We start from the raw sequence: 71,665 nt of genomic DNA, 5'->3' as shown, positions 1-71,665 counted from the left end.
AGGACGCCCCGTACGTGAAGTGGCCACCTCGGCTGAAGGCGGACCCTAATGTTAGAAATAAAAATTTGTATTGTAGCTTTCATAAAGATTACGGTCATAGCACCGAAATTTGTAAAAATCTCCGCGATGAGATAGAAGAACTCATCCGTCGCGGATATCTGAGAAATTTTGTACAAAGTAATAATAGTAGTAATAAAGCATGTCGGAAAGGGGAGCAGAGTAGGGATGCTCCTGAGTCCAGCAGGCAAGCGGAACAGCCGCAGAAGCAGCCCCCCGAAGAAAGACCAGTTCGGGGGACCATCCACGTCATAGTTGGAGGTTCGATTGTCGCAGGCTGCACCTCAGTCGTAGCTCGCGCATCAGCTCGCGAGGCCGCCAGGGAAGAACAGAACCCCCCAAAGTAGCCAAGGATGGAAGACCCCATCTTCTTTATAGAAGATGACGCACGCGGGGTCCACTACCCCCATGATGACGCGCTCGTCATAAAGGTGAAGATCAATGACTTCGAAATCAAGCGCGTCCTCGTCAACTCAGGCAGATCAGTGAACTTCCTCTTCAAAGTAGCCTTCGACCAACTTCAGATCCAAGAGAGCGACCTAAAGCCCACGAACACTCCCTGGTAGGCTTCAGTGCAGAGGAAGTCAGGCCCCTAGGAAGGATTACAGTACCTATGGTAGTCGGCACTTGGCCCAGCATAGTGAGGCTCAACCATTATTTCTTAGTGGTTGCAAACCCCTCCCCATATAATGCCATAGTAGGTCAACCGATTACCCATGCCTTATGGGCTGTGGTGTCCACTTACTACTTGGCCATGAAGTTTCCCACGGACTTCGGAATCGGGATAGCGCGAGGTGTCGCCGCCCTCAAAGGGAAAGCCAAGGCGGCCGATGACCTTGAGTTGGAGCGACCTACGGAGCAGAGCGAGGAGCAACCTGCACCCACAAAAGAGACCATCTCCATCCCATCCTCGATGGAGGATCCAACTCGAACTCTTCAGATCAATGCTTCTATTGAGGAGCCTCTGCGATCTAAACTGGTACACTTATGAGTTGTTGAGCTTTCTAGACACCTACTCGAGCTACAACCATATCAGGATGGACTCGGCAGATGAAGAGCTTCATAACCGAGCTCAGCCTGTACTACTACAAGGTCATGCCCTTTGAACTAAAGAATGTCGGGAAACCTTTCAAAGACTTGTAAATAAGTTGTTTGAGCCATTGACTGTCCAAAAAAGTAGAATGTTATGTAGACGACATGGTCGTCAAAACCCAGTTTTCATGTTACTTAATACAAGACTTGCACTTAGTCTTTGAAATTCTGCGTAGATTTAATATGAAGTTGAACCCGAATAAGTGTGTCTTTGGCGTCACCTTGGGTAAATTTCTGGGATACATTGTAAATCGGCATAGCATTGAAGCCATCCCGGACAAAAATGAAGGCCATCCTAGATATGAGACCACCCCAAAAAATGAAGGAGGTTCAGAGGTTGAATGGCAGAATAGCTGCTCTGAGCTGCTTCATGTCCAAGTCGGCAGACCGTTGCCTACCTTTCTTTAAGGCAATTAAAAGCAAAGGGTTTGAATGGACACAAGACTGCCAGTTCGCGTTTGACGATCTCAAAGAGTACCTCTCTAGCATACCGGTCTTAACCCGGCTCGAAGAGGGTGATGTTTTAGAGTTGTACCTATCGGCAAGTGGCGAAGTGGTCAGCTCGGTACTAATAAAAGAAGTAGATCGGGTCCAACGACCTATCTACTATGTTAGTAAGTGTTGCAGAGAGCGGAGACAAGATATCCATAGATTAAAAAATTGGCTTATGCACTAGTTATTACAGCCTGAAAGCTTCGTCCGTACTTTCAAGTTCACACTGACATCGTCCTCACCAACAAACCTCTGAGGCAAGTCCTACTCAAGCCCAAGATCTCTGGTCAACTGACGAAGTGGGCCATTGAGCTCAGCGAGTACGATCTCCAATACAAGCCATGAACTGCTATTAAGGCCCAAGCCTTAGCAGACTTCATCGTGGAGTGCACTTTCAGCTCCGAAGTCCCCAGTCGGTTGAGCACGAGGCCCCTAGTTCGGGCGAGCCCAGAGATCCCAGGCCGGTTGAGTCTGAACACCGTGATGTAGCATCCGGGGTGGCATCTCTCCTAGTTAGGCTAAGTGCGAACTGGGATGAGTAGCCCTGAATCCTTCACGTAGATGGCTCCTCGAACCAGGAGGCAGCAGAGCCGAAATAGTTATGCATGACCCAAGTGGCACAAAACTGGAGTACGCACTACGGTTCGAGTTTGCGGCATCCAACAATGAAGCAGAGTACGAAGTGTTGATAGTCGGGCTAGCTCTAGCCAAAGAAATGAAAACCAAGCATATTATCATCTACAACGATTCTCAACTCGTGGTTAATCAGGTCACATGAGAATACGAAGCTCGTGAGTCGACTATGATTGCCTACTTAGCCAAAGTAAGTGAGGCTTTGCTCAACTTCCAGTCACACTTCATCAGGCAAGTCTCGAGGTCGGAGAACACTGAGGCTGATGCCCTGTCCCGGTTAGCCAGCACCAGTGATAACACCATGCGAATTGTGTACATAGAGAACCTGCCTCAGCCTAGCATTCTCGAGGGGGCAAAGGAGGTCGCTCCTGTCGTTCAAGCAGAGCTGAGCTGGATTGGTCCGCTCGTGAGCTTCCTACTACATGACACCCTCCCTACAGACCGCAATGCCGCTAGAAGGGTAGAGCACCAAACGGCCAAATACATCATGATAGACGAACGACTATACCAAAGATCCTACATGCTCCCCTACCTGCACTGCTTGCGACCTTCCGAAGCCAAGCTCGTACCCTGCGACACTCATGAGGGCCTGTGCGGCGGACACTTGGGGTGCAAGGCCCTCGCCCAAAAATCACTACAACAGGGATACTACTGGCCAACAATGAAAGCAGACGCTATTGAGCTCGTCAGAAAGTGTGACAAGTGCCAGAAGCATGCCAATATCTACCACCAGCCCGCTGTCGACCTCAAGTATCTCACCAGCCCATTGCCTTTCGCATAATGGGGCATCGATATACTTGGACCGTTTCCACCAGCGACAGGCTAAAGGAAGTTCCTAGTGGTAGCAGTGGATTATTTCACCAAGTGGGTAGAAGCTAAACCTCTTGTAATGATCACAGCCCGAAGCGTCCAGAACTTCTTTTGGAAGAACATAGTGTACCGCTTCGGGTTACCTTGGGTATTGATTTCTGATAACGGTAAGCAGTTTGAGGACATCAAATTCCCGAATTGGTGTCAGGACATGGGGATCCGACATAACTTTACTTCAGTCGCACACCCTCAAGCAAACGGTCAGGCAGAAGTCACGAATAGAGCTATCCTCCACTGACGGAAGGCACGGTTAGACCGAGCTAAAGGACTATGGGCAGACAAGCTACCCAGTGTTCTATGGGCTTACCGAACCACAGAGAAGACCGCCACATGAGAGACTCCCTTCAACCTCACCTACAGCACCGAAGCAATCATCCCAGCTGAGGTCGAGGTTCCCTCGCTTCGACTGGAAGCATATGACGACAAGGCAAATGAAGACGAGCTACGTACCAACCTTGACCTACTCGACGAAGTAAGGGACCTCACATATATCATGACCGTAGCTTACCAGCAAAGAGTAGTTCGGTACTATAACTCTAGGGTCACTAAGGGATAGCTCGGGGTAATAATTACCGAAAAATCCTATTTCGGGTATGTAGCTCTAATAGCTCGAGTGATGAGATTGCTTTGGCAAAAAATAAAAGAGCACACCATACTTAGCAGAAAAATGAAAAATTTCATTACTAATGCATAAATAAAAACTGAGCTAAAAAAGCTCGGGAAAGTTCAATGAGAAGTAAAAAAGGGCACAACTGCCCAAGAAGAAGATATTTGAAAATCGGGTTCTGGCACCCGGGAACCACCAGAAGTCAATCAGAAGAATAGAAAAACAGAAGAGCCGCTAGCCTCAAGGTTCCACCTCGTCCTTGTCCTCCGGGGAGTCAGGCTCCTCCTCCTCTGCCTGGTCCACCGTCTTGGGAGCCAAGCCCTTCATTGTGATGCTATCAAGGTTGAGCCCAGAGAACTTCTTTTGGACCAACCAGCAACAGAGCTTGAATCTAGAGCGGTGCGAGCTTGAGCCGTACTCCACTTGGAGGTCATGATACTCTTGGGAGTCCTTGAAGTCCCAGACTGCCTTAGCTCACTCGGCCTCCACCATGGTGTCGAAGTTCCGAGTTCAGTCCTGAAGTGTAGACTCCAAGTCTCGAACCTGCTGGCGAAGGAGCTCCCTCTCCACTGCCACCCTCGATGACTACTCCCTGTAGCGTGTGCTCTCCTCAGAAAGCCTGGTGATCTGCGCCTCCTGGTCACAAGCAAGCAACTCCTGGGCCTTGCTCCCCTTGCGAGCCTGAAGGATCTCACCTCGGTCTTGATCGAGATCACCCTGGAGCTTCTAGACGATGGCCCTCTGATTGCGAGCATCGCCAGAATGGATGTTGGTCTGAAGGGCCATGGCATGGATGGCGGAGTTCACCTGCCAAGAAGATATTAAGGTCAAAAAAAAAGGAAAAGAAAGAAAAGAACAAAAAGAAAGAGAAAAGACCACTTACCACCATACAGTGAGAAGCAGCAAACACGGCGAGCACCTTGGGCTCCATCTCCCCCCAGTTAGCGACCTCCTCATGGCAGATTTCCCTTCGGCTCTTCTGCCTAGCCACGATGTAGTCATTGTCACCCTCCTAGTTCCCTATCGGGAACTGCGGGTAGGGGAATGGGTGGGATGGCCCAGGAGGAAACGGCCTTGGCCTCGGGAGCTCACCCTCCTCAGGGCTGCCTTCTCCAGCAACTCCTTCAGATGGGACCGATGGAACCTCAGGCGGTGGAGAAATAAAGTCAGGCTCAACAAAATCGAACTCAGTGCCCCCAGAAGTAGAAGTTCGGTTAGGATGTGACCTCTTCGCCTTACGCTTCTGGTTGGAAAGAATGCAACGCGCGTCAACACCAGACTTGATGGCTGCCAAAAAACCACAAGGTATTAGCCCAGTACAAATAAAAATAATATATATGTGTGTGTGTGTGTGTGTGTGTGTGTGTGTGTGTGTGTGTGTGTGTGTGTGTATTTTTACAAGGCACTACACGACCTAAAAGGCAACCTACCTAGACTTAGGCCAGCCTGCGCAAGCTTTTCCTCGGTCAAGTAGTCCGAATAGTGAAGGCCTACTGTTGTCTAGGACTACAGCATTTTTCGAGTTTTAGGGTCCAACTCAACCCCAGAATCCTGGATGGCAGCCCTCCAAGAAGTTGGGAAGGGCCACCCCTCGGGGTTACGGACTATAAAATAATCCCGCTTCCAGGCCAAGACCCTGTTCGGTAGCTCATGCAAGAGCTTGAAGCCGCAGCGGGAGAAAGTAGTAGGAACGCCTTTCTAGAGGCGCTCCGGGAGTAGCATTCTTGATGCAGAGAATGGAATAAAAGATATCAAGATCAAGGGGAAGACAATACTCATAGAACAGAGAAATAGTCCCAACTACATTCCAGACGGCGTTGGAATGGAGCTGGTCAATGGTGACGTTGAAATGATTCAACACCTCCACTATTAGAGGGTGTAGAGGAAGACATAGGCCAGCCTCGAGCTATTCTTGAAAAATCACTATGTCATTGGGACCATGCTCCGAGGGAAGTTACCAGAGGGGAGACCGTAGATAAGGTCCCCAGGAAGGTTAAAGTAGTGAACTAGAGACCTAAGTCTCTCCATCATCATAGAGGAGGGACCGAAGGTGTCAGGCTCTCTGCCTCGAGAAGTTGAAGCCACCTTGACGGAGGCCTCCGAAGCCTGCTCCCAAGCTCTCCCTGAGCTCGAGGGGGCGTCATCCCGATTACCGTTCTGGGAGTACATGTGGTATGGATACCTAGACATGATTAACAAAATGATTAGACTCACCGGAAAAGATGAAACGATGTGAACAGGAGAAGAGCTCGGGCAGACTAGATGGATGTGCAACCTCAAAAACCGAAGACAACAAGTTAGTGTGAAAGAAAATGAGTCCTGGGGGCCCTCCTATTTATAGCCATTGTGCCCCCAGATCAACGGCCCAGATTGAGACATATCTGACGGTTCGTAGTCAAGCTGATTGCACATCTTCTGAAACTGAAATGTGACTGGCTGCACGTCTTCCATGATTGAGGTAATGATGGTTGATCGACATCCAGAGTTAAGAGCCGCTTCAGCGCATTTCTCGACATTCAAAACGTCAGAAGTCCCTTGACTTCCGCAAACACATTTAATGCGAGCAGTCAATCAAGTTTGAACTTCGGTCAAATCCACCCGTCACACTTCATGAACTCCTCACGCTAAGGTGGCATACTTAGCCTGAGGAGTGGAGGGCAATTGATGGAGGATGATTTGACCCAACCCCTTGAGACGATGACACGTGGACATAACTCAGCCCGAGCAACAGCTCAACACCACAGCCTGACCGCGACTAAGTAACAAACCCACAGGGCAGCTCGCTACGCCATAGCTCGCTATAGGGGCAGCTCGCCTGACCGCGAATATTTATTCATATTCAATCAATAATAATTATTTTTTATAAATCAACATTAAATAAAAAAATAAAATTATTAATTTTTTTAGATTTTCCCGTGCATTGCACGGGTCCCTACTAATAATAAGTAAAAAGCCAAAGCCGAAAGTGGATATCACGAGCCTAAGTAGAGCTTTAGCAGAGATCATCTAATTTACACCTTTAGATTATGTAGTCTCATACCAAGGTTACCGAGGTTGAGCGAAGGATGTTTTGGCCTGTAATTGGCTTGGGGCCAGTGCTTTGTTCTTTACAAAATCAAATCCATTCGCTGTTGTTTAGGAAATTTGTGATTGAACCTTCTACGAACGTTGTCTTAGGGGGTGTTCAACAAAAACCCAGTTTTCCTACTATCATTTTCTCTACCTACACCCTACCCACGTACAGTACATTGTAGCCACACATCTAACAATACAAGATGGCAATGTGTAGCTGCAATTCAAGGCAGGTAGAATGTGGGTAAAGGATAGTGGGCAGGAAATTCGATTTGGTTTGATAATATGGTTGGTTTGATGATGTAGCTTGTTGTTGAATACACCCTTAATCATCTTCTTCAATTCTTTTTGTCACCTATCTCTCATCAAAACACCATACATTTCTCTAATTCATTTTCTGGTATCTTTATTGAGGGCATAAGTTTTTTGATGGTGTGCAATTTAGAATCTCTTTACTGACTGTTAGAGGACAGATCGAGTGTAGACACTCTGATGCTTAAGTCAATAAGCTGAAGTTTTTTGAGAGCTAGAAAGCAAGAGAGAGCTAGAGAGCTTGAGTGCTAAATCGAGCATACCTTATGAGGTTGTAGGTGAGGCCCTTATATAGGTGAATTGTTGTGAGCCTCACGAAACACGTCCGGGATCTCTAGCCCATCTAGTTCGAAGGTGGTTTCACGCCTAGAAGTAGACTCCATGTAAGCAGATAATGTCTATCCAATCTTGCCCGAAGCGGGCGGGGTGATAACCAGCTCTTCCTCTCAGCACGTTAGGCAGGTCGCTAATCGGAAATAGGTAAAATCGGTGGAAGTAAGTCGACACCAACTTAAGGTCTTGCCTAGCTGTTCGTAGTTCGGCCTACCGGGGTAATGCCAAGGTATCATTCTGCTGTTCTGCAATGCCACATGTCATTATATCATTGAAGGACCAAATTACCCCTCATCAAGTTTAACCCAAACCAATCCCTAACTTGAGATCATGCCTGAATTTGAGGACCAGACCCATTTTTATGTGGTGTTGGATTATTAGCTACATCCGGTGAAGGAAGCTTTACAGTTTGTTTGGTTGGTGCAACTGAGAAGAGAAAATGAGAATATTCTCTTTAAATTCCCATTTTCATTCGTTTGTTTTGTGAGACAGAACGAGAAACAGTGAGACATGGTTTCCCAAAAACTTCGAATGTGGGGTCGCACTCAAACGGTGCGACCCGAGTGAGAAAGGAAACCACATGCGAAAAAAGATCGTTGTCAGTTCATCGTCAGCACTGAATCAAAGGTTTGGTGGAGGCGGACTAAAATAGTAGCGGCACCTTCAGATCGTCGTTAACGTCAGAGGTCCAGTGGAGTTGCACTGAAATAGTAGCGGCATCGTCAGCTTGTCGACGACATCAGAGGTCTGGTGGAGGTGCACCCAAAATGGTCGCTTCCCTTTGGTTCAAGTAGCAGACTAGAGGCAAGCAAAGAAAAAAATGAAGAAGAAGAGGATAAAAAAAAAGAAAGAGGGAAGAGGAGGAAAAGGAGGAGAGATATCTTGATCGATTGAAAAATCTCCTTGAGAAATTGTCTTCTTTCATGACCTTCATTGCTATTCTTGCCGAAGAAACCACCACTACTGTTTGGAACCGAGTTGCAGAGATATAAGCAATGCAACCTACGTTGAAGAGATGAAATAGTTGTAAATTTCCCTTCTTCCAATCAAACATTGGAATGCCAAAATGAGAAAATAAATTTTCCCTTCTCATCCCATCGCTTCTCAGCAACCAAACAGACTGTTAGGTGATTCATTTTCTTGCTTTTTCCTTGGCGACGTTGAGATGTCAGTTTGTTGCAACTTGCAACCCCTAATAAAATATAAACACTGTAGTGGGTAGAGAAAAAAAAACGTATAACTTGGTGAAATTGAGATCACCCAAAAAAACCTTCAGTTGCTTGATTCTTTTTAAAATTTGCATTAGCTTCCAAAATACCCAGTCCAAGCCAAATTGAGATCAAGTAGGGATGACGATGAGAACAACAACGATCTTTAATTTTGAGGTTACAAAACGAGGTAAGCCCATCCTCCAAAACCATAATCCCATAACCACTTGTCAAGTCTTCGTTACAACCAACCAAAGACGTTATCAACTTGACAGTTGATGCCTTGTTATTAATATCATGATTGAAGCATATATTGATAGCTCCAACTATATTTTAACTAAGGATATAGATAATTTTAAGAAGTTAATTTGAGCTTTTGAGACAACAATGATAGATGATTCATTCTTTTATGGTCTTTGTTGGAGACAATTGGCCCTTTTTTTGGCATCTTATTTTTTTCACCGTTTGCAATAATTTCTCAAGCCATTCTTCTCTTGGTGTTCAAGGTAATCTGTTTTTGCTAAGCAAGTTCAATCTGTTTATGGAGGTTTTCTTTTCAACTTTAATTTCTTGCTGATTGTATTGCTTGGGTATGGAACGTGAGCATCTTATGAATGAATTTCACCTCTCTATCAGACTATCACAGCAATTGTCAAATCTTGTATTTCTAAGTATAACAACATCTATATTTAAAAATTTGAACCCGTGCCTCCTCAAATGGAGGATGATGCCAAAAGGACTGAGAACTGACCAACTGAACTACTACCGTGTAGCTTTGTAGCTGTTTGAGAGGGCTTTTGTGTAGCGGCTTCTGCCCTTATCAAGTGGGCTGTTAACATTTAATGTGAGAAACATGCAAAAATATAAAGGGAAATTGTTTAAAACTCATCATGAGTTTTTAACATTTCCTTTAAACTCATCACAACTTTTTAAAATGTCTAAAATTCACCATGTCAGTAAATTTTTATTTTCTAAAATTCACCTTCCACTATTGCACCATTAATGCTTCTTAACACAGGTGTCCATGTCAGCATAAATAACAATTTTTATGACCAAATTACACTTGAATGGCAAGTTACAGGAAAAATAGTCTTTTTCAGTTTTCAATTTTCTTATTTTTTATTGCATTTTTAGTATTTTGTTATAATTTCCAATGTTTTTTATAATTTCTGCTTTTTTACATTTTCTATTTTCTACAATCTATAAGTTTTCTTGTATTTTTTGTTATTTATTTGTAATTTATGTGTTTTTCTATAATTTTTTTTTGTGTTTTTTCTACAATTTTTATTTTCTGATTTTGTTTTTCAATTTCTATAGTTTCTATAATTTGGAAATAATTTTTATTTTGTTTTCAATTTCTAAAATTTTTAATATTTTTTGTAATTTCTATGTTTTTTATGTATTTTATATTTGAAAATATTTTTTGAACTTTTTTCCTTTTTTCATGTCTAAATATTAAAATCGTAATTGATTTAGCACGATCTGGCTGCTCCCAGCTGGAGGTGACTTGGCTTCCAGACAGACGGTGGACTGAACCTGCAAGGATATCAGAGAACCCCGGGATGCTAACCCGGCGAGGTTGCTCCGATGCTTAAGTTAGTAGGCAAATAGCGAGCTGAAATTGCTTTGGAAATGAGAGAGCTTGAGAGCAGGAAATCACGCATACTTTGTACCCTTGGGGGTGGAGCCTTTATATAATGGAGTCCTTGCGGGTTTTGCGGAGTAGTTCCGAAATCCTCGTCACAATGAGATCCGTTTCCACGATAATGGGAGATAGTGCTGCCAACTGATAGGGTTTATCGAGTCCACCCAAATCGGTTGGGGGAGATAACGTTGGTTGTTACGCGGCATGATCTCGTTAAGTCCGGGAACCATCAGAGGGATTTTCGGGATACTCTATGACACGTCGGTATCCCTGATCTGATGCCTTTAAGTCCCGAACTAGACTGAATGTCAAACACCCTTGCCATCGAAGTGTTCTTGTTACGATCTGGTACCGAGGCGATATCATTTCGGGGTGACCTTGTCTCGAGGTCACTTTAGCCTGGGGTAGATGGGTACCCAAGACTGTTGTGCTATGGGTTGGTCATGCTGAGTTGTCATCTGTTAGTCAAGTCGTGTCCACGTGTCCCCCTATTACGAGATCGGGCCAAATCACCCTTCATCAATTGCCCCCCACTCCCCGAGCTAGGGGTCAAGACTTGGTGCAGGGAGTTCATGATGTGACAAGTGGATTTGGCTCAAGGTCCAGGCCGCTTTGTCGGATGAATCGTTGGTCGAACTGGTTTGGCTACTCGGGTCAACCAAGAATAACCCAGGTCGCATCTGGTTTACGCGCGGACATCACGCGATCTACAAACTCCGCGGATGTCAAAAAATGCGCTAAACCGATTTCAACCTCGAGGGTCATGCATCCGATTTTTTAGGAGCCGTCAGATCGCTTTGAACTTGACCATTGATTCTCTGGTACAGTGGCTATAAATAGGGGGATCTGAGACTCATTTTCTTCACCACAAGTTCATTTGCCTTCGGCCTGAGGTTGCGTTCAAGCTCCTTAGCTTGAGTCTTTCTGTGCAATGTTCCTTTTTCGGTTCGGTCTTCCTCTTTGGTGAGTCTTCCCTAGCTTTCCCCTTTGATTCAGTTTCTTTTTCATGTCTAGCTGTAGTTTCGATAGTCTTCCAGATGAGGCCGAGGTGGGTGCCTCGGCCCAAGTCGATAGTCAAACCAAAGCTACTTCGGGTCCAGAAATGATCTGTTGCCCTCCTGAGGCGCAGCCACTCCAGGAGGTGTGAGAGGCTTCTGGAAACCTGGCATCCCCCTCACACCGAGGTCGATTGTCGAACAACTTCGGCCCCTCGACAATGACAATGGACAGGCTCCAGGCCTTAATAGCTCGGTACAACCTCCCAGACGACCTCCTTTATAGTCTTCCGCTAGGCAACTTCCCCTGGAAACATGATCACAATGAGATCATGATCTTCGAGGAGCAGCTCATAGCTGGTCTTCGTCTTTCGTTTTATCCCTTGATCATAGAAGTCTAGAAACTCTTTAACATCACTATAGACCAGTTGTACCCGAACTCAATTCGCAATGTAGTAGGGACCATCTCGCCTTTTGTGACTATAACCTACCACTTGACCTCAATATCTTTTCTTCGATCCTATCCATCAAGAAGAACACCTCCTGTGTCCTTCCCGAGCATAGGCGGACCTATTACCTATCTCCTTGTCCGGGTTACAAGCTTTTGCACGGGCTCTCAAATAGGGTCCTGGTCTGGAAGAGAGGTTACTTCGTGGTTCGTAATACTGAGGGATGGCTCTTCCCAACCCATTAGAGGGCAGACATTTAGGATCCCGGTGTCAGACTGGACCTAAAAACAAGGGAAGTACTTCAATCTTGGGCGGAGTTCGGCCTCAACTTTGCGGATTACGTGGTTGAAGACAAGCTCATGCAAGCTGGTCTGAGTCTTGGTAGGTCGTCTCCGTTTGTGTTTTTACTTTATTTCTAATAAAGCTGCTGACGTTCTACTTCTGTTGCATCTCCCATGAAGCTCATTGTGGATTAACTTCTTGACCGGATGAAGGGGAAGAAGAAGCGAGCTACCAAAAGAGCTCACGTCGAGTCACCGCAGGCTACCGTGCCTAAGTCCGAATAGTCCCCTACTTTGCAACCTCTGATGATTTCGAGGAGGAACCAGGGAAGGCCTCCCCGCCTCGCGCGTCCGAGGAGGTATCTTCGGAGCCCACTCCTACAACCGCCGCGTCTTCGGGCAGCGAGGAAATAGCTTAGAGCATATTGACTCCGAAATATAGCCCGCCCAAGAGCAAAAGCGCGGTGTATGCTGAGGAGGTCACTAACTGGGCCAAACTATCAGTCGCTCAAATCGGAGCTCGAGCGGCTACTCACTGCATGGTGGTAAGTTTTGTCTTGACTTCTTCAATTTTGTGTTTAGGACTTCTCCAATACTAACTGTGGTTTTCTTGGCAGGTGAACTCCGTTGTTAACGCTCTGATGTACCAGTCCGAGCTACATTTGAAGCAGGCTCTTGCGGCTGAGTCCTCATCTCCTGAACCTCACGCCGAGCTGAATCTGGCCCGTAGTGAGATCAGCCAACTGAAGAACAATGCCCGAGCTCAGAAGGAGCTCATTTCATTGCTAATGTCCAAGAAGGCGGCACTAATGTCCAAGAAGGCAGCACAGGAGTGGGAGGTGAAAAACCTCGAGGCCCATGTCAAGGAATGAACCGAGGTACTCCTTCAAGTGGTGGAAGAGTCCAAAGCTAAGGCCGTCAAAGAATACAAGAGCTCGGAGGAGTTCCAAGGAGAATCGATGGAAGGTTACCACAACGGCTTCAAGCTCAGTAGGTGGCTGACTAGGCGCGAGTTCCCACAACTCGATCTAAGCGCTATCACCACCTAAAGGGTTACAAATGAAATGGCCATCAAAGCAGCTGAAGACCTAGACTCTGAGGCAGAGACTGACGATGAGTCGCTTGACATCAGAGAGGTCGGTGCTGACGAAAGGGTTGATCCTCTTGCTGAGGCCTCGGACAAGGGCGAAGAGGATTTTTTTTTTTGTAACGAGCTCTTCACATCAATGAAATATACTTTTTTGCCAAAATGGTCAAGTGCAAATCACTCTCTAACTGACGAACTAACCAAATAAGTATAGGTTACCTCGAACTGTTGAGCTGTCGAGCTGGACTACAAGTAGGGGTAACTTCACACGATGTACCCGGGCTGCGTGGACATTGTAGGGTATCTACCCGACCTATCTGTGCACGGGCTATTTGGTGATGTTAGTTGTCCCTTTGCTAGGGTTCAACTTTTTTGTTGTATGCTGAGGTGATTTAGACATCGTAGGGTTTATACCCAAACTGTATGTACCTTAGGCATGAAAATGAGTTACCCATGCCAAAGTGGTGATTAGGTCATGTCTGGTCATGCCGAAGAGGCGACTAGGACTTGTATGCCCATGCCGAGGAAGTGACTGGGACTTACGAGGTGCCAAGGTCTTTTATTAGCTCGACAGCTTAACCCTTAGGCTCTAAGAGCGACTCACAGTCCGCTCTTGGTTTTACCCATGTCGAAGAGGCGATTGGATCTTGTATGCCCATGCTGAAGAGGCAACTGTGACTTATGTGCCTATGCCGAAGAGGTGATAGGGACTTATCATAGTGCCGAGGTCTTTTATCAGTTCGACACTTTTAGTCCTTGGACTTCTGGGAGTGACTCGTAGTCCTCTCTCCAGTTCGGCAATCACAGGTAGTATCACCTTAGGTTGCCGATATTCCACGCTCGAGGTACATGTTTTACCGCTAAGGTTTCGAGCTCATACGTACCTTCCCCGAGTACCCATCTTACTCGGTATGAACCAGTTCGGTCCAAGCTTACCAACACCAGGCTCAGGTACCATGACTTTCCCGGGGACCAGGTCGCCAACACGGAAGTGTCGTTTCTTGACCTAGGCGTTATAGTACCGAGCCACTCTTTGCTAGTAGGCTACAATTCGAATGTACGCTAGGTCCCATACTTCTTCCACCAGGTCGAGGTTGGTACGAAGCTCGCCACCGTTTGCTTCTTCGTCGTATGCCTCCAGGCGTAATGTAGGCACCTCGATTTCGGCTGGAATTATTGCTGATGTGCCATAGGTGAGGTTGAAGGGAGTTTCACCTGTGGCGGTCTTGACGGTGGTTTGGTAAGCCCATTGTACAATAGGAAGCTCATCTACCTATAGTCCCTTAGCTCGGGCTAAGCGGGCCTTTAGTCCATGGAGTATAGCTCTGTTCATGACTTCCGCTTGCCCATTTGCTTGAGGGTGCCACTGAAGTGAAGTTCTGCCATATTCCCATCTCGGCGCACCAATTTTGGAACTTGATATCTTCGAACTGCTTGCCGTTGTCAGAGATAAGCCTTCGAGGTAGCCCAAAGTGGCATACTATATTCCTCCAAAAGAAGTTTTGTATGCTTCGGGCTGTGATTGTTGCTAGGGGTTACGCCTCCACTCACTTCGTGAAATAATCCACAGCTACCACCAGGAATCTCCTCTGTCCTATCGCTGGCAGGAATGGGCCAAGAATGTCAATTCCCCACTATGTGAAGGGTCTTGGGCTAGTGAGATACTTCAGGTCGGCAGCAGGTCGGTGGTGGATGTTGGCATGCCTTTGGCATTTATCGCACTTCTTGACAAGCTCGAGTGCATCTGCCTTCATTGTGGGCCAGTAGTACCCCTGTCACAACGCTTTCTAGGTGAGATCCCTACCCCCCAAGTGTCCACCACATAGGCCTTCATGAGTGTCACGGAGAATGAGCTCGGCCTCTGAGGGTCGCAAGCAGTGCAAGTAGGGGAGCGTGTAGGATCTCCGGTACAACCGTTTGTCTATCATGACGTACTTGGCTGCCTAGCGCTCTACCCTTCTGCCCGCATTGCGATATGTAGGGAGGGTCTCGTCAAGCAGATAGCTTGCAAGTGGGTCAATCCATCTCAGCTCTGCTTGTGCAACAGGAGTGACCTCTTCTACCCCCTGAGAATGCTGGGCCGAGGTAAGTTCTCTATATACTCGGCCCTCATGGTGTTGTTGCTCGTGTTGGCTAACCAGGACAAGGCATCAGCCTCAACATTCTTGTACCTTGAAATCTGCTTGATGAAATATGACTGGAAGCTACGTAGAACTTCCCTGACCTTGGCTAGATAAGCAGCCATGTTGGGGTCGCGAGCTTCATAATCGCCTGTGACCTGGTTGACCACGAGCTGGGAGTCACTACAGATGACAATGTGTTTTGCTTGTACTTCGTTCGCTAGAGTGAGCCTGACTATCAATGCTTCGTACTCCACTTCGTATTTCAACTTCACCCCGCTTGGACTGTATAGAATAATGTTGGCTTCACTTCCTTGTTGATTAGATGAGTCACCGACGTGGAGCATCCAGGGCTCCTCATCCCAAGTCGGCCTTGCTCTAACTGGGACTGGTGCCACACTGGTTGAAGCTTCCTCTCTGTGCTCAAGCTCGATCAACTCGGGGACTAGGGTGTATAAGGTGCATTCTGCAACGAATTCAGACAAGGCTTGGGCCTTAATCGCCATTCGAGGTTCATATCGGATGTCGTACCCGTTGACTTCGATGGCCCACTTCGTTAGTCTACCAGATACCTCGGGCTTGAGTAAGATTTGCCTCAAGTTTGTTGGTGAGGACGACGACGGTGTGGGCTTGGAAGTACGGACGAAGCTTTCGAGCTATTATGACCAGCACGTACGCCAGCTTCTCGATCTCCCGGTACCTTGTTTCGGCGTCCTACAAAACTTTGCTAACATTGTAGATAGGTCATTGGACCCGATCTACTTCCTTTATCTGTACCGAGCTGACTACCTCATCACTCGCGGAGAGGTACCTCTTTAAAACATCTCCCTCCTCGGGTCAGGTCAGAACCGGGATGCTAGCTAGGTTTTTTTTTCAGTTCGTTGAAGGCGAGTTGACATTCTTCGGTCCACTCAAAATCCTTACTTTTCTTAATTGCCTTTAAAAAAGGCAGGCAACGATCTGCTGACTTGGACATGAAGCGGCTCAGAGCAGCTATACGACCATTCGGCCTCTGAACCTCCTTCAATTTACGAGGTGGCCTCATATCTAGGATGGCCTTGATTTTCTCAGGGTTGGCTTCAATGTCACGTCGGTTGACCATGTAACCTAGGAATTTACCTAAGGTGACCCCAAATTTGCACTTGTTAGGGTTTAATTTCATATTATATTCACGCAAAATTTCAAAAACACATTGTAAATCATTTATTAAACAGTTTGAAAACTGGGCCTTAATGACCATATCGTCAACATAGCATTCAACCTTATTGTCGATCAACAGCTCAAATAGTTTGTTTACAAGTCTTTGGAAGGTCGCACTGGCATTTTTTAGCCCAAAGGGCATGGCCTTGTAACATAGGGTCATCCAGATATGGTTGTATATGGTTGTATCCTGAGTACGCGTCCAGGAAACTCAGCAACTCGTGCCCTGAGGTCGCGTTCACTAGACGGTTGATCTTAGGGAGTGGGAAACAATCCTTTGGGCAAGCTCAATTTAGGTCGGTATAATCGACGCACATGCCTCATTTACCATTGGTCTTTTTTACCAGAACTGGGTTAGCCACCCAGCTCAGGTAATGGACCTCCCTGATGAAATCGGCTGCAAGGAGCTTCCCAACCTCCTCGTCGACTATCCTTCAGCACTCCGGGGTGAGGTTGCATTTATTCTATGTAACTACCTTGACTAAAGGATCAGTATTCAATTTGTGAGTTATAATACTAGGATCTATTCTAGGCATCTCTGCTGCGGACCATGCAAATATGTCTAAATTTTTAAGTAAAAAACATACCAGCTGATAACAGAGTGGTTCCTCAATCGATGCGTCGATCTGGAGAGTTCTGGCTGGATCTTCCATCGAGACCGGGATGTAGACTATCTCTTCAATTGGTGTAGCTCGCTCCTCGAGATACTCCATGGGTCGCTCGAGCTCGATATCAGCCGCTATCTTGGCCTTCCCCTTGAGAGCGGCAACATAGCACTTACGAGACTCGAGCTGGTCGCCTCACACTACCCCTACTTTGTAGTCCATAGGGAACTTCATGGCCAGGTAGTAGGTGGAAACAACTCACGAAGTGCGTGGGTAATAGGTCGACCTACTATGACGTTATACGGGGAGGGAGTCGCGACCACCAGGAATGTATGCTCGAATCTCGCAATGTTGGGCCACGTGCCAACCTCTACGGGTATTGAGACTCGACCTAGCGGTCTGACCTCTTCTCCGTTAAAGCCCACTAGGGGTGTATCTGTTGGCTTGAGATCGCCTTCCTAGAGCTAGAGCTTGTCAAATGCGTCATTGAACAAGATGTTCGCTGAACTGCTTGAATTGACTAGGATGCGCTTCACCTCGAAGTCATTGATCCTTATGACTAGGGCATCGTCATGGGGATACTGAACCCCGTGCGCATCATCCTCTATAAAGAATATTGGATCTTAGAGCCTAAGTCTCTTCGGTGGATTCTGCTCCTCACATTCCAATTCGCGAACTGAGGCTTTCCCTACTGCTGAAGTGCAACCTACGACGGATGAATTCTTCGATCTCGTCGTGGAGATTTCTACAATTCTCAGTGCTATGACCATGATTTTTATGAAAATGACAATAAACATTTATGTTCCTAGTGGTGGGATCTCCCCTCAACCGAGGTGGCCACTTCACATAAGAGGCGTCCTTGATCGCCAAGAGGATTTCTCCCCGCTTCGTGTTGAGAGGCATGTAGTTCGTCCTTTTAGCCGGAGGAGTTCATAAATGCTGATCTAAATTGTTTCCTCCCCTGGTTGGGGACTTGCTTTTTCTTCTTTTGTTGCCACTGTTGTTCGGGTTGTCATCTTCCCTTTTTCTCTTCTCTGCTGGGGCTTCAGTCTTTTGGTTCATCTCCTCTTTGGTCCCGATGAACAAATCGGTGAGCTTGAGGAATCCGGTGATGTCTTTGGGCTTGTTTGCCACTACATGCCACTTGAATTCCCTGTGGATAATACACTTCTTTGCTGTCATAAGTCTTACTGCGGGATCCAGGTCGGGGATCTGCAAACAAGTGTCATTGAAGCATTTGATGTAGTTTCGAATCGACTCCCCTTCCCTCTAGACTATGCTGAGGAGGCTTTTTTTGTAACCTCAGACACTTCTTGTTGGAAATGAAGTGCGAGGTGAACATTTGCACGAACTACGCCCAACTCTTGATCATCCCGGGCGCGAGGTTCCTGTACCATGTGCGAGCTACTCCTTTGAAGGTCGTGGAGAAGGCAACGCACATGCAAGATTCATCAGTCCCAGCTAGGTGCATCTGGGACTGGAAGGAGTCTAGATGATCATTTGGGTCGAATGACCCGTCATACTTATCCAGCGGAGGTACTTTGAAGTCCTCCGACATCGGGGTCGCTAGGAGCTCAGAGGACAAAGGAGATGACACAGAGAGGAGGGGAGCATTCTTCGTGGCTTCCGAGCTCGCCTCCTCTTTACCTTTAGGTTGCTCAGGCTGACTAGGTCCAACGAGCTGGCTTGGAGCTACTACTCGACGTGCCTTAGGATGTCGCTTTTGTTGCTTCCTAACTGGCTTCGCATTGGTGCTGCTGACCTCTGTGTTGTCGAGCAATGTCTTGACATGGAGTGGCTCGGACTGCTGATGCTAGCTACTGTGAACAGAGGGGCCTCATCTGGAGTCTGCGGCCAAAACCCTGAACCGTTTCCCTGCAAGCGAACCTTCAAGTTGCAAGGGTCGAGGTGAAGTAGCTTTGGTGGCTGAGTGTCTCCTGACCTGTTCACTTGTTGCGAGGCGGGAGGAGTAACTTGCCTTTCCCTCTTGCCGCAGGACGAGACTTGGCTCCCGAGAGGATTCTGAATCTTGGAAGTCTCTCCCCGGCGAGGAGGGCGATTGTTCTAACGGCGATGCTTGTTTTGGTGTGCTGTCGGATGCCGAGGTGGAACCGACTATTGATTCTACTGTAGCGGTGGGAACTGCTACTGGTAAATGTGGTGCAAAACCTGTTGCTGGTAATGCTAAAATTGCTGGACCTGCTGCATTTGGGCTTGAATAGCCCGCACGTAGTGTACCAGGTGATCGAGTTGATTCTGTCCGAATCCAGGGGGAACCACAGATGGTTCAGCAAAGGTTGCACCTACTACAGGAGGAAGTGGGCGTTCATAGGCACAGTTGCTTGAGGCACAATTATCGTTGGGATCCCACCCGTGGAGAGCGGTATGGTGAACTAGTACACTACGTTGAGTGTCTCCTCACCTGCTCACTTGTTGCGAGGCGGGAGGAGTAACTTGCCTTTCCCTCTTGCCGCAGGATGAGACCTGGCTCCCGAGAGGATTCTGGATTTGGGAAGTCTCTCCCTGGCGAGGAGGGCGATTGTTCTAACGGCGAGACTTGTTTTGGTGTGCTGTCAGATGCCGAGGTGGAACCGACTATTGATTTTGCTATAGCGGTGGGAACTGCTACTAGTAAATGTGGTGCAAAACCTGCTGCTAGTAATGCTGAAATTGCTGGACCTGCTGCATTTGGGCTTGAATAGCCTGCACGTAGTGTACCAGGTGGTCGAGTTGATTCTGTCCGACTCCAGGGGGAACCACAGATGGTTCAGCAAAGGCTGCACCCACTACAGGAGGAAGTGGGGCGTTCATAGGCACAGTTGCTTGAGGCACAATCAGCGTTGGGATCCCACCCCGTGGAGAGCGGTATGGTGAACTGACCGATGCACACAGTCGGGATCTGAGGTTGCCTCTCGGAGACATTCATTTCTCCGTTCTGTTCAGCATTGCTGGAGGATGCCATTGATTTTGAGCTTGAGATTTTTAGTGGAAAGAGGCTTCTAGTAGCGCTTCCCACAGACGACGCCAATTGATTTAGCGTGATATGGCTGCTCCTAGCTGGAGGTGACTTGGCTTCCAGATGGCATTGCTGGAGGATGCCATTGATTTTGAGCTTGAGATTTTTAGTGGAAAGAGGCTTCTAGTAGCGCTTCCCACAGACGACGCCAATTGATTTAGCGCGATATGGCTGCTCCTAGCTGGAGGTGACTTGGCTTCCAGATGGACGGCGGACTGAACCTGCAAAGATATCAGAGAACCTCGGGATGCTAACTCGGCGAGGTCGCTCCAATGCTTAAGTTAGTAGGATAATAGTGAGCTGAAATTGCTTTGAAAATGAGAGAGCTTGAGAGTAGGAAATTAAGCATACCTTGTACCCCTGGGGGGTGGAGCCTTTATATAATGGAATCCTCGCGGATTTCGCGGAGTAGTACCAGAATCCTCGTCACGATGAGATCCATTTCCGCGATAATGGGAGATAGTGCTGCCAACTTATAGGGCTTATCGAGTCCGCCCGAATCGGTTGGGGGAGATAACACTGGTTGTTATGCGGCATGATCCCGTGAAGTCCAGGAACTGTCAGAACACCCGTTAATTTCTTTGTATATATTATATTTTTCTATGAAAGTTAAAATGGTAATATATTAACACCTCTTAGTCTATTTAACATCAAGTTAATGACATGGTGAGTTTTAAATAATTTCCCAAATATAAATAAATAATATCTTGCGGTCTAAAATATAATTTACCATTTTAACTTTTTTTGAGTGGTTTTCCCAAAACAGCTCAATCAAAGTTTCACCCACTTAAGTCCTAAACGGCTATGTGTTTGGCTTTCCCACATTCCATTCATTGGCCATTCTGATTTTTGTTCTGCAAATTCCTTGAAGCCTAATCAATGCCACATGAGCGTGGAGGTTATTGCCTTACCAAGGGGCAAGGGAAACTCCCCACTCCTTGCAACAAGCTTTGACATTGACTTTCCATCCAATAATCTCAATCACATGGTGGAATTGAATATTTGTCTACGGAACCATTCTTTGGTCAATCTATTTGCTCTAAGCCTCTTACTTTGGGAGTGAAAGGATGCCATCAATATCCTATTTGCAATTCAGCATTGTCTTACCTCTTTGGTCTTGTTTGTTTTTAAAAAAAGTCATTTACTCATATTCTTTTGATTATTAGGTAAATTATACAATAACTTTTTTATCTATAAAAATCAAATGTTATAATGGGTAAACTTGTTCCACTATTTTTGTAAATGTTTTTCCAAGTGGAAAAAGTATTTATCCATATGAGAGATAGACATCATTTATCCATATAAGTGATACCTAGGAAAACTAACTTTACTATGACACCAATGCTTAATGAAAAAAAAAAATACTGTAAAATCAGTCAATGGGAACCAACAGGACCTTTTATCTTACCCTAGTTTACACAACATCATGCTCCACAAGCCATATCCTTTAGTTAGGGCTGCCAAAGTCGTCCATTTATTTTTGAACCCCATTCGGTTAAGGGTGATCCGAATTCAATGAATCAATCATGGATCCATCACTATACAATCTGATATAATATGTTTTAATTCAATTTAAATATAAGGTCATTTACATAGACACCTACATCTATATCTATACTATCTATAAAAGTACGAATAGATGTGGTTGGCTTTTGGAATTTTCACTTGACTAAAATACCCCATTTCTAAGGTTTGAATTAGAGAATGAGCAATGGTAAATATGTAATTTTGTTTTCTCATTTAATGTTTATCGGGAAATGACTTTTCTTTCTCGTTTAGTTCTTATTACGAAAAAGACACCAAACTCCACTCTTTTTGTTCATAATTGTAAAACAAGTTAATGACAAAAATGTTATTTAATTAACATTCCTCTTTAACGCTTGTTAGGGAAAATATACAAAAATCACTCTTTTTGTTCAACAACTAGAAAACAAACCATGGTAATTGCTGAAACCTTCCTTGAAGTTTTTGACTATTGCCCAAACCACACCTGAAGTTTGGTAATTTCAATCACCTCTCCTAAATATCTTGACACAGTTGCAAGTAGACCCCCTTTGCAAAAATCCTTTAACAAGAGGCATGAAAATGTCCAAAATGCCCATACAATTATTATTGAGGTTGTTTTATACATAAAAACCAATATAATTGTTATGAACAACAAAAAAGAGAGTTTAAAGTTGCAATTTTACCTTTGAGCAATTGATATGAAGAGCAAATTTGGAAAATGCATCAATTCTGAAAAAAGAGATTAGAAGGGATTGGGGTAATTATTGATACGAAGAAAAAATTTGGAAAATAAACATTTTGGTCAAAAGTAACTACATGGGTATTTTGGACATTTTATGCTTTTTGTTAGAAGATTCTAACAAAGGGTCTCCTTGTAACGGTGTTAAAAAGTGCATGGAAGGTGATTGCATTTACCAAACTTTAGGAGGGGTTCAACAATGATAAAAAATTTTATGGGTGGTTTTTGCAATTTACCCTTTCATTTATTTAAATTAAAAAAAATCCGGAAAATACGTCGTATGTTCTCAATAGCCAATGTTGGGTCATATTAACCATCATGAAGAAATTTTCAACTTGCAAATGGATGAGCAATTTATTCTTTAAGCTATTTTATTGTTTTTTAAAGTATTTTTAACCTATTTTCATTGGTTCAGTTCTTGATTATTAAGGCAGTAAATGGTTTCTCTTATTTATTCCCACCATATGGTGGGTTAATTTTTCATTTTTGTGTGATATTTTTAGTGGTTGAAGGAGTTAATGTTGGATTTATCATATAAAAGTTAATTATTGCAAAGGTAACGAGAATGCAAATAAAATTCTGATGAAGGTAACTGATAAAAATTATTAATTTTATTAATGAACCATAATAAATAAGAATAATAAGAATTTTATTAATTCTTGTTACCTTTCTAGAATTTTATTTTGACATATATTTATATTAATGAAACATAATAAATGTGATAAATAAAAATAACTTTTACAGATGTAAAAATATAAAAAAATTACAAAGAATTTTGGAAATATATTATATACTATCATCATCACAAAATTTGTCACATGCAAAGCACATACACAAATACTAGTATACTAAAACATATCTTTTAGTTTTGGATTTACTAAGCACACCTTATAAGGTACATGATTTTTGGAAATAAGCATCCCTATAATATCACTTTTATTGCTTAATCAACCTTTTGTATTCATGAAAGGGCAAGGCTCCTATTTTTTTATTTACTAAGAATTTTCATATCAACCTAAAAGGGCAAAAGGTCTGCATGTTATTATGAGAATAAGTAGTGTTTTCAACTCATTATTGACTCGACCAATTGAATTTTTCGAACCATCAACTCGTCAGGATTCTGAGTCCAATTCAATCAAAATTTGTCAAATGGTCAAAACTATTGACTTGATCAAGAATCATTGACCCAACTATTCAACCATTGGCCCATTTGACTCAGTCATTGGGTCATTGGTTGCACATTCAATGCATGCAAACTTTTGGAGGCCATAACTTTGTACTCCGGTGTCTGATTGGGATGATCTTTTCTTTTTTTTTTTGATACTTTTCGAAATCTATACATCCCAAGGCGCTGCACGCACCTTGCCCCATTATTTTTACAAAAAAAAAAACTTTTTTGGCCTCAAATTGTAATTTTTAATAGGGTAAATTTCTTAAACTACCCTTATCGTTTAGCTAATTGATTAAGTATAACCCTACTGTTTGACTATTGTGTAATGTTACTCCTACTGTTTCAAAAAAAATACCAAATTACCATCTCTAATGTTACCCCTACCCTTATTGTTGTACGAGTACCGCTGCCACTGTTTTCATCTATTCCGAGGATGCACACTATTTTCTTTTTTTTTTTTTTCTCTCCCTTGTCCTCTCACCACCGCTGCAACTCAAACCAGCAGAGGCAACTTTCTTTTCTCCCTCCTTCCTCTTCTTCTTTTTCTTTTCTTTTTTTTTTTTTCTCTCCCTTGTTCCACCCCGCTACTGCAACTTAAATCAACGGCGGTAGCAACTTCCTTTCTCCCAGTAGAGCTGCTACATTACTGAATTCGTGTTCATTTTTTCTCCCATAGTTGGCGCCGCACCGTTGAGAACTAATCACACTACCGCTTTGTTCCCAAGTAGTTCTCAACATTTAGCTTTGATTTTCATTTAGCGAGGAAAGCCAGAATGACAGAGAGATTGGTTCATTGCTTCTCTCACCTTTTTGACCATGGCGAAGCATATAGGAAGAGGATACTCACTTTCCTCTCTTCTTCTTCGTGTATCGTCGCTCCCTGAGTGTAACTAAAAATGAGCTAAAATCAAGATTTGTTTTGTATCTTGATCAATTTCCTTCGATACATTCTTACCCTAACCTCTAAAATCTCTAAAGGTGTGTTCCTCTAAATTGTATTTCATCAGTTTGCGGAAAATCCGGAAAATCTAAAGGACTTTATGAGAATTGTTGTGTTGTTCGGTCACCACTGCCGCTGCAAGTTGCAGCAGTGGATTTGGTACTTCTCTCTCCATTAAGTCGAATATGAAAATACATTAGTGAAGAAGATGATAAGGGTAAAATAGGGTTTTAAAAGAATTATGTTAGAGTTTTGACAAAAATATTAATGATAAGGGGTAGAATTAATCAATTGTGAAAAGAAGTAAAAGTACTGTTAGACAATATATATATATATATATATATACATGTTTGGATGGTTTGACCCATTTGATTAAATGGTTGAACCAATGACTCGTGACCGAAAGACAAAAACGATTGGGCCTCCGATAAATTAGGGGTATTTAACTCTTTTTGAAATAAAAAAATCCTAAAATCACGCCCTTTCACATCTTTTACTCGTTTTAAGAGACCATGTAACCATCATCAATACAAATATCAATGATGGAAAATTAATCAAGTATAAAGGATCACAAAATGCAATGGGCGTTTTAGTAAAATGCAAACTAGAGGTGCGGTTTTTGTAAATTACACAGCATGTTTGTAAATGATCCTTAATATATAATGCTATTTCATTGTTAATTCGTTTTATTAATAAAATATATTGATCCTTTTATTTATTTATTGATTATTGATGCTATTTCAACAACCACAATAACCGTTTGTAATCCGAATTAGATCCGAATGCGATATAACCCGACGGAAAAGATTTAATTCAAATAATTTTCTCGTAAATTCGATTGGAATATGAACGAATCAAATTTGGATCTACCCATGTCCGAAACGATCCGAATCGTTTGCAGCCCTATTTCCCTCCGACCTAGTAGCATTTCTTCTTCATTTCTATTTTTTCCACTCGGGTTCGAAGTTCGCGGCACGAACAGCGACTGTCTGCGACTTCAATCTCCTTCCGTTGGACTCCTTTCGCTCTCTTTTCTACCTTCGCTTTCGATCGGTCGTTCGTTCGTTTTCCCTTCGAATCCGCTACCGATTCTTCCTCCCATGCACTGGAGTCCTGGCAGAAGTTATCAATCGAAATGGTTTCATCACTGCTTCGGCGGAAATTCTCACATGGTATTTCTTGTCATCTCTATGGTTCGTCCTTCAACCCTATTTTTTCTGTCGTTAATGTCTGTTTATATTAGTGAGATTTATGCATTTGGATGCTCTGCTATTTGTATAATTTGATTACTAAAACTGCGAGAGATTGCTTACGTATCCCTACAGAGCATATTATTCAATTTCGAGAGTTTCCTGAAATTTTAATTTCTGTTTTGACATAATTATCAGTAAAAAAGGTGACAATATGTTAGTTTGAATAGCAGTTCTCTCTCTATCTCATACGTAAAAGAATAGTATTAATTCATCAAAATTTTACAAATTTAATAAGAATTATATGTACAGAAGTTTTTATGGTGGTTGGATATTGCCGTTTAAAACTTTCGGTTAAATGCATTGCACTGATGGTCTTTTGTATCCCCTCGTTTTGTCTTTTAGCAGATAATATGAAGCCATTCCGGATGCATTTGGAACTGCATAATCGCTTTGTATTTAGTGATTGCTATAGTATTTTAAGGAGATTCAGCAGCTCCTCTGGTGCACCGTTTGACTTTACAGACCTGACGTAAGAAAATAAGCTGAAATGTAATTTATGTTGTGATTACTGTACAATTTAGGACTACTTCTTAGCGCAATGAAAGGGTACCAACCGGTTTTCATATTTTCATTCTGTGTTTGGCTTTTCGGGTCTGCCACTTTTCCTGAATGCTCGACAATCTGTTTGAAAATTTACTATTGCTTTTCATAGTTAATTCTTACTTTGCTCTTGATGCATTTCCATACATTATTTGTCCTGCAAACTATGCCGTTCAATCATCTGTCTCAACAAAATTAATTATAAAGTGGACTGCATTATTTTGGTATTTAGCTTTGCATTGAAGAGTGTGCTTCATTACAGTCGCCCTCATACATGGTACCCAAATGCGCGGAGAAAGAAGAGGAACATTATTCTGCATGTGGGTCCCACAAATAGTGGTAAAACTCACCATGCCCTGAAGCAATTAGAAAGAAGTTCTTCAGGTATTCTTCCTTTTTAATTCTGTAACTGCATTTTTTTGTGATATGCAACTATTGTTGTATTATTGAGTTTTTTCTTCTTTCTTTCCTTTTTTTCCAATATTTTCATGGAGAAAAGGTTGAGAGGAATTATTTTGAACCTCTTTCTTTGGGATCAAGAGTGAATTATTAACCTTTTACTTAGTCTGGTTGGTCTGGTGCCTTTAAACCATTCTGTTTTAGCTGAAGTTTTAGTGGAAAAGGATATGCCACACAAACTTTGGGATTTCCTAGTTGAATGGGAATCTACAACACTCTTAGTTTGGTTACTAGTCTTAGTAGATGGTTATGGAGATGCATTATGAAGGTGCTGAGATCAACTGAAATTTTGGTAGACAATCTAGCAGAAGATAATGCTGCTAGAACTAAAAGTAATGTACGACTCCTATGCCTTTCTAGCCTCGATATGTTGTTAGCACATGGTATTGTTCTTAATATTCAGAACTTCTGGGGCTTCTCTCTCTCTCTCTCACCCTTTGCTCCTTTGTTTTCATTAAAGTTCATATGGAATTTTATTAACTTTCATTGTAGTTCTTTCTCACCAATAAGTGATAATATTATTTTTTTTTCCTTAAGGAATTTATTGTGGGCCCTTAAGACTGTTAGCATGGGAGGTTGCAAAAAGGTTGAATAAGGCACATGTTCCTTGTGACCTGATTACAGGACAAGAAAAAGAAGAAATTGATGGTGCAAAGCACAAGTCAGTGACTGTTGAAATGGCTGATGTGACTAGTGACTACCATTGTGCTGTTATTGATGAAATTCAGGTATGCAAATACTAATCTTTAGCATTAATCCATACTTCATTTTTGTTGAGCTTCGTTGCAGTATTTAGAAGATAGTTAGGATGTCTTGAGATTTTCTCTGAATTATATGCATGTCTAGTCTTCTGTTTAAGTTCCTTATGTGTCCACCTAGAACATGTTTCCTCCTTTGGTCTAGTTCATCAAACTCAATTTTAAGCTCCTGACATACGTTTGATAAAACTTTGTGTATGAATAGTTAGTACAATTTGAGTCTCACTTCTCTGCCTTTATTTTTAAACATCACATTATCAAGATTTATTATTGCTTATTTTCTTATTATTTTGCAGATGGTTGGCTGTAAGACAAGGGGTTTTTCATTCACACGTGCATTATTAGGGCTTGCTGCGGATGAGCTTCACTTGTGTGGTGATGCGGCTGTTGTTCCTCTTATACAAGAAATACTTGAAGTAACTGGTGATGTCATCAAGGTATTAAAATTGTGAAATGTTGATTTAAGTCACGTTTTTCAGTCTCTGCAAAAGATCATTTGCATTACTTGATTTTACCCATCAGATGAGGTTGTCGTTGGACAATGTCTAATTATTTAAAAGGACTAGTCTTCAGTCTTATTTCCTGTAGTTTCATGTGTAGATATATTTGTCCTGTTGTACATGGATCTGGTCAAGATTCCCATGCATTATTATCTAGCTTTTCCTTTTAATTGAAATACCTTATTAAAAAATTGCTATTGAGGGGGGGGGGTGGTCACAAATGTAAAGTCTTTGTAAGACGGGTTCCTCAAAATAGAGGGAGGGCAGGTGAAAGCCAGCCCTAATAAGGAGAAACACTTTGTACAAAATGTTATAAATACCACTTTTTTATCATTAATAAAGAGAAGTGACCAATAAAATAAATACTATACCTGTTAATAATTAATTGACATTTTAATATGAGAGGGATTGTGGTGAGAGATCTATCCATGCTAGGTGATAACTACTTAGTAGTCTAGGTGTTTTGGCCTGTTAAGCTGAGTTGTTGCTAAATATTTACTATGGACTATCTAGTTGTCAAACTGAGATACTATTTTAGAAAGAAAAGATAAAGATCATTCTAAATACCCCAAAAAATCTTATAAGGATGAAACTCCAGAATATTTTGGCCTTTTTCAATCCTTTAATATGTTGCCAGATACAAAAAATGTCATCTGAGTTACATGGCCTGATTGCCTGAATACTTGAATTCTTAACTGTGAAAAGAAAAATTCAAAAATCTCCAATGGAAATCAACCACCTTAGAAGTTTTGAACAACTGTATCACATTTTCTTTATTGTTGTTGCACGTATAATATAAGTTTATTTTCTTGAAGCCTTTCCTCTTGAACTGATCAATTCTGAGAATATATTCAAGGCCACTGGCCAAGAAAATGATTCCACTCTAGGAGGAATGCAATTGCCCCTCATCCCTTTAATGCCAGTGGTCTCCACCTGATTCCTAATAATAGTATTATAATACAATTTAACTGTAATCTGACTATTGCAACATTCTTTCTACCATTTTACATTACTCTTTTATGGAAAAATCCATTCAACCTCAAAGAATGCATCATTCCTCAAGCTCCCAGTCTAGCAAAAGTCTTCTAAAACTAGGAAACCATACCACTTGATTAACTCTCAATTCAAAACACTGATTAATAGTGGTTTATAAAAAAAAAACACTGATTAATAGTGTTGTCTTTAGAACTCCACCTGTATAATTTCAGGTAAAGCTCAGATAGTTTTCCAACCCAACCCTGCTCCAATCGTCTTTCCAAAACCAAAATCTCACTTTTGTAAGCGACAACTGGACTGTTGGAACCTCATGATCCCCTTCCACACACTCTCCCCATAAGATGTTGATACCTCCATTGAATCCCTGCCCAAATATTGCCCCCCAAATTTGCATGTCACCTCATTAACAAAGGTAGGGTGATTGAGAATGTATGCAGCCTCTGTGAACAGAATTGAGCTTCAAATTGCATATTTACTGTCAAGATTTGGGAACATGTTGGTCATTTCGGGATGCCCCAAATTGCAGATTTTTTGTCCAGATTGCTAAACCTGAGCTTCAACCCAAGTATGCACCAAGGAGGTAGAGACTTTCAATCATTTGTTTCTGACTTTCTGCATTGTGAGTTTTCTTTCAGAATTTGGTCTCAGTTTTACAAGGCAATAATATCCTACCAGAGCTGTATGTCTAGATCACTCAAATTTCTATTAGAAAGCTGGAAAGTTGGGAAAATATGCTAGAAGGGGAAGATCTATTGTTAGCAGTACCTCTGGCTGTTTTGTGAGCCATTTGGAGTGAAAGGAATAGAAGGTTTTTTTGAACAGAAACACTTTCAAGAAGGGAATCTGTTAAACCTAATAGTGGAGGATCTTTGAGGCTGGGTTGAGTGTATTCACTCTTCGGACAGAATGTTTTATCTTCTGCTTTTGCTGCAGCTGATTTTTTTGGGGTGCTTAAGCACTGTTCACATGTACAGAAACTTGTTATACAGTGAACAGCCATATCCATTTTGATTAATACTATCTTTACCTCTTCAAAAAAAAAAGGTAACTCCATACTAGCAAAGATCACAGCAGCAGTACAAGGGCTTAGGGTGGTCAGATTTTGCAATCTAAGAAGTCTGATATTAGAAGGGGATTCAGAGGTGGTGATTTGATGGCTCAACAACCAAGTTTCAGCCGTGTGGATAACTGGATATACAGGAACATAATGAGGGAAATTAAAGGGCTAATGAGGAACTGGTTGTAGAGGTAAAATGTGTCCTATATTCGCCAATTACTTGGCTGATGCACTTGCCAAACAAGGGATTGGCAGAAGAGAGATGCATTGGGGTTTTATAGGGAATTTGTGATGTAAAAGTTAATGGAATCATGGTGGGGAGAGAGCTGTGCTGGATCATTTTCTTGGGGATGTCTAATTTTCTTTGTATATAGTGATTTTTTAAACAATCTTATGAAAGTGGGCAAAGTCTATGGTGCATCCACTGCACCATGTAGTGAAAGACGTAATTGGTTGAGCTTGATGGTAAATAGACCTTGTTAAACGTGAAAGTACACTTTGTGAAACATGAACTAATGAAAAGTAAGCAGACTTTAATACGATTGGTTGAGATATGGGTTTAATGTATTACCATTATTAGTGAATGCACTGTAGTTGAACTCATAAAGTGTTATTATACATTAAAAAAAGTAAAACCATTGATGACTAGAAAGAAATAAATAACTTTTAAAAATATTAAATTGAAGCGCTACTACTACTAAACTGGGTTCTTTCAGCTTATGTTTTAAGCTCCCTATCTCTATAAAATGTCAATTCATTTTAGTCCTGAAAGACTTGATTCATACTTTTCATCTGAAGCTCTTACTTGCTCCCGCTGTCTTGCTGCTAGTGTTGTTGGTCTTGTTATGACAATTATTTTTTTACTTTTGCAACAGTTTAACCTCCATTGTTATTACTAACATAAGCCATGTACCCTTTCTTATGGTATGCTTTTATGTAGGTTCAATATTATGAAAGACTCTCACCTCTCATTCCATCAAATGTTCCTCTTGGATCTTTCTCTAAAATACAAACAGGCGATTGTATTGTTACATTTTCACGGCGTGAAATATACAGATTAAAGGTCTAAGGTTACTTATATTTTCTGTTGGCCTTGCTTTAATTCCAATCATCTGCTTCCTATTTACTGCCTGAATTTCGATTCTTGGGTATGCTAGCATGCTCTTGTACTTTTATATGCATGATGTTTTTCCAAGAGGCTACCTGACACGAGTCTAAAATTAGTATACAAACTTGTCCTTGCTATTTTGATTGGTCTTAACATTGTGAGGTAAGAAAGTGAAGATAAATATGTTGAAAACGAGCAAACTTTATTTTAGTGTTAAGAAAGTGCTTTACTGATGTTTATCATTCCAGGGAAGTATCATCATCACCCAACCCTTATCCTAACCATATGGGGTCGGCTATTCCAGGGAGATATGATGAACATAATTACCAAAAGGAGGTAGAAATGAGGGCACACCCCTTTATGTGATAGATTTCATCAAATGCAGTGATCACACATGCCAGCCTTCATGTAAGAGGGCACATCTGGATTCCGCAGTTTCCATCTATCAAGCTGATAAATGATGGAGCTTTTTCTGCTCTTTTTTTATTGATAACGAGAACAAGCGTTAAAAAATTTCAAGAAAAAGATATAAATAAAGTTCCTCATAATAAAAACTAGGAAGAGTTGAAAGACTGATACACCAGCACTATCTAGCCCAAAAAGGTTGGTCTTAATACATCTCCAACTCACCCCCATTTCTAACTAAACATGCCCTTTTTTGGATCAGTCTCTAACTTAAGTAGCATGCTAGGTGATTAGTTAATCATAGGACCCATTTGAACCAGGGTTTTGAAGGCTAAAGTCGGAGGTGAGGCAGTTGGGTGTCGTGGGGTGAGGCATAAGCCTCAAGGTGTTTTGAGGCCTAAGCCTTGAGCAAGAAAAAAAAGATGTAATCCATAAATAATAAAGACATGAAAAACATAAAAAGATTTTATATGGCTTGTTTAATATATTAGTCATGGATTTGAATCTTATCAGTATAGGGTTTTTCCCTTAAAATCTAAATGCCATATAAATCTAACCGTTCAGTTCAAGGATATGAACCAACAGTATTTTAAGAGCAAGGATTCTTGTTTCATTTCTTGCACCTGTACATCAATGGAGTGACCACCTATGTGATGCATGCACTTTAGAAAAAATAGATTATCAACTATGTTGTAGATGAGCAAGCGAGTAAGAAACAAAGCATGAAAAATAAAGAACATGAACAACAGAACCAGCTATTTTCATACACATTTGTATGTATTTATTTATTTTTTGATGGGAAAAAACAGTGAGGAGGACTTTACTCTCATTTGTATGTATTCATTTGTTATTTTTATATTTATTTGTTTATACAATATGCCAATACAAAACAAAGCATTCTCTTTTCGTCTTAACTTTCTATTTTACCCCTATATAAACCTTCATATTAAACGCTAGTGTGCCAAATTCATGAGGCTCAAGCAAGGCCAAAGGCCCAAAGGCCCAAAGGCATAAGCCTCAAACAACTCAAGGCTTAAGCCTTGTTGGTGGGGTCTGAGGCTACTGAGGCTGGCTGTTTTTATTTTTTATTTCCTAGCCTTGCCTCAACAGCCTTTCGAAACAATGGTTTGAACAAGATGTTCACACTTGAAAGACATGCTTCTCTAAAGGCTTCCTTTTTTTTCCTAGCTTCTCTAAAGACATGCTTTAGAATCCAAGCACCTTTACTTTCATCCTTATTCTATCACCACTTGGAAGTCTCCATTCATTTCTAGACTGATGCTGGCTACACAAAGCAACTGTCAACTCAAAAGGAGTGCTCTGCTCTATTGAAGTTCCATATGTATCTTCAATTTGCAGATAGCTCCAAGTTCCCCATGAAGCATCCATCAATGCTAAGTTTAATAGTACCTTTGGGGGAGACTATATTCTCCTGGTTGATTAAGTGGCTATATGATTCAAGATCTCAAAAATATCACCCATACTGAAGTCTCCAAATTCCTTTATTGTGCAGAGGCAATGCGCTACTCCTTTTAGTTATTAAACAGGAAGCAGACTGCTCAAACACTGAATATATGGTGTAATTTAGGAGTTACATAACATAGTGTTTATTTTTCACAGAAAGAGGTAGATTTAGTGACTAATTTTTATGCTTTTAGGTGCCAACAGGACTCTCTTTGTATTAACTGCTTATATCCTCCTCTTCAAATAAAAAGAGGAAAAGAAAAAGAGAATGCTTTTGTTGAGCAACCCATTGAGAAGTGAGAACCCTACCATTATTATCAGTTTGCTCGAAAATTGAAACTCTTGTAAAATGAAGAGAATAGAAGAAATTTGGAGCCAGAATGGAGGAAGACATGGTTAGGGCTTCAATATATTGTCTCTCATTCTCTCTCAAATGAGAGAAGTGCTTTATACAGAATGTCTAAATTACAAAACAGACTCAAATAGTTCTGACATAACAATTAAGTCCTTAAATTCACTGTAATTCCTGAAGTTCCCCCTCATTCATCATACGAAATACATATTGTATATTCCAACGAATGTTTACAGTTTGTCCTTTAATTGTTTGTCTCTGAGACTAGATCAGGATAAGTTCTCACAGGTTACTAAGTGAGAGCATTCTTAGCAAATCATCCTTCCCTGTGAAATGGATGCTTATGACACCATCCAAATAATAAGAAAAAAATTAATTTTTATCTTGGAAATGTCCCTATAATTTTCAGACTATCAATTTGCATCCCATTTTGTGGGTCAGGGATTGATGATGATACTGGAACAGGATTCATGTAGCTAACCCCATATGGTTAGGATAAAGCTTAGATTATGATGAAATCCCTGTACAACAGGATATGGGTATGTAGCAGTCCCCTTCTCTATTTCAATGGTTCCAAAGAAGAATCATATTTCATGACATTGAATGTATATGTTGCAAAATTCATGTTTGTTGATGAATTTTAATGTAATTACTTAAATTCTTTATCCATTTATTCTGCAAAAACAACAAGAAGAAAATGACTGAACAATCAAAAAGCTTTCCTGCTTATCCTTTGGCACAATATCTTTTTTCAATTCCTCAGAATCAGCTTTTTGCTTCTGTTTCGACTGGTGCTACAGTAGTCCGAACCAGGAAGAGAAGAAGAGAAGAAGAAGAAGGGTCTTTTGAAATCTGATGGATTACCCATACAGTCGACCCCCTTAATCTATATTAGATTCTAATAATCTTTACAAAGACAAAAATGCCCTTACTTAAGTGTGGGGCAGAGTGACTCTAATAACACTGCCACATAAGCAAGGTACTTAACAAACATAAGAAAACTAAACTACCCCTATTCGGCACACTTTAACACTCCCCCTTAAGCTGGAGAATATATGTCATATAATCCCAACTTGTTACATAGATAGTTTACTTTCCCTGAGCTTAGAGCTTTTGTAAACAAATCCGCCCACTGGTCATTCGAGCCCACATGTTCTGTATTTATCTCTCCAGCAAGAACCTTCTCTCTCACAAAGTGGCAATCAACCTCTATGTGCTTTGTTCTCTCATGAAAGACAGGATTGGATGAGATATGGAGTGCAGTTTGGTTGTCACAGTACAATCTCATAGGTTTATCCATGTGAAACCTAATTTCCTGTAGGAGATTCCTCAACCACACTAATTCACAGGTAGTGTGAGCCATGGCCCTATATTCGGCTTCAACACTGCTTCTGGCCACAACCGTCTGCTTTTTACTCTTCCATGTCACAAGATTTCCTCCAAGAAATGTGCAATAGCCTGTAGTAGATCTTTTGTCATTCACTGAGCCTGCCTAGTCTGCATCTGTATACCCAACTACTTCAAGTTTTCCCCTTGGTTTATATAATAGTCCACGGCTTGGAGCTCCTTTCAGATGCCTCACAATTCTAAGGACTGCATCCCAGTGAGGTATACGAGGGTTCAACATGAATTGGCTCACCACACTGACTGCAAAGGAGATGTCGGGTCTCGTGATAGTCAGATAGTTCAGCTTTCCCACTAGTCGTCTATACCTTTCAGGATCTTCAAATACTTCTCTTGTATCACTGTTCAACTTAACATTTGGTTCCATAGGGGTCTCAGCCGGTTTTCCACCTAACAGTCCTGTTTCTTCCAATAGATCAAGGACATATTTCCTTTGGCACAGATTTACACCTTATTTTGACCTGACAACTTCTATTCCCAAGAAATACTTTAATGTTCCAAGGTCTTTTGTTTGAAAATGATTTTGTAGAAATACCTTTAGTTTGCCAATCCCCAATTTATCACTACCAGTGATGACAATATCATCAACATAGACCACTAATAAAATCTTCCCAGCTTTTGAGTCATAGTTGAACACCGAGTGATCAACCTGGCATTGTTTCATTCCAAAACTCTTCACCACTTCGCTGAACTTCTCAAACCAAGCACGTGGAGATTGCTTCAACCCATAAATTGCCTTCTTTAGTTTGCACACCTTACCAACCTCCCCCTGAGCAACAAACCCAGGTGGTTGCTCCATATATACCTCCTCCACCAGATCACCATGGAGGAAGGCATTCTTTATGTCAAGTTGAAAGAGAGGCCAATCATACATAACTGCCAAGGAAATTAGTACACGAACATAACCAATTTTAGCCATCGGAGAGAATGTCTCCATGTAGTCCACTCCATACAACTGAGTAACCTTTAGTAACAAGTCTGGCCTTTAGACGCTCCACACTACCATCTGGCAAGTATTTCATAGTATACACCCATTTATACTCCACAACATGCTTACCAGGTGGGAGAGTAGTAAGTTCCCACGTTTGAGTATGTTGAAGAGCAGAAAGTTCCTCCTCCATTGCCCGCCGCCATCCAGGTGAACTAAGAGCTTCTTGAACATTGTTAGGTATGGAAATAGAGGACAAAAGTGAAACAAACTGGCGATGTGAGGTAGAAAGACGAGATAATGAAACAAAATTGGAAATGAGATGGAGGGTAGAACTGCGTTTACCTTTTTGTAAGGCAATGGGTAGGTCAAGGTCTGAAGATTCAGCAATAGGAGCTATGAGAGGATCCGCAGATGAGGTAGAAGCCGAAGGAGGGGCCGATGTCGCTTGACTTGTATACACTTGTTGGATCGGTGGTCTTTCAGTGGTGACTGCACTGGATGAGGTGATGAGTCTACTCCAACAACAGCCTCTGGAACTGGATCATTGATAGGAAGAGGAAGAGGAGGTAAGGGTGAAGGCAAGGGTGCTTCATGACTGGAGAAGAAGGGTACAAACTCAAAAAAGGTGACATCAAGGCAGACATAGCACTTTCGGGTAATGGGATTATAACACTTGTACCATTTTTTAGTCCGAGAGTAGCCAAAGAAGACACATTTAATTGAGCGTGCATCTAGCTTGTCTATTCCAGGACTCAGATTGTGGACAAAGCACACACAACCAAAGACACAAGGAGTTAATGGAAACGGAGATAAAGTGGGAAACAAGATAGAGAAGGGGGACCGACTATGAAGAATAAAAGAGAGCATCCGATTAATGAGAAAACATGCAGTGAGTACAACATACTCCAAAACCGTTTAGGAACATTCATGTGGTGAAGCATAGACTGAGCAGTTTCAAGAAGCTGACGATTCTTCTGTTCAGCCACCCCATTTTGTTGAGGGGTGAAAGCACATGAGGTCTGATGAATAATGCCATGCTGTTCTAAATACTGTTGAAATGAAGTAAGAAAGTATTCACAACCATTATCTGAACGAAGAACTTTGATTGGAACACCAAATTGTGTGCGTATTTCAGTATGAAATTTTTGAAAAATGGAAAATAATTCACTTCTTTCTTTCATTAAGTAAATCCATGTCATTCTTGAACAATCATCAATAAAGGAGACAAAATATTTGTACCCATTATAAGACTCTATTTTGATTAGACCCCAAACATCTGAATGAACCAAAGAAAAATGTCTCAACATACGACTCTCAACTCTTGGACTGAAGGACACACGACGGTGTTTACCAAGCTGAGATGACACATTGTAAAACTAACAACTGACTCAATGACGGAACCAACATCTTGAGAACCTTGAGAGATGGATGTCCCAGTCGGCAATGCCATTGTAGAGGAGTAAGGGAAGTTTGAAGTGCAATTGAAGATCCACCATCGTCAAGGTAATACAATCCACCAGTTTCATGCCCCCCACCAATCTTCTTCCCCGTCTTGAGATCCTGAAAAATACAAGTGGAAGGAAAGAAGGTAACAGAACAGTTAAGAGCTTTGGTTATTTTACTAACAGACATAAGATTGAATGGAAACTTAGGTACATATAAAACAGATGATAAGGGACAGAAGCCATGTCAACATTACCAACACCACAGATGGGAGATGAGGACCCATTGGCAAGTGTAACAGTTTGTGATGTGGAGGTTTCAGAAAGAGAAGAGAACACACCTGGAGTCCCGATCATATGATCTGAGGCTCCAGAGTCAATAATCCAGGAAGGAGTTTTAGATGAAATGCAAGCAATACCTGATTGGGCAAGTGTGGCAGTAGTATGCTGTGAAGTAGTTTGAAGGAACCGTTCATACTCATCACGCGGTACACTCACCATCTCCTTCCCAGAAGTAGATGTAGATGTGGGAGGAGTTCGGTCTGCCAGTTTACTATCACTGATATCAACCTCGCCTGCTACAGCATGATTAGCCCATTTAGAGGGAGGGCCATGTAGGTCATAACGGAAATTCACTGTGTGTTCTTCCCTACCACAATGAGTACACTTCCTTGTAGAGTTATTTTTTCCTCTGCCACGGCCTCCCCCTGAGTCACGGCCACCCCGAGTAATCATGGAATTGCCACGGCCTCCTCTGTGAGCATGACCTCCCCCTCTTGTACTATGTCCACCTCCTCTAGTTGTCACAAGAGCTGATCTATCAAACTGTGTGGGATTCTCAGTCTGTCCCAAATAAATTCTACGAAGCCTTGAGAATATTTCCTCAAGTGTAGGAAGAGTAGAGCCCCCCAATATTTGGGCTCTAACTGGTTCATATTCCGACTTCAGTCCCACTAAAAATCTTGTAACATCTAGTTGTTCCTTTTGCTGTTGCTCAACTTTAATATCTGGAGTGAGGGGATGATAGACATTGAGTTCATTCCTTATATTCTTCATGCAGGCATAGTACTCTTCTAGTGTTTTGGTTCCTTGTTGTAAATCAAAGTACTCCTAATAAAGCTGATATACTCTTGTTGTGTTATCTTGTCAAGAATATAACTTCTTAGCATGCTCCCATATATCCTTAGCCGTATCAAGGAACATGAAGTTGGCACTAATTTTGGGCTCCATACTATTCCACAACCAAGTCATGATTTGAGCATCTTCTTGTTCCCAATCATCAAACCCTGGAGAGTCAACCAGTGGTTTCTCATCTCTTACATGCTTTACTTTCTTCTTTGCCTTGAGAAAAACTTCCACTGATTTAGCCCATGGAACATAGTTCTCCCCATTCAGCTTAATTGAGGTCATTTGTACCGTTAGGTAGTCGGAGGAAATTACCACACTAGGTTTCTGATCATTGTACCCATCTCCTATTGCTTCCATTGTACTCTTTCACAGTTGCCTCTAACCTTACTTCTCAGCTACAAGCTGATTGATGTTGTTCACAGTTTGATACTTCAGCACCTAATGCAGCCCCTAAACACAACAGTGGGAGCACACACTTGTTCTTATTCACACTACTGCTGACTTCACACACCTACGACCCACATAAGCATCAATTTACCACTCACTAATCACAAGTAGGCCCTCTTACAACCACTCAATAAAAAAATTGTGCATCACAAGCACCATAACACAGTCAAATCTGCTACACCCAGTTCAGACTTGTTTAACACACTTAAGAGGGCATTACACAACCACAAAGAGCTCGGCAAGGTCATTGCATTCCACCCTACACCACTCAGCCACTTACAGCAGCCCTAACACCACTCAACAACTCACAGCAGCCCTACACCATTCGGCTACTGCACACACAACCCTTTCTAGTGCAACAATGAACCTAGTTCTCTAGGTTCCAATCAATACTAACAACTTCTTGTAGGGTAACCCAGAAATATCAGTAACACTAGAAGAAGAGATAACCGACCTTCCTTTGAGAATATCAACCAACCATTCATTGCTGAAGTCACTTTCCTTGCTGAAGAAGGTTATGCGCAGCAGAGAGATACGAGCCGTGATGTTTCTGACCTAGGGCGAACCAGTTCTCTCCATTGACTGACCAGAAACGAAGGAGAAGAGTCACGAACACTGCTGAGGTGCTTTACCAACTGAAGTAGGTCAGGAGCATGGCTCTGATACCATGTTTCGACTGGTGCTACAGTAGTCCGAACCAGGAAGAGAAGAAGAAGAAGAAGAGAAGAAGAAGAAGAAGGGTCTGTCGAAACCTGATGGATTACCCATACAGTCGACCCCCTTAATCTATATTAGATTCTAATAATCTTTACAAAGGCAAAAATTCCCTTAAGTGTGGGGCAGGGTGACTCTAATAACACTGCCACATAAGCAAGCTACTTAACAAACATAAGAAGACTAAACTACCCCTATTCGGCACACTTTAACAGCTTCAACCACCTTATAAAATCTTCTCACTCCAACTCCTTGGTTGCTCTTATTCTGCCACCTTCTTTGCCCCAAGTATTGGTTCATAATAATCAGAATTAGCTTCCATGCACTTCTTCAACAATCCCATAATCTGGAAACACTTCTTGTTATCTTCTTTTTTCTTTGCATCTTCACTGCACTTCTCCCACATGAAAAATGCATCCTTACATCTACCTCCCTTCATGAACAAGCAGAGACCACACTCCCTCACCCCCCCTCTTCATCATCTCCCTCTCCTCCCCCCTCTTCACTGTCCTGATCGCATCTTGACATATCCCTCCGTTCACACCATCTTTTGTCACAGAAATCTCTACCGCCTTATCTCTCTCTGTTGAAGGGGTTGAGATTTCTGTTGGTGTTTAATTTTTTAGGGTTTTGATTTCAGGGGGTGAGGAAGGGTTTGAAATTGCAAGGGTAGAGATTTCTGTGCTTTCAGTTAAGGAAGAATACATCATAAGATTTTGAAGTTTTTAGGGTTTGCCATTGGGGAGTTGCAGTCAAATTTTACAATATTGAGAAAAGGTTCCCATGTTCAGTGTTTCTTTCCTCAAACCCTAGGGTTTCATTCCTTGGAAGAATTATGTATATATATTATATATATGTAAATAGATTGCAGGCCAGGCCTGGCCCTGAAACTTCTGGGCCTGATGTAGGCCCAGGCCCAAGCCTGGATCTGCTGTTGCAAGGTTGTTTTTAACAGGCTATTATCCGATCATGAATAAACACACCAGTGTTCTATATAACCTGAGTGTGGATCCCATGTGTACAAAACAGTGGTGTTTTCACTCGTGATTGGATACGTAACTTGTTATATACAGACTTAGGAGCAGTAGATCCCAATTCCCCAGGCCTGGGCTGGGCTAAAAGGGTTCCAAGTCCTTCTTGGATCCCTCCCCCTAATGGCTTTACAAAACTATACTTTGATGGTAGCAGTATTGGGAATCCAGGGCAATCTAGTAATGGGGGAGTCTTCAGGAATGAGGATGGGAATGTATTCTCAATTTTCTCAGGCCCAATTGGAGAAGGTGACTTTCTCAGGGCTGAGATCTTTGCAGCCTTGGGAGGAATCCAAAGAGCTAAAGAAATGAATATTAGGAGGCTGGTAATTGAAGGTGACTCAGAGGTGGTGGTAGGTTGGCTAAAGGAAGACAAGATTGGAATGTGGAGTTACAACAATGAAAAGAAAAATTTTTAATGTCCAAGGACATTGAGATAAAGTGCAGCTGGGTGAAGAGAATTTCTAATTTGTCTGCTGATGGGTTAGCCAAGCAAGGGGTGAATAGGGAATCCTTCTTCTGGGCTCACTTCTCATTAGGTTTTCTTTTTCTTTCTTTTGGTGGCCTCAGCCTTTTTTGGGGGGAGTTAAGACAGTTTATCTCCTCCTCCTTGTACTTAAACTTTCTTAATGATTAATGAATGTTTTTTTTTTTATTATTGATCAAAAAAAAAAAAAAAGAACTCTGCTAGTGGGACAATACCTGCTGGAGAAGGAATTCAACTCATAGAAACCTTAGATCTCCCCCTAAGGAGGGATTGCCTATGCCAATTCGTAGGGCGTGGGTGATGAACCATTTTCTCATTTTTCTTGTTAACATTTTTACATATTGATCTGACATTTATCCAAATGATAGTTTGTTATTAGCACCTCTTATAATGGGGATGACAAGAGGGTTTTCATTGGTTCTTTGGGTTTTAAGTCATCACCTTTTCTGTTTAAGTATCAACATGCTTCTTTCTGATTTTTGTGTGTGTGTGTGGGGGGGGGGCTTATGGGTTGTAGCTAAATGCCCTGGTTGTGTTTGGGAGTCTTCATGGTTTTTTCCCAATAAATCCGTTATCAGAAAAGGGGATAACAAATTAGTAAGATCTGTTACTGTGGATGTTTTTGGCTTATATAATATATTTATGATTATTGACTGTTCTAAAACTGTCATGAACTGTTGAAACGCCAATTATCTAGTTGCAATATTTGCTGCGAGGACTTTGCATGAACTTCCCATGAAGATCCACCTAGTTTTCTGCTTGTATTTTGTTATTTAGTTCTACCTAATTTGCATTTGGTACAATAATTTGTCACATCTGCTGATTTTTCTTTCCCCTTCTCTGCATTCTTTTTCTTATCACTAGAATGACATTGAAAATGGGGGAAAGCATCTTTGTTCTGTAGTCTATGGTTCATTACCACCAGAGACTCGAACAAGACAGGTGATTTTGTTCTCCCTCATATTTTAAATCTCTGTTTTGTCTTTATAAATTTATGTATGCTCTATGCAATCTCTCTATGTTTAAATTTTTACTGATTTAACTTATATGTATCCTTTTTGTTAAAAGTAAAACTGATTTTCTCCAGTAACTTCTATTAATATGTTTTTTATTGTGATAGTGTCTGCATTTAGTTGAAACCTGCTCTATGGAATAATGTAGGTTATGGGAAATAATAGAATCACTATGTTATGGGCCTGAGAATAGGATCTCGTCACGGGGAAAACCTCCTGTTTTCCCTTGTTCTTCCCTTTCCTTGAAGAACCTATCTTGCTGTCCTAAAAGGTGATTTGTTCAAGAGATCACCAACTCTCCTTTGCTCTCTTTCTTGACTGAAATTTTCGATGGTTTTATTCAATATTCTCAGCTCCTTGAATAGGAGATTACAAGAGATAAGAGTCCTACTTTTAGGAAGACTTCTTGCTAATTAGGAAGACTCCCTACTAATCTATCCTACTGAACTGATAAGATAAGATAAGATAAGACTCCCTTAATCTATCCTACTGAACTGATAAGATAAGATAAAACTCCGTACTAATCCATACTACTGAACTGATAAGATAAGAACACTACTAATCCCTGCTACTGAAAGCAGATAAGGTAAGAATACTGAATAGATAAGATAGGATGAGAACACTAAATTGCTGCTGCTGAGAACACTAAATTACTGCTACTGCTGCACTAAATTACTGTTGCTGCTGCCGGCACTCACATCATTACTCCCTTCCTGAACTATGAGCTTATCCTCAAGCTCGAATTCAGGGTGGGTGTCTTATAACACAGTCAAAGGAATACCGGATAGGTGGAATGATTTTTCTTTCCTGGATCGGGTTCCAATGAAGAGGGTTCATCCTCAGACAGCTCTAGTGAGATACCAAGATTTGACCATGCGTAGTTGCATTCTTTGCCGTGGCCAACTGCAGCCTTAAGGTACTTCTGAGATGTCTTGAACTGTAGAGTACAAAGACTGTGAAGGTCAAGCTGGTGCCACTGAACCGCATCATCTGGATCCTCTTCTATTGCCTGCTTTAGTGTGTACAGAGCCCGCTCTTCCACTTCCGTCAAATCATTATGTCCAGTTCCAAACGTTGCTGCAATTTCATGCTGAGCCTTGTGAACCATGGTGAATCTTGCCCATGCTATTCGAAGCTCAATTGTTGCAGAGTCCCCTTCTCAGAGTATTGAAGCCATTTCATTTGCAGACCTTTCTGCATCCTTGATACGATGAAGCGCAACAACATATCGAGTTGACATGCAATTAGGCTCCAGTTTTGCTGCCTTCTCCAGGCACTTTCTAGCACTTCTATGATCACCAGCCAAATAGTATGCATTAGCAAGATTCACCCAGATAGGTGCAGCCCTAGGATCTGATCTGACTGCAACTGACAAACACTATTTTGAAACATTTACAGCCACAACATGAGGCATACAAGCTCCTTCACCAGCACTTGCCCCCAGCACCTGCAACAACTTGAAGATATGCAATCCCAAGATTCTACAACACCTTGACGATACCGGATTTCTGCTTAATCGGGACATTCTGGGTGTTGCTAACTTGCGCTAGGGCAATGACCTGTTGCTCGCCCGATGATTCTGCCACGTCTGGCCGGCGGCCGGTTGTGGTTGCAGCCTCTTCCGGGTTCCTTTCCTTGCTGGAAAAGTACAACTCCATCAAGCGCCTTAATTCTCGGACATCGTCCTTGATCTCGCGCACCTCCGTGCTGTTTTCCACGATCTTGAGCTCCAAATCCTGAACCCTAGTCTTCAATTGCTCAAGGTCACCCATGATGCCTTGCTCTGATACCAAATTGTTATGGGGCCGAGAATAGGATCTCGTCACGGGTTGGTCCACGAGGAAAACCTCCTATTTTCCCTTGTTTCTCCCTTTTCTTGAAGAACCTATCTTGCCATCCTAAAAGGTGATTTGTTCAAGAGATCACCAACTCTTCTTTGCTCTCTTTCTTGACTGAAATTTTCGATGGTTTTATTCAATATTCTCAACTCCTTAAATAGGAGATTACAAGAGATAAGAGTCCTACTTTTAGGAAGTCTCCTTGATAATTAGGAAGACTCCCTACTAGTCTATCCTACTGAACTAATAAGATAAGATAAGATAAGACTCCTTTAATCTATCCTACTGAACTGATAAGATAAGATAAGATAAGACTCCCTTAATTTATCCTATTGAACTGATAAGATAAGATAAGACTCCCTACTAATCCATACTATTGAACTGATAAGATAAGAACACTGAATAGATAAGACCCCTATTAATTCCTGCTACTGAAAGCAGATAAGGTAAGAATACTGAATAGATAAGATAGGATGAAAACACTAAATTGCTGCTGCTGAGAACACTAAATTACTGCTGTTGCTGCCAGCACCCACATCACACTAGTTATTATCACTTTAAAAATTCCATGGATCTTGGGATGGGTGATACTATTGAGTTAAACGAACCTATACTTGACCTTACAAGTCAATGAACTTTATAGCTGGGCATTGTTGACCAGCTATATCATCTTAAAAAGCTGGTAAATAGAAACAATGATTTAAAAGGCATGTCTTAGGTGTGCTTAGGTGCATAGGTGAGGCACATCGACATGAGAACTCAAATCAATTCATTCATTCCTCCATGTTTTTGCACTAGGATTGAGATGTAATTGAGACAATTTTGCTATTTTTTTGTCATGTCTATTGATGTCGCGTCAGATCTCTTGACCAGTGGATTGTACCTTCTTTGTCTTTTAATGAAAAATTCCTTTTTACTATAAAAAAAGACACCTTATGGGTGGGCAGTCCTGCTAGAACTAGAAATTGCAGAGGTTATAAAATTATAACTATTGTAAGAAAATTTAATAACTTAGATGCCCTTTGATAAACCTGAAATTTCTGAATTGAATGATTTGTTTCTTTGTCTTTTAGTGGATAAAATAATTCATCATCATCATCTATAAGGCTTGTCCCAACAATTTGGGGTGAGTGAAAAATCTCCTGGGGGCCATTATCTATTAATGTTTCTATCTATCTGAGGTCTTGGGAGAGGTAGACAGAATGCAGGCCTAACTTTTGACATTTTTTTACACAATTTCCATTCTCAGACTCAAACCTTAGGGATTGGGGCAATGGTAAAATCTCAATATATCTCTCAATATATCCAAATATATTAGAATAAAAAAAATTCCAAACATCTCTCTATTTCCCCAGTATCTTAAAAATTTTCAACATATCAACAAAATTTCCAATCGTTATGTGAAAATATCCCAAATTTTGGTGAAATATGAGGGGAATTTGCCAGTCTTTCCCAAACCAATTGGAAATGAATGTTACAATCATGAGACATAGAAAATGCTTAAACCATAATTTTATATGAAATTAAGAGAAATGTATTTGAAATTGTTGATTCTAGGCCTTTGAAGCAACATCTTTATTGGAAATTTCAAAACATAAAGATCTTTTAAATTTTTATTTAAATAATTAATATAGGTACTTGCTTAGAAGGCTTGCTGCTGCCTATTCTAAGAGCTCAGTCTGGTTTGACTAATTACAGACCTGGTCTATATGTGTATAGTTCACTTTACATGGCCCATACTTGTATATGCCTATGACATCACAATTCAAAATTGAGATAATTTTAAGGAACCTTAAAGAAAAGAGTTAGGATATAAAGGTTATATTTGGTTTTTAAGTACTCACCTTGCATAATAATAAATTACATGTTTCTCTCAACGCCTATTTAAGATATCTTCTATCAGTTATTGTACATGGTGGGAAGTTATATTTTAGGTTTTGAGTGTAATTATACTTTTTTTAACATTTCCAGAAGCTTCATAAAAAATCTTTTTTCCAATTTTTAAATCTTTCCCAAATTCTTATATTTTTTAATCTAGCAAAATTTACAATGTTTGCCTAGTGTCACATGGAAAAATACCTGATGAAATCAAAACTTTGAACCATGAAGCTTGGATCTATATGGCAATTCAGCAATTCCATCAGTTGATGTCAAGGTGTGGAAAGAGGCACTTAACATCTTTCATATTTAACAAAATTAGAGATCTCAACTTTGATCTTATCTGTAATTTTGTGGATCCAAGAAGTTTTAACTCAATAACAGACAGTTTAGCTTGGAACAGTGGTGGAAGGAGCATTTCTCTGTACTGACTACTGACAACTTTTTACCCACCTAAGGGTTTTTTTTTTTTTTGTAATTGAAGAGGACTAGCCACTTTTACTTGAATTTGAATTATCTGTAGCACTTCTGGTGTTCAGATAATAGCAGATCACGATTTGGGTGGGTATTTCACCTTGAAAGGCCAGAAAGGTGAGTGAAAGCTGTGGTCACTGATTACTTCCATCTCACTGCTATTTTGAGTGTACTTGTATTTTATAAATCGTCCACATGTTGAAAAATTGAACTTTAATGCTGCCGATTGGATACCATCCTGATTGTTGAAAGCATATCTTCTGTCTGTGCAATTAGCTAAGTAAATCTGCTTCTTAGAATGCAGGCGACAATGTTCAATGATGAAAGTAGCCAATTTGATGTTCTTGTTGCCAGTGATGCCATTGGGATGGGACTCAATTTGAACATTTCTAGAATTATATTTTCAACATTGAAGAAGTTTGATGGTACAGATATGCGAGAACTTACTGTATCAGAGATCAAACAAATTGCAGGTATACCCTTATCTAATTTAGCCAGGCATTATTTCCATCTGATGTGTTAATCTAGTCAGAATTTAGGCATTGTTCAGTATCTCTCTCAATATAGGCATTATCTTTGCCACATTGCACATGCACCACAAAAGGAACTATCTTTTCAATTCTTTCAATTCTACAAAAATCCTTCATCTTTCGGCATATTTGCTTAAGCAGACTGAGATTAGATCACTATATCCTAGAGAAATTTCAGGGTCTCATAATGCTATATAATGTCAATAGCTTTCAGGTTGAAATGCTATTTTATATTTCTAATATTTGTCATTATCTTCTATGGTTCTTCCTTTATTCCCAATCCTGTTGGAGATCAGTGAATAAGATCTTATGCAATTCTTGTAAAGAAAACATTAAATTTTGGGGTATGTAGGTCATAGTTATCAAGGTACACCTAGGTGAGGGCCTAAGTGCTGTGATTTAAAAGGTGCGCCTAGGTGAATAGGTGAGGTGGTGCATTTTAAGGTATGCACCTCACCTAGCCCCCAGGTGCAACACTTTGAAAATGCACGTGCCTGGTGCGCCTAGGTGTGTGCCTTTTGCAAAGGTGGTTTTTAGAATTACGAATGCATAATGTTTAACATCACATTAGCTATTTGAGATAATGCATTTGGGAAAAGAATAAAGAGATTGAGAGTTTTACATGATTGAAACATATGATTAAAAGTAATACTGCTTTACAAAGCTAGTTTTGTAGTGTCTTTATATGCAGAATTCATTATTGTTGGCTTTTTTTCTCAGTATTTTTCCAGTTAGAGATAAAAGTATGAACATTTCAACATGGATAATACCCAATAATTTATAGATCTTGTTTGTTAGATAACTATTGCTTAACTGATGCCTAGGCACCTGCTTAAGCGCTTAGGCCACAAGGTTTTACTTTGTGCATAGTCTCGCCTTGCTACCTTGATAAGTATGATTTAGATATTGTGCATCATTTGTAATCAATACTTGGCTAAAACTTTGGAGCAGATTACTAATAACAAATGGTGGTGTTTTTCATCCAAGGTTGTGAACCATAGAGAAGGTAAAAGGTGGTTATCCATGTTTTTTGAAAAGTTTAAATAATGTCTTCTCCCCTGAAGCTTGTTTGATATATATTGAGTCTTACTGGTTGTCCAGATGACTAGTTATTGTTATTTTTTTGTTTTGCGTTTTCTTTTTCTTCCAGGTAGGGCTGGCAGGTTTGGATCTAAATTTCCTTGTGGGGAAGTGACATGCATCGATGTAGAGGACCTACCTTTGCTCCATTCATCATTGAAGTCTCCCTCTCCTGATCTGGAGGTGATGGTTTTATCACTGTTGTTGGATGATTGAAGCTTGTTTACTGATTTTTTATGCACCAGTGTTAACTTTTTTTTTTGATAAATGAGTAAAATTTTGTTAAACCAGCAAATAAGAGTTACATGCAACCCATAGAAAGGCGCGAGATGCGACCTTTCCTTTAAAGTTAGTTACAGAGTTATAAGTACAAAAGAAATTACACAGAAGCCCAAAATAAAGCATCCCGGAGAACCCCTTGTTTTGCAAGTGAATCAGCCATTGAGTTTGTTGATCTGCCTACCCACTGAACTCTGATTGTGTCATATTCTTTGTTAACCATTTAACCTTTTTGAGAAGATCTCTAAAACCCCAAATCACAGTGTCCGGATCCTTCAGCCAACCCACTATCACCTGGGAATCCCCTTCAAAGATTAGATGCTCAATGCCTAGCTGATTTGCAAGCTGGATTCCTTGTACAGCAGCAAGTAATTCGGCCCTTAACGAGTCTCCCACACCCGCAGGATCTGAGTACAAAGATATTAACTTTAGAGGATAGTCCTCAATTGGATATTGTAGTCATTTATGCACTTATGGTGTGATTATAGGTCATGCTTTCTATATTTTTTCTTTTCTAATGAATCATATACTTTACCATGCAGAGTGCTGGATTATTTCCTACCTTTGAATTATTGTTCTTGTACTCACGTTTACATCCAAAAATGGGCTTCCATCAGATACTGGTAGGTAAAATTTTCAGCATCTCTCTCTCTCTCTCTCCCCCTTTATATGCGCATGTGTGTGTGTGTGTGTGTGTGTGTTGCAAGGATCAGCACTGGCTTGAACACGGTACTTTGGGTGACCTTTAACTTTTGGAATATGGTACAAAAAACAGTAGCACTGCCTTGCTCTCCTCACTTTGCATGGTATTTATACATTGGGCTTTTTTTTTTCTTATTCGTATAACATTGGATGAAATTAGGACCAAGAACTGACCCCATTTTAATGTCATTAAGTCAATGGGATGAGATGAACGGGTAAAGCTAACCTGAATTCAGTTAGGTGGTAATTCCTTTGATACATAAGGGATATGTTTACTCTTAATGAGGTAAGTAGTTGTAAGATGATACATTTTCTTTGACATGGATGGACTACAAAAAAGGTCATAGTGACTGTTGTATATTTTGTACTCAAATAATATATTCTTTCTAAAGTGTTGAGGAAACTAATATTTCCTACCCATGGTGTTGGGCATGGAATTTAGTTGATTTATTTGGTTAATCACTATGCTACCCAGATATGGCAATGACATGGCTGGGCATGGTGTTAGATATGGAATTTAAACTAAAATTTGAAGTACCTAATGCGATATGACACTCTTTTACAAGTATTATCCAGAAGAGAAAGTGAAGAGAAGAGAGAAGGAAGAGGAGAAAAGAGAGATTTGTGATCAAAACTCTGTGCTGGCAACGCCAACATTTTTGGTATTTATATTAGGGCAACCATAACATAATATAAAAGAGCGGGAATCACAATAGTACCCCTACAATACTAAATAGAAATAAAACAAAAGACAAACAACCTATAAATAGCCTTTTAACACTCCCCCTCAAGTTGGGACATAGATGTCAATCATGCCTAACTTGTCACATAGATCATTATGCCACAAGTGATGTAACCCTTTTGTGAAGATGTACGCAAGTTGATCTTCGGACCTGACATAAGGGCTGCACACTTCCCCTTTGACAACCTTTTCTTTGATAAAATGCTTGTTTACCTCAATATGTTGGGTTCTATCATGCAGTACTGGGTTAGCAACAATGTTTATGGCTGCCTTGTTATCACAATATAAAGTCATAGTTCCATCAATTGTAAATCCCAGCTCACTTAACAATTTTTTTTAGCCACATTATTTCAGCCACTCCTTGAGACATTGCTCTATATTTAGCTTCAGCACTAGACCTAGCCACCACATTCTGCTTTTTACGTCTCCATGTGACTAGGTTTCCTCCCACAAAGGTACAATAGCTGTTGGTAGATTTCCTATCATCCAATGACCTTGTCCAATCTGCATCAGTATACACTTCAACCTTCAAATGTCCGTGCTTTTGGAACAATAAACCTGCACTTGCGAATTTCTTAAGATATCTAAGAATTCTTTCAACTGCTTCAAGGTGGGTGGTCTTAGGGGCATGCATGAATTGGCTAAGAACACCCATTTCATAAGCAATGCTTGGTCGAGTCATGGAGAGATATAGTAGTCTTCCTACAAGCCTCTGAAATTGCTTTACATCTTTGATGATTTCACCTTGACAATCACTTAATTTGTTTTAATGCTTGGCCGAGTCATGGAGAGATATAGCAGTCTTCCTACAAGCCTCTGAAATTGCTTTACATCTTTGATGATTTCACCTTGACAATCACTTAATTTGTTTTTAGGATCAATAGGATAATCAACGGGTTTCACTCCCAATTTTTTTGTATCCTGTAACAGATCTAAGACATACTTTCTCTAAGAAATGAAGATACCCTTTTGTGAGCGGGCAACTTCAATTCCAAGGAAGTATCTCAAAGGACCTAGATCTTTCACCTCAAACTAAGTAGCAAGAAATCCTTTAAATTTTTGAATTTCATATTTCCAATCACCAATAGGAACTATATCATCAACATACACTATTAGGGCTGCAATTTCCCCTTCCCCTTTTTTCACAAGCAATGTATGATCAGATTGACTTTGCTCGCTGCCTTTTTGTTGTACAACTAGTTGGAATCTGCTGACCAAGCTCTTGGTGATTGTTTCAGGCCATATAATGGCTTCTTCAACCTGCATACCTTTTGTTCATTACCTTGAATCTAGAAACTAGGGGGTTGTACCATGTACACTTCTTCTTCAAGATCACCATTTAGAAATGTATTCTTGACATCCGATTGGTGAAGGTCCTGATAAAAAGTTAGTGGCTAAAGAGAAAAGAACCCTAATGGAGTTCATCTTAGCAATCGGTGTAAAAGTTTCTACATAATCCACCCCATACATTTGAGTGAACCTTTTTGCCACTAAGCGAGCTTTATACTACTCCACTATGCCATCAACACTATGTTTTACTATAAATACCCATTTATATCCAACTGGTTTTTCCTCATGCCTACACTCTGCCTGAGGAGAAACAAGAAAGAACTGCTCACTCTCAAAAAGGGAGACATCCATAGAAACCTGATATTTTTGAGAGATGGGCTCAAAGCATCGGTACCCCTTTTGAGTTGTAGGGTACCTCAAGAAGATGCAAGGAATAACATGGGGATCCAATTTCCCATGAGTGGGTGATAGGTTTTGGACAAAACAACAACTAAACACACGGAGAGGAATAGACAAAGGAGGAGCCTTGGAAAACAGAAGTTGATGTGGGACTTTGTACTCTAACCATCGAGAGGGCATGCGATTAATGAGATAAGAAGCACAATGGATAACTTTAAGCCAAAAGCGTTTGGGGACATTCATATGAATCAATAATCATCGAGCCACCTCAAGAAGGTGGCGGTTCTTCCTTTCAGCTACACTATTTTGTTGTGGTGTTCGGGCATAGGAGTTACAATGGAGTGATCCACGTGAAGCAAAGAACTTCGTGAGATCATTATGAAAGTATTCTTTGGAATTGTCGGATTGGAATATTTGGATTTTGGTTTGAAATTGGGTGAAGATCATTCTTTGGAAATCTTGAATATTTTTTGGAACTTCATCCTTAGTTCGCATGGGATACAGCCTTGTGTACCTAGAGTAATCATCAATAAAGGTAATAAAATACTTGTAGCCACTTTTAGATGGTAAAGTAACTGGGCTCTAAACATCAGAACGAACAATATGGAAAGGAAATTCAGATTTATTATTCTTTGAAGAAAAACGAGTTCTACAATGTTTACTCAACTGATAAGTTTGACATATCAACTCTAACACTAACACCGACTTAAACAACTCTGGAAATACAATCTTTAAGGAATCAAAGGATAAATAACCAAGACGATTGTGCCATAAATAGGCTTGACTCTTACCAGACTGACTCTTAGACTTTGTGATTGCAAGATCAGAGATTCTGTGATTGCAAGACCAGCTTTATTCTCCAACAAGTAGACACCATCTACCATATATTCTCTACCAATCATCTTCCTCGAAGCCAAATCTTGAATCACACAATAAGAAGGGAAGAAGGTTACTGAATAGTTTAATGAATTGGTGATACTACTAACAGAAAACAAATTAATAGGGAATTATGGAACATGTAAGACATTAGAAAGGGTAGGACCAAAAGGAAGAGAAATGGTTCCTTGACCAACTATGGTAGAGAATGAACCATCAGACAGTCTCACTTTGTCTCTTCTAGAGAGAAGATGATAGGTCTGAAAGTAAGTTGACTTACCGGTCATATGTTTTGACGCTCCATAATCAATTATCCAAGGAGAGTTAGAGGAATGAGACGATACATGGAGAGCTGTGCGAGAATTACTTGATGTAGATGCATATGAAGTTGATGGAGGAGGAGCATCCATTTGACGAATTGCCCTACCATAAAGTTCTAAATGGTCACGGAAGGAATTAATGATATCCTCCCTAGGGTCAGAACCAGATGTGTATGTTTGAGTTGTAGTAGTAGTTGGGGGTTGGTTCTCCTGAGTAGCTATGTTTGTTGTAGTGAGCTTTCTTGAACTTTGTTGTCCTAACTTCTTATTCAGACCTGAACCCTGTTTTTTACTCAATTCCTAAGCCCATTTTGGCTTCTCATGAAGGTCCCAACATGTGTCACAAGTGTGTCGAGACTTCTGGCAATGCGTGTACCATAATTTTTCTTTGTCATCCACCCTTATTTGAGAGTCTCCCTTCTTAAGGGGATTTACCCCACTTGTAACAACACTTCATTTCGTTGCCAGCATGACTGCATCTCCCCTAGAATTATTCATCAGATTTCTTCTACTTTCCTTTGACTGTACTAGAGCATATACCTCTTGGACAAATGGGAGATCCTTGCTTCTAGGGGTGGATTCGAGCCGAGCCGAGCCGAATAGTACCAGGCTCGAGCTCGGCTCGTTTTATATTTTATAAAAATATTTAGAAAAAATATTTTATAAAAATAAAAATTATATATAATTTTTTTATTTTATATTTAAAAATTAAGAATTATAATAATTAATAATTATAATCTTTTTATTATATATATTATTATATTATATATATTCAATATCAAATATATATATATATATATATATATTCGAGCCAAGTCGCGAGCTTCACGAGCCGAGCTCTAGTAGGCTCGAGTTTGGCTCGTTTAATAATCAAGCCATTGAATTGGGTTGGAGCTCGGTTGAAACCGAGCTGAGCCAAGCTTTTCACGAGTCAAGCTCAAGCAGCTTGTGAAAAGCTCGGCTCGTTGCCACCCCAACTTGCTTCCACGGATTTGTACTCTAATGGATTCATACATAGGGTTCAGGCCAATGAGGAAGGCAAAGACTTGCTGCTGTGAAACAAGAGACCTATACGCTTTGGCATCTTCATCACACTTCCAATCTACACCTGATAGCAAGGTTCAAAAAATCGTTACATATTGGCTAGTATTAGCCGATACGTATTGTATCGGGCCCTTCTCAATACACCTCTACAGGGGTTGTATCGAGTCAGGGCCTAGTTCAGAGGGTAGCTAGGACTTAAACCGGCCCCTCTGAACCAAAACCGAAAAAAATAAGTAAAAGTTAAAAAAATGGACTGATACAGTATCGATACTTTGAACCTTGTCTGATAGTGATCCAACTCCTTCTAGATGAAAGACGTTTGAATAGTACACAGAGAGACTCCTCTCCCCCTGTTTACAAGTAGAGGATTCTGCGTGTAACTAATAGATTTTTGCATAGTGGCACAATTCTGAATTGGTTGACTTTGCTTGTTCCCAAATCTCATAAGTTGTTTCAGCCCACATAAAATTTCTTCTCACCTGAGGTTGCATAGACACTAAGAGCCATGACATTACCATGTTATTTTCCTGGTTCCATCTATCATGTTCAGCACTCCCAGAATTAGGTTCTTTAATTCTTCCATTTATATGTCCTATCTTTCCCCTTGCAGTAATGTATAACTTGATCCCCTTCGACCATTCTAAGTAATGAGACCATCAAGAGGTATGACAGCCATAGGGAAGGATAAATCCATACCCCCACTTGGTCCATTCTGCATTTAGGAGACACCAGATGTGCAGAATCTTCACTATTCAAGATAACTGGTTCAGATCACACTCGAAAGAGTTCCAAAAAAGAATTAGAAAAAAAATACAGTCCAACCTATTTCCCTTTCACACACTATTATTTCTAAAAAAAAAAAATGCACCAGGAAGCTAGAGACAGCCACCTTTTAATTCGCACAGTCCTTCATTCACCAAAAAAATGTTTTACTGCTGTTACGGCACCTACAGGTCATCACCGACATACAATCTAACCACCGGATTGCTGTCACAGCACACACAGGTCATCTCCAACCTACAAACACACCACAAAGCTGCTGTCACAGCACATACAGGTCACCTCCGACCTACAACCACCACAAGAATCACTCGATCCTATAAAAAAGGAAGGTACAGGTGCTGATCACCTCACATCAGTTGATTGATCCCCTATACGATCAGGAAAAAAATAAAAAACGGAAAGAGAGAAGCTTCTGAGATCAGTCCAAAGATCTACCTTGGTTCTTCAGAGAAAAAATTCAGCAGCAAGTGAAGGGCGAAGACAAAAGAGTGCTTTCTCGATCTTCTTTCAGATCAAATGGGCCTGCTCTGATACCATATTATCCAGAAGAGAAAGTGAAGAGAAGAGAGAAAGAAGAGGAGAAAAGAGAGATCTGTGAGCAAAACTCAGTGCTGGTGGCGCCAGCTGGTATTTATATTAGGGTGACCATGGCATAATATAAAAGAGGGGGAATTACAATAGTACCCCTGTGATACTAAACAGAAAAAAAAAGGCAAACAGCCTATAAACAGCCTTTCAACAACAAGTATCCGTATATTGTAGTTGAACAAATGGAGTCTGTCTCGAGGTGGAAAGTTTAACATATATTTCATCATTGAGGGATTGTAAAGGGTTACCTGTTGTGGAAATCATTCTGCCAACTGCAGCTATATTGCCATTTAGTTGGCCAACCTTGGAATCCATCTGATGCGGTTTTCACTCTGGAATCCAATCTGATTATGGGATCTCATTTAACCTGATTGGTTTTTTATATATATTTCCTTGTTGGGCCCCAGTGTATGTTCAATTCAACCTCCCAGGATTGTTGTAGCACATACTGATGCAGGTCAGGAGTCATAATTCCACAAGTGTGAATGGGCCCATTTCCAACTGACCCAACATGTTCAAGTCTATCAGGGCCAATTCCAGCAGGCTTGACTTGCTCCATCTAGGCTCGTCTGTGGACCTTGATGCAGAGTGCCAGTTCAGATGCATATTTGGCTTCAGTGCCATCTACATAGGAAGGTCATTTACTAGTCAAGTTAACCATTGTTAGGTCTTGTAATCAGTTAGCACAATAAGAGTTTTCATGTTGCATTTAAAGCCAATTTTGCGTTCCATCTACTGCATGTAGCCTTTTATGGGCATCTTATGAGAAGTTTTTTTTTTTTTTGGTAAAACTATTAGAAGGCAAAATTATGAGAAGAAAGTTGAAGCTTTTCGGCTGGCCATTATCCCATCATTTTAAATGTGCATGGGGCATTTTGTGCTTGAGGTGTGAGGCGCAAGATGAGGTGTACCTTTTCAAAGCAAAGAGCAAAAATGCAAAAAAAAAAGCTAAAAAATTCAAAAAATCCAAAAAAATAAAAATGTAAAACATAATAACTTAAATTTTAAAATAAATGTTTTAGAAAAACCTATTATCTCAAATTAAAACACATGAACATAACATGTAAAACATATTTAAAATGAAAAAAAAAAATCAAGTATAACATCTAAAACATGTTCAAGCATGTGAAACTCTCAATCTCTTTATTTTATTTTTTTCTCAATTGCATTACTTCAAATAGCTAATGTGATGGTAAACATTATGCATCTCTGATTCTCTGAGCTTCCTTTGTACCAAGCCCCTTGAGCTCCAAAAACCCCCCATTTGCTAATGTTGCTCATTCATTCATCTTAATAAAAGATACTTTTAAAAGACAATTAAAATTATAAAATCTTTTTTATAGGAGTTAATCATTTAAGATTCTCATATGGACTTATTTAGGCTTGCCTCGAGGGGCTTGGTTGGGGGTCTGGGGGGCAGATCCCCCAGCCCAGCTGGTTAACATAAAAAACAAAAAAATGTGCATACCTGGGCTGAAGTGCAAGGCACACCAGTTATGCACCTTTTTGAAAGTGCTGCACCTGGGACCTAGGTGAGGTGCATACCCTAAAATGTGCCTTGCCTGTGCGCTTTTAAATCACTACCTTATTCATCCCTTGGTTGGTAATGCTGGGATTTGAGTTCAATGATTCCCCAACAATTCAAGCTCATTATGCAATTCCCCCTCCTGAAATTGGTTTTTCTTCAACCATTTACAGACTTGGGTTTGTTTTCCATATTCCTATGCAGGTTCATGTCCTGCATCATGTACACTAGCGGCAAAAAATCATGGCCATTTTGTTTTCCACCTTGATGTGAATATTCCTTGATAATAGTTTCAACTTTCAAAATGATCATTTTCATAATCTCATCTTGGATGTGCTTGTTTTCAATTCAGTGCGTGTAATAATAAAAGTTCTCATGCTTGCCAACAAGTTGGTTGTAACAGTGAGAAGTTCTTTCTTCCTTTATTTTCAATTTTCATCACAGTGCTTTTACTGTCTGAAGCTTTTTATATGCAGGAAAACTTTCTGGAGAATGCAAAGCTATCTTCAAATTATTTCATTGCTAACTGTGAAGAAATGTTGGTACGCCATCTGCAGTGATTTATTTATTTAATATAAGAAGCTCCTACACTCGCAGTTGCAATTTGCCTGAATTGATAGTCTAGGGTTTCTGCAATTAAAATTTTCTTATGGCAAACTTTACATTTTTGAATATTAAATACCCTTTTCTGACAACAGAAAGTTGCTGCTGTTATTGATGAATTGCCCTTACGGTTACATGATAAGTACCTTTTCTGTATTAGGTAATTTCTTTCACCATGGTTATTCTCACCCCAAAAACTCGACTCATTTGGGTTGATAAGGGGAAAACAATCTTTACTTGTCCATTTGGTCAGTTACAGAATAGTAGCAAGTCTTCCATTAGCACTAGTTCAATTGCATAGAAATGAATCAGAAGCTTTTGTACATAATTGTTTCAACAACCCCCCCCCCCCCCCCTAAAAAGAACTTTGTTTCACAAAATGGAGAACAATCTTTGCTAACCCACTTGGTGAGTTATAGGATAATAGTAAGCTTTCTGGAACTGTTGTTAAAAGCACTGCTTCATTCATTTAAATGAGTCCAAAATTTTTGTGGAAAACAGCACCCCCCCTGTCAATACTAGTTTCTGATCTTAAGATAGTTGATAAATTAAAATGAGTAATTTGGCTGTCTGAAGAAATTGAGTCATCTGTTGCTCAGCCAACTCAAGCGACTCAGCTAGTCTTAAAAAATGTCCCAGGCTTAATGCAGACTTCTCCGACTGTGATATGACACATCCAAGCCAGCAAGTCACCCAAGTGGTGGTGCTATTATATGGAACCTCAAGGGCTATTGTTCATGTATTTCTTTAAAAATGGCCGACTAGTGGTCTAATTTTTCACATATAGGTAAAGCTTTATTGGTTTTGATGCCCATAAATTGATAGAAAATTCTAATGGTAGCACTTCATTTGATCTATTTTTCTTACCAAATCACGTTCAAAATAATTAAATGAAATTACTGTCTGTGTGTTGACCAAGTACATCCAAGTGTTTGTGTACAATTTACACTCTTGTAATAATTTATGCAGTTTAAATACAATTTGATTCCAATACTGAGAAAATTAATTTATTGATTTATACATGACACCTTCCAAGTATGCCAGATTTGAGATTCTTAATCAAAGTTCGGTCACCGTTATCTAATTTCATCTACATTTATTTTGACTCTACTTTCATGATTTGCAGTCCAGTTGACATGAATGATGACATTTCATCCCAGGGTCTTGTACAGGTAAGTCTGTTCTCTTTTAAATTTTCTCTGTTGTTTTGAATGGGAAACTCATGAGATAGATTGACATTTTGGAGCAGTTTGCACAAACCTATGCAAGAAAGGGCATTGTCCGGCTCCGAGAAATATTTACACCAGGGACGCTTCAGGTGCCAAAAACACAAACTGCACTCAAGGAGCTGGAATCTATTCACAAGGTATATTTATATATGATACAAGTTATATTTATCCGCCACTGATAGAAAAAGTAGGTTATGATGGGGTATATATTTGACAATTGCTGAAAAAGTAACTAAGCTCTTATGCTTGAAAACAAATCTTAAATGATCAAGTCCTTAAAATAACGAATGCCAAATGTAGCCTAAACCATTACCTTAATCAAGTTTTGTGCAGCACTTTTTTTCTTTTGATTTGACCAATTTGAATTAGGAATTAGGATCAGGGATGGTCTTGATCCGAGTTCTCGATACAGGGTGTAACAATATGGTGCTTATCTTATGCTTACTAATTCAAGATGCCCTTTTGATTGTTTGGTGTTACTACAACAGGTCTTGGATCTCTATGTCTGGTTGAGTTTCCGATTGGAGGACTCTTTTCCTGACCGTGAGCTGGCATCTTCACAGAAGTCAATTTGCAGCTTGTGAGTGAAAAATTAAGCCCCCACATCCAGCCTTTTTCGTGTTGCTTTTAAGTTTGACTATTTTAAGTTTAATTGGTAGGTTGATCGAAGAGTTCTTGGAGAGACTTGGATGGCAGAAGCCAATGGCAAGAAGGTTATCCCCTCGCAAAAGCTCAAGATCTCTACTTTCCCAAGAAATCAGACAATATCTGTGAAATAACACCCCCGCGCCCCCCCACCCCACCGAAAAAAAAAAAGCACAAAGTTTTTCGCTAACCCCCAGAATATCCATTTCAATAATGAAATTTTCATTATTGCTTTCCTTTGTAAGCCTACTTTTCTAGAATTTTACCAATATTTCGTTTTGTACCATTATGTACATTTTTTCTGCCTTGTCTAATTATGCATTTGTTGATTTTTTTTTGGGTAAACAAATTATGCATTTGTTGGTTGTTGTATATGCATATATTTCCCATTTAATTTAATTAGAACTCAATTTAATGCATTATGAGAAATATGAATAATATTTGGCAGTCAACCAATGGGAGATGAGTCAAAAAGTATTGAGTGAGCTAAGTGCAGGAATTTTGTTTAGGAACGAATAAAGGATAAGCATGATGGAGCATGCTACCCTTGTTGGTGAAAATTCTTGAGCTTTGTTTCATGGCTTTCGATGGGCACGGCCAATCCAGGGGACTTTTGTCTAATGATTACAACACATTGCTTCATGCAATCTTTGTAAAGGATTATTAGAAAGAGGAATGGGGCAAATGGTAATGCATGTAAAATGGGGCTGAAAAGCATTGTATCAGTGTAAGCTACATACTAAAATTTGGGTGTTTCCCTTTCCCTAGCTGTGTATGGTTTGAAAGTAGGGAAAGCAAGAGAAACTTGTACAAAGTTTGTACGCTATCTTTCCCTTTCCTTACCTTTTCTTTCAAATCAAACACCCCATAAAAATACACGCCCTGCTTATAATGACAAATATAGGTGCACTTTTTTCCATTAAAATAAGTATCAATTGACTATGATTAGGGTGTGTCCTTATTATCAAAATTTAATATGTATCACTTTGTATTTGAACCAGATACAAATTTTACATTTGGTTTAATTTTGCATTTGTTTGCAATTATGATTTGTGCTTTTACCTGATACAAATTTTGTATTGTCTCATTTATACTCACTAACAGTGTAAATTCTGCATCTCAAAAACTCTGATGCAAAATTTAGATCACCTTCTTTTTGTTCTCTCTCATAAAGTGGGGACCACATCATCTTGTTTCCCACCTCATTCCCAAACAAATAATCTTTCTCCTCCCTCCATTCTCTTGCATATAATATGGGATCATACCATTTTACTTTCTCTTCACAAACAAGATGAAGTAAAATCTCAAACAAAATTTAACCCAAATTTACACTCGTCCCATTTTCTCTTCCATGCATTTACAACCAAATGCAGTGTAATGATTAAAGATTGTTTACTGCACTTAATTGAACATTTGTAGTTATGTTTCATTCTTATTTCTTAATCTTCAAGTAGGTGTTGAGGATAGTTCTTTTATCTTTTTTAAATTATTTTTTATTTGTCATCATCCCTTATCCCAATTATAAGGGGTTGGCTATATGAATCATGTTTTGTCAATCCATTTTGTTTAAATTTATATCTATTGTAAAATTATTAGTGTCAATTATTTTTTACTACTATTACGGTATTACCCATGTCTTTTCTGGTGTATCCCTAGCTCTTCTAGCTCTTTCAGCTTGTAATAAATCACTTCTAACTAAAATTGTTGGTGGTCTTCTTAAATTAATTTAAATTATTACAATCAACTCATTAAATTGAATTTGAGTTAAATAATACAGGAATTGACCCACATTAGAATAAAATAATATGAGAATTTCTACCAAGTAGTTTAGAGAGGATATAACATGAGGTTTCTCGTCTTGTTTTAACTTTTCCAATCACGATTTTTAGTTAATTTCATAAAATTGTGTAAAGCATACCTTAAGTCTTTTAGGAGGTATATCACTAAATTTCCAACCGAAAAAGTATATCACTAAGACCTGCCCAAATTCAAGAGGAAAAAAAGGGAAATGTGCCAATGCGGTCAGAGCGCATTTTAATAGTCTCCTGCAGTTTGTGCAGAGCGCATTTTAATATTTATTCTTTTGGATAACATGGAGTGCTGAATTGCTAATAGCTGCTTTGCCTGTTTGGGGTGGCCTTCATGCAGTGGCATTTGGCATTGAATGAGCCAAAAACCCTTGAAAGTCATTAAGCAGTGCTGAGTAAAAATCTGGAAAGTTGAAAAAAAAAAATAGACGTGCTATGAGCTGAAAAATCAACTTTCTAATGAAGCTACCTCCCATGTGGGCTTTAAGTGAGCCGTTTTTATATTTTTTATAAGCCACTAAAAGAAGCTCCAATGATAAGCTTTCCCAAATGGGCTATCCGGGTGGAGCTCAACTTGTTGAGCCAAAAGCCACCACCGGAAAGCCCTTCCAAACGGCAAACGGGCACTAGAATGATGCGATGGTATTTTTCACAATTCCACCGGAAGCCATCTCAACGCATTTATGAATAAAAGGGAGTGGGACTGGGAATCTCATTTTGTATGGTAGATAGGGGCGAAGGGGAGAGTGATGGCTCCAAACTCCAAAGTTGGATGAGAAATTTCTTCAATCACTGCCAAGGAGTTCTACTCCACTTCAACAAATTCTTATTACCATGACACAAGTTAACCAGCAAAGGAGAGACCCAAATCATATGACATTGACATGGACAGAAAGTTCTTATTATGACCAAGTCTTTCCTTTCCTATCCGGATATGTTGTCGATCAAAATCTCATGAACATCCTACGCACGGAAACTCTTTTCAATCTTTTCAAGGTTCTAAAAATGAAAGACATCAAAATGCAGATGGAACGAGTTAGGAGGGTCTGATAAGTCGGATAAATTTATTATCATTCAATTAGATAAAACAAAGTTGAGATGGCCGAGTTGGTCTAAGGCGCCAGATTAAGGTTCTGGTCCGAAAGGGCGTGGGTTCAAATCCCACTCTCAACAATTGTTTTGTCTTTTTCTTCTCTGTGGTCCAGAGACTCGAGAGCTCTTTACTTTCCATCATTTTGAGTAAAATGAGTAGTGTTCACCAAAACCATTCTCATCCGCCATGAGTCCAAAAACGTTGGCCTTGGCCATATGTCATACCCACCGGCAGGTAAGACTTAAGATTAACCCAGTTTCCAGATTATCTCTAAGCTTCATAAAGTAAATGGACTTCAAAGAGAGTAGGATTTGACCTCTAAAAACGGAATCATTTTACAAGAAAAAGAGGTGGGTCATGTGTGTGGTGGCTGGCCTGTAATTCTTTTGAATAATTAAATTCCTTTCCGATGTGCCATCTTCAATATAACTGAGAGTCTGAGACGTACGTTGGTTATTGGTTTGTGCCGTGTTAATTTAGTCAAAAGCATTCAGCTTTTTGTGCCCTATTAATTGATTTATGACAACATCTTGGTGTCACAAGATATCCCGTGGAACTCGTCTTTTGGATAAAGCCAGTAGCCTTCCACTGTTGCTGCAACTGCAACACCTAACTGATTGCATATGGATCCAATCTGCCTTTGATATAACACCCCCTAATCAAGATTGGGCTGTATAGAATTCAGGTGATTGAATACAATAAAAGTATGTGCCAGAATTGGAGGCATTTATGAGCAACCATTTAGGTGATACTCTAGGAGAATATGGCATGGAAAGGTCATCTGATACTTTTTCAAAGTTGATAAATGAGAAAATCAAGGTGACCAAGTAAAAATGAGGTGACTACTTGCCCATGGCATCGGACTCTTAAGATTGAAATCATTTCTGTGCTGCATATAAGCAACAGTCCTGAGGTGGGACATTAAATAACTCTCTAAATTGGGATGTTAAGAAATGACGGCAGCAGGAGGGCAATACAGAAGCAAACTCCATGGCCTCTTTTTGAATTGACTAAACAACAATAGACAATCTTCTTCTCCCTTCCAGCACTCCTCCCCATTTAGCAGGATGCTAAGGATTTAAACGTCAATGATTGTATCCTTTTTTTCTTTTCTATTGCAGAACTCCATGGCCGGGTTTAGCTGCACAAGTAACCATTGTTCTGCACTTTTGCTCCAAGCTCGGCTTAGATTCCATAAAACAGAAAGGATAAACAAAAAAGAACGAACAGAGAAAGATATAGAGATTATTGCACAAAATACAATAACAATTAGTGTTTTGAATATAGCTAATTATATTTGATCTTAATTAGTCTACAATGGCATCTCTTCTCTTCCCTAAGATGTTGCTATAGTATGTTCTTCAATCAAAGAAGATTCATCCAACCATGGTGCGCTTTCGACCTCTCTGTCTCACTGTAAAAAATATTTTTGAAGACAAAATGATAACCAGCAAGAGAAAATAATAAAGAGCAGTCATCTTCAAATAGACAAGGATGCAAATAATGGAGCCTCACCCTGAGCTAACTTGTTCAATGTGGATGACCATTGCTTGGATGACTTTCTGTAAGCGGCAAGTATCCGATCCATCTGTCCAATATGCAACCCATGGGAAACTTGATGTTTATAAGGAAAATCAGGGAAAAAAAAGAAAAGACTAACTTTGGCTTACCACATTTCCACATAAGGAATGCATTGAGAACAAGGCTCTCTCAAGTACATACAAGTCAACGGCTTTGTCTTCTGGAAGAGTTGATGTGAAGCTCAGACCAAAGTCTATGAGGACCTAAGAGAACAACAGAGTCAAAAGATAACACAAAAAAAAAAAAAAATGAAGCATCAAATATTGGTGATCATGAGAACGATGGGAACCAAGAGCTCACCAGCTGATTGGTACCACTTCGAATTAACATATTTGAAGTTGTCAAGTCACCATGAATCAAGCCACCATCATGTAATTTTCCAATTGCATCACCAATCTGTGTTGCAATGTCTTCCATTCTTTCCTCAATGACACCGTGCAAACCAAAATCCAGGAATATGTCTTTAACAGCAGGACCCTCCACATATTCAAATGTCAGGGTATGTAATACAGGGTCCACAGCATACAACACTGGTGTGGAAACACCAAGTCGTCTTGCTTTCGTCATGCATCGAGCTTCCTGCAATGAAGAAAGAATAATGACAAATTACCCTTGCACCTAACTATGTATCGTAGGTATAGATAGAAAACAGTAGAAGATCATCTCTCTTTAAAGACACTGACTGCATTCAAGCGTTTAAGGGTCAGTTTTGAGTCTAACAATGGATGCCTGTACTTCTTTGAGAAACGTTCCTTGACAATGGACTTCCTTCCAACAAAGTTTGACTCAAATACTCTCTGCAAAAGACAGGTAAAAACAGACTTGAATGTCAAATCCCATGTCTTGAAAGTAAAAGAAAAAAAATTAATCCACTTACAGCTTCTGCACCCTGCTTCAAAAGAACAAGGGAACTATCTTTTATATCTTGATCAATCCCCATTATGAAAAAGTCCAATTCAAAAAAGTATCTCCAACTGCAGTCACCATGGAGAATTATTAACTCAAGAAAAGGATCTAGGCAACCAGGAAATGCAGAGAAGTCCATAAATTGCTAAACGAGCAATTTAATTATAACAAATAAAATCGAAACTACAAGGTACATTAATCACAGGTACAAACACCAATTGAAAGAACAAAATCCTTACAACCATTTCCTACCCTCAATAAGCCTTACTAATAGTAACCTGTGAATCATTGCAGATTTTTCCACTATGTAGCAAATATGTGAATCATGGAAGATATACATGTGACAATGTTAGCACAAGCAAAGAATTCAGGAATTTTCCTCGTATGCTTCATTTTTATCTTGAAGCTTGCATATATATAATAGAATTGAATACAGGGAAGGCAAATATTTTTATACCCCACTACAGATTCTGGTTTTACAGGGGAACATTCATGTTTACCATATTTTTTTGATGAAATATACAGACACCCTATTAACAATCTTTGAGTCATAAATATTTTTGGCATCACTGAGATATTGGAATTATCATATCCAGAGTGCAGTACTGTCATATGGACGAAGTGTACCTGTTAGGTCAACTAATTTGAAGAAACAACAAAATTATATGGCAGTTATTAATCAACAAATGCAAAACAGAATGGTGAAACAGGATTCATGTAACCAACCCCATCGGTTAGTTGGGATAATGGTTGGATGATGAAGAAGATGAATATGCAGTAAATTGCCCCTTCAAGAAGAGGTGGGGAAACCTTGTGGAGAAAAGGAAAAAATGGAAATATGGAATACACCCTCTTTAGAATCGATAGGAATGAAACTTAAGTTAGTACTGCAGCAAAGTGCTGATTTAGCTATCTCACCACAGTTTACACAATTGATTAGATGTACCAAGGATGTGACTGGTAAGATTAGAATCATCAACAAGACTAAAAACTGATTTTGTCTTTAATCATCTTGTAAATTGATTTGGTGCTACAGATACACTGTTTTCTAGCAAAGAAATTGGAAGAGGAAAAAAAAAGAAAACAGAAGAGAGAGAGAGAGAGATGATTAAAAAATGATTCTCTGTTTATTTTCTTCAGCCAGAAGCCTTATTAAGGTTGTTAACAGCACGATAGTTTCATGTGGTTTTACATGAGAGAATAACTAATTGTTGCCATGTGCCCTCCTCACATAAATAAACTGAATAGGTGGTCCTGCGACGTTGTCTCCATCCTTGCTATCTTCCAACATGTAATGAGCCGCTGGTTTCTGGGCCTTATAACAGAAACTAAAAGGTCATTACCCAAAGTTGGTTCCAACTATCTGGGGTAAAACAGGACAAAAAAGGGAAAGTTCAGGGTGCTATTTTCTCTTGGAGTTCTTTCCATCTTATTTTCTCTCAAGTCTCAACAACCAAATAATGCAGAAGTCCTTTCTCCTCCCCTTTTATTTTCTCTCAATTTCTCTAATATAAAATACAGGGCAGTTCAAGCTTAGGTGTTTTTCCTTTTCATTTATTCCTTTTGTTTGTAGTTGCATTTTTCAGATAGTTGAGGTCATCCAAATGTTGTCAGGTATGAATATGAACTTTGCATATAACAAATCCAAGTAGTGGACAAACATTTGGAATGTTGTGATTGATGAATGACATGTCTGTGGCAGGTAGGTTGTGAATGAAGAACAATCAGTTGTTCAGAAATAATGTATACCTTCCTTATATGGTACATACAGGCATACAGATATACAATGTTAGAAATTCCTAAAAGATCTCAATGCAAGATCATAAGAAAATTATAATAAAAATACAACAAAATGAAATTCAGGAAGAGTAGAGCCCAAGACTTGGTGACTCCAAGTTAATCAACCAATCCATTCTGAAACTTAATATACATGATACATCCCAGAGGAATGGCAAGATTGTTCTACATTTTTTGCTTGTATCATCAACTGTTCAATCCTTTCTTTTCCCTTTTCCATGTTTGTCATCTCAAGTTTTTCCACCAGCATCTTATATGTGTTATACTTAGGAACCATTCCCTTCAAAACCATTTCTTTAAAAAAGACACAAGCTAGATCTAGTTTCCCACTCCTACACAGCCCATGCACCAAGAGAGTATAAGTCCCAGCGTCAAGGCTGACGTCTTTTTTAAACATATCATTCAATAAATAGAAAAGGATTTTTATCCATTTTTTCTTGCAACACATCTTCAGTAAAGGTGCATAAGTTTTCAGATCAGGCTTGCAGAGACACTCCTCCATTTCCTGAAGCAGCTTCAGAGCATTTTCTTCTTGTGAATGCTCACAAGCAGCTGTGATCATAGTATTATAAGTTGTTACATTTGGAATAACCCCACCCTTTGACATCTCTTCATATATCTCACGAGCATCTCGGAGCCTACCGGCTTTGCTTAGGATGTAAATCAAAGAATTGTAGAATGAAGTATCAGGAACACAACCACTCCTCTTCATCCTCTCATAAACTTCTAATGCTTCACGGGTTTCCTTTGCCTTCCCCAAAGCATGCATAACAATAGTGTAAGTGACAACATTTGGAGGGCAACCCTTGGCCTGCATCTCATCAAGAATAGCATCAACCTTGCGGAAATCCTTCTCACAACAGTAAGCCTCAATAAAACTAGTATAAGAAATCACGCAAGGATGAAACCCACATTTTTCCATCTCTTCCATAATCAACCAGGCCTTATCCAGCTGCCTGGCTTTGCACCATCCATGCATCAAGATATTAAAAGTATGAGAATCTGGAGGTATCTCATTCTTGAACTCCAAAAATGCTAACTGTGCATGCTCAACACTCCCCTCCTTGCATAATGTGTCCAACAGCATGTTCATGGCTGAAGTATCCTTGCTCACTCCAAAGCGTTCTATATTACGGAAACTCTCTATTGCATCTGTCCATCTACTGGCTCCTGCAAGCCTTCGCATGATCTTACTCATTGTTACCAATGAGATCAATCCTCCAAATCGGACCATCTCCCCAACCAATTCCCACATCACATCAAACTGCTTTGATTTTCCAAGAATGTCAACCATCAAATCATAGGAGTCAACCGAGTGTTTAAAACCCATTTGCGTGTTGGCCCACTTAAAGAGACCGAAAGCTGAGACCCAATCATTGCTGAACCTTTTTAATAGTTTGTCAACCAAGCTCTTCGAAACACTGATATCGCTACCATCTATGGCTTGGACCACGTCAACTGGGGACGAGAACCTATTTTTTAGAATCCTCCTAATTTTATCAACACTATCATCAATAACCTCATTAGGTAGACATCTGGTCTCGCTATCTGGTTCCTTCTGATTCCGAACCCAATTCACAATTGAAGGAAGAACAAAATCATCTTCAGAATCAGTGAGTGGAGAACTCCCATCCTGGGGGAATTTAACCCAATCGGGAAGCTCAGGTGACTCATTAATGCCACAGAAACGCTTGACCATGCAGTGGTACACTACGTTAACAGGGTGAATAACACCATTGCACAAGGTGAAGGTTCTCCGTGTCGCAAAACGCATAGCAACCTCACAACCTCTGAGTTTTGCATGCATGGTAAAGTAAAGAAACCCAAGATAGATAAGTGAGGAAAGCTCAATCAAAACGCACGGGAAGAAGAAGAATCAGAAGGAAGTAACTACCAGGGTAGGTCTCTAATCCGTTCACCTAAGTTAGGTAGCATCTGTTTAACCTGTGCGCTGATTTTATATGAGGTTATAGCATTCAGAAAAGAAAGGAAAAATTGAAACAACATTAGAAATTCCAAGTGGGTAGGCTTGTGGTGAGTACAGAAGTTGATAACAAATGAAATAAAGAAGAAGATTTGAGTTAAGAAACACACAAAGGAGATCAGAGGAAGAAGGGTACCTTCTGCTAATGCTAGGTTGCTTTTAAGGAGAGGAAGAAGACACAGCGCGGCAACGCCTTCGAAAAAAGGACCGCCGCCAGCGCCAAGAGCCAAAGAAGGCGAGCGAGTCGAGCCTAACCCTCAACTCGTCCTGTTTCTTTCTTTCTTAAATCTCACCTCCACCAACGCAATTGAAGTATAGAACACTGAACACGGATGAATTGCTTTGCGGTTAACTACTTAACAGTGGTCTCTATTTCTCTTACCCTAACCCGTTGTGTTTATTCGGGTGACAACTGTCGGATTCGATAAGAAACCGAAACCGGATTCAAGCCAAAAACCTAGATGGGCGGCAAACGGATCGAATCGATTTGGATTGGATATCCTTTGCAAATCATAGAATCAAATTGAATTCGATTCGTTTACATATTCATATATCTTATCCAAATCCGGTTCCAATTTCATTCGATTAAAGTATTAATAATTTATATAAAATTAATATAAATTTATAATATATAATTTTAGAAAAAACAATACTTACGATTTAGAACCCACACCAATTTATTTACCTTTTTTTCGAATGTGAGTGAGCCCATATAGGGAAAATCTACGATGCCAAAACGATACGATACGAAAAGTTTTGACTAATTAAAATCCATTCATGAATTTTAATAAATAACACCTTATTTGTTATCACATTTATGATTTCAGTTAATTGGCCAATTATTTTTCAGATATTATATCTTTTTTATATCATAGTTGAACCCATATATACATATATGGGTTTTATAAAAGTGTTTTTGTAAAAGTGCTTTTTTATTTTTGTAAAAGTGATTTCGTAAAAGTATTTTTATAAAAGTGTTTTTGTAAAAGTGTTTTCGCAAAACTAAACATCTATGATAACAGTTTTATAGGTAGAGTTTCCTAAAGAATGAAATGAGCAAGACGGGGAATGATTATTTTTCATGGTGCATGCTAGTCAATTTTTGTGCTATGGGGCTGATTTTTCATTCTAAAAAGAATGTGGTCGTTGGCAAGAATTTTGTAACCAAATACTCTAATGATATTCATTCTTGCCCATTCTTGCCTAGAATGAGCAAGAATTAAGAGAATGAGGCCCGAAGCAGTAAATCAAACATGGCCTTGATTGCTCCATATATTGTTATAATCCTATTTCTACCCAATTCATAAAAATGATGTTTATAGTGAATATTTTATTGTTAATTTTCTTCTCTCTCGTCAGTTGACTTTCACATTTGTGATTTAGGGAAAACCCTTTTCCATCTCTTTGTTTTTGGATTTCAAATTTACCATGTCCTCTTTGTTTTTCCTTTTCTATTTTTCTATGTTGAGTGTATCAACATTTTATTGTTATTTTTAAATTCTGCTTGCACATAATGCTCTATTTTTGGTTTTTAGGTTTGTGCTTTGTGTGATTTCCCATTGGATTTATTGTTACTTTATTGAATCGTTTTCTTCTTTTTCTTTCCATTTAGTGATTTTTGATAAATCTCTTTTCCTTCCTTTTTTTTATTTGCATTGACTCTTGTAAAGGATGGGTAAAATGATAGTTTTAAGGATGGGTAAAATGATAGTTTTAAGGCCTAGAATTGCTATGCCTTATAGCAGAAAAGGTAGGGGAATGAGGGCAGGGGGTTAAGGATTTGGCTAGGTGCTATGATTTACAGCAATAGGACCATACTAATGGAGGGTTTAAATGTCAACTTACTGCTGTAATTCACAACAACAAAATCAAGGGGAATTGAGATAGCTTTAGGTATATTATAAGATTGATAAGAAAGGGTCATACAAAGTTGAGTTAGGAACCATTCAAAGATTCAACTTCAAATTTAATATATGTATACAAATTGTTAGTAACAGACATCTTTCTTATGAGAATTCAGCTGAGTGTGGGCTACAAGTGCTTTTCCTTTTTTCCCCTATCTTGTTTGAGGTTCCCATTCATTTTGGGAGTGAATTTCTTATTCTTCCTTTTTCTTTGAAGTTATTCGAAAGTTGGGTGTAGCACATTTGTTTTACTTATTAATGCTTCTTATTAATTTTTTTGGTCTCAGTAAGCAAGGGGAATGAGGGCACACGTATGTGCTTAATTTTTTCACCTAATTTCCTTGTCTCAGATTAGGGATGGCAATTTCCCCCGTAAAATCAGGGCCCCGCCCCGAACGGGGTGGATTTTCCCCGACCCTAAACAAGGACGGGGCGGGGACGGGGAAAATAATTTTTCCCCAAACTAGGTCGGGGCAGGGATGGACTTTGTATATAATTCCCCGAACTCGAAGGTAAATTAGTAAAATATCTCTAGGTTTAATATTGATATTTAAAATATTTTTTAGTTTTCCCTAAATTTTTGAAATCCTAGGATCCTATAATTTTATTTTTGAATTACCCCTAAAATATTATAATTCAATTTTAAAATACCCCCAAATTCCTATATCCTATGTATAAATTGTCCATAAAATATATAATTTTTAAGTAATTGCCTTGGAGAGGGGAAAATTCGAGGATTCTCCATTCTCGATGGGGAATGGATGCCCCGCTCTGAACCCGCCCCACCACCGGGGACGGGGTAGGTATGGGGCAAGGTACCATGACTTCGGGGCGGGGATGGGGAGGGGGTGCCCTGCCCCATTGCCATTCCTACTCAGATCCCTTATTTTGGTGAAAATATAGAACTTATTTGTTTGTACTATTTCTAATTTATCTGAATTAGTATGTTTGTTCCTTTCTTCTCTTTTGTATTAAAGATTCTGGTTAACATTTTTGAAACACTTATCAATTAAAAATAATTAAATTGCTCTCCTATAGCTTTTAAACAACTTACTTTTTGTTTGTGTAATAATTAGAAGGGAAATTTTCACTTTAGTACCCTGAACTTTGGGGGTAGTGTCAAGTTAGTATTCAAGCTTTCAAACATGTCATTGCAGTACATAAACTTTCAAAAAGTGTCAAGTTGGTCCCTACCGTTAACCGACCATCAATTATTTATTGAAAATGTCAAAGCTACCCTTCAAAAGAAGACATTATTCATTGTCTTCTACATTGAGACTGAACTAGTTGAGGTGTTTAAGATTGTAGACTAATAAAGTCGTTGTCTTCTACCTTTAGATTTGAAACACATCTTTCAGTTATTGTTTCCCTCTACCATATTTCATGCTTTTTCTCTCTTTTTCTTTGAAGACAATGATTCAATCTCAAGGTAGAAGACAATGAGCAGTGTCTTCTTTTGAAGGGTAGTTCTGACATTTTCAATAAATAACTGACTGTCGATGAATGGCAGGGACCAACTTGACACTTTTTGAAAGTTTTGGTACTACAATGACACGTTTAAAAGTTCGGGTACTAACTTGACACTACCCCCAAAGTTCAAGGTACTAAAGTGGAATTTTCCAAATATATGAAAGACCCTGTTGTTTGGATTACTTCTAGGTGGTCGATGACTCAGAGGCCGAAGTGGATGATTTTTGATAGATGAGGACTTGGATGTCGAGCTAACTAGGCTATGTTGGGAGGTTGATTGGGTGTTGAGCTAGGTTGATTGTCGAGCTGGGTAGCTCTTTAGAGAAACCCGGAAGGAATCAATGTTAGAGAACCCGGGTGGCTAACCCGGCGAGGTCA

General features: G+C 40.0%; 3 protein-coding genes and 1 non-coding gene across 14 annotated transcripts; 2 read left to right on the top strand and 2 right to left on the bottom strand.

The window, feature by feature from the left end:
- The first annotated feature begins 25,304 nt into the window (after window positions 1-25,304).
- On the top strand, window positions 25,305-59,113 carry ATSUV3 (ATP-dependent RNA helicase). 7 transcript variants are annotated; one of them, XM_088960612.1, is made up of 16 exons: window positions 25,305-25,623; window positions 26,029-26,152; window positions 26,486-26,607; window positions 27,220-27,410; window positions 27,737-27,877; window positions 30,934-31,056; window positions 41,771-41,848; window positions 46,414-46,582; window positions 47,790-47,902; window positions 48,541-48,621; window positions 56,744-56,809; window positions 56,966-57,030; window positions 57,997-58,042; window positions 58,120-58,236; window positions 58,588-58,679; window positions 58,759-59,113. In XM_088960612.1, the coding sequence occupies exons 1-16, from the start codon at window positions 25,566-25,568 to the stop codon at window positions 58,871-58,873; spliced, it is 1,701 nt and encodes a 566-aa protein (XP_088816738.1). In that variant the 5' UTR covers window positions 25,305-25,565; the 3' UTR covers window positions 58,874-59,113. The 7 variants fall into 7 exon arrangements, with proteins under 7 accessions (XP_088816738.1, XP_088816740.1, XP_088816742.1 ...); XM_088960614.1 differs by having other exon boundaries at window positions 25,314-25,602; XM_088960616.1 differs by having other exon boundaries at window positions 25,373-25,623; window positions 27,307-27,410.
- Window positions 59,114-61,644: 2,531 nt separating this feature from the next.
- On the top strand, window positions 61,645-61,725 carry TRNAL-AAG (transfer RNA leucine (anticodon AAG)). Its single transcript has one exon. It is a non-coding gene; the product is annotated as a tRNA-Leu (tRNA).
- Window positions 61,726-62,854: 1,129 nt separating this feature from the next.
- LOC148879170 (uncharacterized) lies at window positions 62,855-68,347 on the bottom strand. 4 transcript variants are annotated; one of them, XM_088960607.1, is made up of 7 exons: window positions 68,050-68,347; window positions 64,104-64,200; window positions 63,910-64,023; window positions 63,527-63,805; window positions 63,316-63,429; window positions 63,161-63,233; window positions 62,855-63,059 (listed from the first exon to the last, which is right to left on the bottom strand). In XM_088960607.1, exons 2-7 carry the CDS (start codon window positions 64,164-64,166, stop codon window positions 63,022-63,024), a joined length of 681 nt encoding a protein of 226 aa, XP_088816733.1. In that variant the 5' UTR covers window positions 64,167-64,200; window positions 68,050-68,347; the 3' UTR covers window positions 62,855-63,021. The 4 variants fall into 4 exon arrangements, with proteins under 4 accessions (XP_088816733.1, XP_088816735.1, XP_088816734.1 ...); XM_088960609.1 differs by having other exon boundaries at window positions 63,947-64,023; window positions 68,050-68,267; XM_088960608.1 differs by lacking the exon at window positions 68,050-68,347 and adding an exon at window positions 65,051-65,338.
- LOC148879171 (Pentatricopeptide repeat (PPR) superfamily protein) lies at window positions 65,861-67,882 on the bottom strand. Of its 2 annotated transcripts, XM_088960606.1 has the most exons (2): window positions 67,824-67,882; window positions 65,861-67,719 (listed from the first exon to the last, which is right to left on the bottom strand). In XM_088960606.1, exon 2 carries the CDS (start codon window positions 67,701-67,703, stop codon window positions 66,054-66,056), a length of 1,650 nt encoding a protein of 549 aa, XP_088816732.1. In that variant the 5' UTR covers window positions 67,704-67,719; window positions 67,824-67,882; the 3' UTR covers window positions 65,861-66,053. The 2 variants fall into 2 exon arrangements, with proteins under 2 accessions (XP_088816732.1, XP_088816731.1); XM_088960605.1 differs by having other exon boundaries at window positions 65,861-67,870.
- Window positions 68,348-71,665: the final 3,318 nt, after the last annotated feature.

This window comes from Nelumbo lutea, chromosome 1 (genome assembly GCF_056320005.1).
Source record: "Nelumbo lutea isolate HS-2025 chromosome 1, American lotus-T2T, whole genome shotgun sequence".
NCBI lineage: Eukaryota > Viridiplantae > Streptophyta > Magnoliopsida > Proteales > Nelumbonaceae > Nelumbo > Nelumbo lutea.
The sequence above is the reverse complement of the archived record's forward strand: the minus strand, read 5'-3'. Positions and strand labels throughout refer to the sequence as shown.

Bases quoted from the DNA above. Each gene is read 5' to 3' on its own strand.
- ATSUV3 (XM_088960611.1), top strand. From the start codon at position 25,566: ATGGTTTCATCACTGCTTCGGCGGAAATTCTCACATGGTATTTCTTGT. The intron at 41,849-46,413 runs GTGATTTTGTTC...CTTAGAATGCAG, and splicing joins CAGAGACTCGAACAAGACAG to GCGACAATGTTCAATGATGA. The intron at 58,680-58,758 runs GTGAGTGAAAAA...TTTAATTGGTAG, and splicing joins CAGAAGTCAATTTGCAGCTT to GTTGATCGAAGAGTTCTTGG.
- LOC148879170 (XM_088960607.1), bottom strand. From the start codon at position 64,166: ATGGGGATTGATCAAGATATAAAAGATAGTTCCCTTGTTCTTTTGAAG. The intron at 63,430-63,526 runs GTGAGCTCTTGG...TTGTTCTCTTAG, and splicing joins GAAGTGGTACCAATCAGCTG to GTCCTCATAGACTTTGGTCT. The intron at 63,234-63,315 runs GTAAGCCAAAGT...CATATTGGACAG, and splicing joins ATTCCTTATGTGGAAATGTG to ATGGATCGGATACTTGCCGC.
- LOC148879171 (XM_088960605.1), bottom strand. From the start codon at position 67,736: ATGCATGCAAAACTCAGAGGTTGTGAGGTTGCTATGCGTTTTGCGACA.